This window comes from Pleurodeles waltl, chromosome 3_1, assembly GCF_031143425.1.
Source record: "Pleurodeles waltl isolate 20211129_DDA chromosome 3_1, aPleWal1.hap1.20221129, whole genome shotgun sequence".
Taxonomy (NCBI): domain Eukaryota; kingdom Metazoa; phylum Chordata; class Amphibia; order Caudata; family Salamandridae; genus Pleurodeles; species Pleurodeles waltl.
In genome coordinates, this window is record NC_090440.1 from 1,447,902,640 (window position 1) to 1,447,974,728 (window position 72,089).

Consider the following 72,089-nt stretch of genomic DNA (forward strand, 5'->3'; position numbering starts at 1 on the left):
AGGAAGAGTCCAAATGAAAAAGAGAAGTCTTTTGGTCCTGAGACTTCAGGGAACAGGAGGCAAGCTCTATCCAAGCCCTTGGAAAGCACTTTTACAGCCAGACAAGAGTTCAGCAAGGCAGCAGGCCAACGGCAAGGCAGCAGTCCTTTGTAGAAAGTAAACAGGTGAGTCCTTTGAGAAGCCAGGCAGTTCTTCTTGGCAGGATGCAGGTTCTGGTTCAGGTTTCTTCTCCAGCAAGTGTCTGAGGTGGTAGGGCAGAGGCCCTGTTTTATACCGAAATGTGCCTTTGAAGTGGGGGAGACTTCAAAGAGTGGCTTAGAAATGCACCAGGTCCCCTTTCAGTTCAATCCTGTCTGCCAGGGTCCCAGTAGGGGGTGTGGCAGTCCTTTGTGTCAGAGCCTCCACCCTCCCAGCCCAGGAAGACCCATTCAAAATGCAGATGTATGCAAGTGAGGCTGAGTACCCTGTGTTTGGGCTGTGTCTGAGTGAATGCACAAGGAGCTGTCAACTAAACCTAGCCAGATGTGGATTGTAAGGCACAGAAAGATTTAAGTGCAGAGAAAATGCTCACTTTCTAAAAGTGGCATTTCTAAATTAGTAATATTAAATCCAACTTCGCCAGTCAGCGGGATTTTGTATAACCATTCTGGCCATACTAAATATGACCTTCCTACTCCCTTCAGATCAGCAGCTGCTACTTCACCAATGTATGAGGGCAGCCCCAATGTTAGCCTATGAAGGGAGCAGGCCCCTCAGTAGTGTAAAAACGAATTTAGGAGTTTTACACTACCAGGACATGTAAACTACACAGCTACATGTCCTGCCTTTTACCCACACATCATCCTTGCTCTAGGGGTTACCTAGGGCACACTTTAGAGGTGACTTATGTGTAGAAAAAGGGGAGCTTTAGGCTTGGCAAGTACTTTTAAATGCCAAGTCGAATTGGCAGTGAAACTGCACACACAGGCCTTGCCATGGCAGGCCTGGGACAAGGTAAGGGGCTACTTGAGTGGGTGGCACAACCAGTGCTGCAGGCCCACTAGTAGCATTTAATGTACAGGCCCTAGGAACATGCAGTGCCCAATACTAGGGACTTATAAGTATATTAAATAGACCAATTGGGTATGATCCAAAGTGACCATGTTTAAAGGGAGAGAGCATATGCACTTTAGAACTAGTTAGCAGTGGTAAAGTGTGCAGAGTCTAAAAGCCAGCAACAACAGAGTCCAAAAAGTGGAGGGAGGCAGGCAAAAAGTTAGGAGTGACCACCCTAAGGCATGTCAGGTCTAACAACACGGAAACGGAAATAGTTGTTAGAAAGAATTATGGACAGGTGATCTCAAAGTCAGAAAAAGAGGTGGCCTGGTGGTTACAATTACCCTCACCAATGGCAGATAGAACAGTGGTCATAAACATGGCCATTTTACCAAGATTTGTATACATGTTCATTAACATCCCCATAGTCCTTACTAAAGCCTTTTTCCAAGCCCTCAGGTCCTGCATGATAACTCTAGCCTGCGCCTCTAAACAACCTAGAATAAGCTGGAATACCCTCACATTCTTCTATGATCAGGGTGTATTTGGTGCCCTGGACATGTATTTATATTACTTGTGTGCACAGGCACACTTCACCCCATACTGGCACTTCCCCCCCCAAATGTGTTCCCCTCTTGGCTGTAGAGATCGATGATGCTCACCCAGTCCCACTCAAGACTATTTTGTCCCATGAACGGAGGTATGTCACCAGATTAGAAATCAATACAATACATAGCACCATACAAGCCTGATGCTCCCTTTGTCTGTGGGCGAATAAATCTCCTGTGTACACGCCAGCTATACCATTGTTACACCATCTGGCCATATTGGTGACCACAGCAGGGAAGTTTATGACGTTTGATACAATGACAGCTGCAGACCCTATTACTGTATTTTATTTGGGCTGCACAGGGGTATACCTGGATGAGCCACCAGCGTTGGGGGCATTGACGGTGATGCTCACTTGCAGCGTGGAATAATCTTATCACTAGATTATACAACACTACCCAAAATGACAGAACCATAGGTCAGTTTACCACGCTAGATTAATGGAACATTGTGCAGGATGTTCCACTAACTGTCCAGGAGTCGAACGTCTGCTGTACAATTACCAATAGGCTTGCTGCTAACTGAAACCTTCGAATTATACACTTTTAATAATTGCAGCAGATGCATTATACCCCTCTTCAAACATATAAAGTGCGGTCTCCATTCTGACTCCCTCTGCTTCAGATACAGAGGTCCCGAAGCAGGCATCATGCACTTGGTATGGGAGTGTAATCAGGTACAGCAATTCTGAATGCAACTGACCCAGGACCTGATAGATATGGTGATGGAGGAAATTAACTGATCACCACATATCCGCCTTTTCAGTCTTGTCAAGCCCATACAGTCGAACAACCGTAAATTGGTTGCTGTGGCCTTGCTGTAGACCAACAGGAGAGTAGCTGTACACTGGGGTAAAAGAGCAGCACCAAAGTTCAAGCAATGGGTACTAGACTTGATAATATTGCAAAGATCAGTTAGAATGTTATGCTGAAGAGTTACTGGAAGCCTCACGACCAAAGGACATACGGGGTACCTTTACAGCGTGCCTTCTATGAACATCAGATAGACTCTGAAATGTTGCAGATACAACACCTATCAGCAAGCAAATGCACTAGCATCATGAATGACAATGTTAGTTGTATGTGCCTTTATATGACAACTAAGCCTTGTGATAGTATGGACATATGATGAAACTGTGGTTGCGTTGTTATGCCTTACTGTAATGTTAAAAAGCCTATAAAAATAAACTGTTAAAACACTGAAGAAAAATATAAATGTCAGCACTCTAGATGCTCAATAGACAGTGCAGTAAAGCTGCTGTTAATCATAAGGGAGTTAACTGGCAGGCTTCTGCTTTTGTTTATGGAAATAGATGAAGAACTCATAAAAATGTCTCCTAATTTTGCTTTCTACTGCTCTCATTATAATTTCCATGAAACAAACTCTGTTATTTTAATCATTTCTGAAGGAAATGTTTTACGTTTTACACCTTTAATTAAATCAAGATGGTTTCAGGTGTGCCACGCATTTGCTGTGAAAAAGAATGTTAGAGGCAGCAGTAAAAGACTGGGAGTCAACTAAAAGGCTACTGCTGCTGATGGAAGTTCATGTTTTAATCATTATGTCAGACTTTATCTCACATGAGGGAGAAGGATAATGTGAATTTACAGAAAACATTCTCTCATTTTGGAGCACCTTCCATAGCATCTAGGAGTAAATCATGAGGGAAATCAGTTTTGTTTTAAACATGGCTCATAAAATCCCAGCAGAGGATCAGCATTTGGCAAGGATAACATCATCTTAGAATACATCACATTTCCTAAAGTTAGTATGGTGCCACAAACAAATGATTTATATTGTAGTTAAAATCTGTTATCACCTTTTGGATACACCTCACATATCCTTTCAGGTCCAGGTGTGCTCACCATGCCCGTTATGTATTTTTTAAATTTTATTTTCAAGACTTAGTAGCCATGCCCCTGAGTCCTATAATGGCTCCCCCAGCATGTTGTTCAAGTTAGAAACAACAAATTACGATTGACCAGTCACATTTAAGGTGGTCAACCAGAGCATATATGAACACCAACTGTACAAAGGTAGAAATATTGACCCTACGAAGGTGTGAAAAATATTTCCCCAAAGGGAGCACTTTAGTGTCCTCAAAATGTGAACTCTCCTGCTCAAATGTTTTTCCTGCCAAAACCAACAGATTCAGCGGGACCTCATCCAGCGGTACTCTGGATCCGAAGGAACTTGGTCTGATACAGCCTTAAAAAATGCCCTCCTTGAGGATTGAGATTTCCATAAAAAAGACAGAAGTTAAAACTTTGACCACAACAATACTTTTGAAATATCCGACCTTTACACCATTGAGGTCATCCTTAAATTCTGCCTAGGTCCCAGCCAATCACAAACAAATTTTCGTATGACATTTTACTTTTCCTAGGCCCTTTTTGCCTGAAAATCTTAAAAATTCATATCTCTGGTCCGCCTTTTTGTATTTTAGTTGTTTTGATGTTATTTTTTTATTACATTTTTCTCAATCTTTACCAAATTGGCTGTGAGATTGACTTTTTGACTGTTTAATGTTGCTAAACACTTGCTATGTAGGGTGAGATCATAGTCATAGCAAGTCTACTTTCTGCCTCAGTTACCAGGGGTTGAGCCCATGTTTAAATTATTGAAACAGGATTTTTTGACTAAATACTTGGGTAGGACTGACATCCTTCCCAACTAATAACCCACTTTCCAATAAGAACCATTTCAGTTAAACAGCTGATAGAAGGCAAAGATGTGTCATAATATCAAGATATGTTGTTTGAAATCACCACTAAGACAAAGTGACACCAGTGCTGGGACAGGCAAACACTAGGGACAGGGACATATGGGCAGTGGCGGATGCCACTAAACAGGGCTGGCGGGGGAATAAAAAAATACATAAACAAAACAACACTTACCTCCTCCAAACATCTCCTCCCGTCTTGTCTGGAAGCACACAGACTTCCAGACTCCCCTCAGCCAATCACGAAGTTGCTGTCAACAGCATGACAGCAGCATTGTGATTGGTGTGAGTGGCCTGCTTCGGCGCTCACACAGTCAGTGCGACCCTGTGCACTTTCTCCTCCAAGTTGAGCAATGCAGCTAGGAGGAGAAATGCAAAGTGTGCATGTCTGTTTGGCCAGCCCAATGCAGCCCGCCAAACAGACATGCACACTTATGGTGCACAAACCACTCCTCTGTCCAGCCCCCTCCAGACCCACCCTAACCTGGTTCAACTGAAAAATAAAATGATAATAATGATCTGTTGCTATAATTTTATTTTTCCTTATGCTAAAAGCAGGGGGCAATGCTCCTCCGCCTTAGCAGAGGAGCTGCCGCTGCATATGAGCATCGGGTAAGGAATGCACTAGGGTGACAGGCACACATATACCAGGAAAGGAGACACAGTATCAATATTTGAGTGATGCACAGAGTGGATTGTGGAGTCACCGACATGCTGGCAGGTGGTCAATGACAATAGTACAGGAAGAAGTGTAGAAACTGACCATGGAGCAGAGAGAAACAGATAGTGAGAAGGGGACAAATAGACAATAGGGAAGGGGAGAAATAAGAACTGAGACGCAGAGAAAAGAAAATTGAGGCTTAGATATAAAAATAGTGAGAAAGGGAGACTTCGGCCAGGGCCTCGTAATTGCACATGGAAATGCTCACATATGGACCGGAATGCACAACTGCTAATTCATGAAGAGGCGTATGCTGAGACTGATAACCCGCACAATGTCAAACTGAAATATGTACTCTAGGGCAGAGTGATGTCACCAGCACATCCCTTGAACAAGCAAGTACTTCACTGTAGCTGAGGCAAAGAAACATGAACAGTGAGAGGAGGAATGCACTAATGCTCAGACCAGGAGCCCACTGATGGTTGCAGATGGAGAAGGCTGGCTGTATGACTAGAATTACACTGCCTCAGCAACAGGAAATACAACAACGCTGGGATACAAGATATACTCACACAGAGAGAATGCACTGAAGCAGCTAGAATGACACTGAAAAGTATAATACTGGCAATGAGACAGGACTGATTGACCGGCTGTCAATTCGCTCATGCAGAATATGGAGGCATTAACCATGACAATAGGCTGGGACAGACATAGACGCTAAGAAATGGGAGATTTACCACAAGCACCCTGGCAGTCACATACATTCAGGCAGGAAATCTGCAAAGCTCACCCACCATCTATGGAGGTGTCTTGTGTGGATGATTTCACAATCAGCTAAACCAGTGCTGTTTTATGGATTTTGGGGTCCTGTGTAGATCATATCTTGAGGTGGGGCAGTTTAAACCAACTTTGACTTGTATTGGCCATTTTGTGATAATTCAAGCCCACGTGACACAAACAGGCTTTCAGAAATTGGGGTCACTCAAAAACAGATGGAATATGTCTGCCCCGGGGCATGAGAAATAATGAAAATAACATTGGATAAAGCGAGGTAGAGGTAAGTTGAATTTTGAGAATTAGACAGAAATAGACAGAGAGAAAGTTTACTTTCTTAAGGGGAGCCCTTGGAAGGTGGAGGCCCATAGGAAATGGCCTCTTTGCTCTTGACAGAGCTGTTTTAAGGCAAGGCCAAGGTGGGCTCTGCCCCAGGTTACAGCCTTTCAGCACCCCACCCCATAGATCCAGCACTGCTCTGCAAAGAGCCTTGCCCTGAACACTTTGAATAATTCTCAAACAAATTATTTAAGTACTTTTTTCTTTAACTTATTTTGACGTAGGTGATTTGAGAGAGCCTATTACACACATTTTGTAGAGAAATGTTGTGTTTATGTTTCATGCACCATCCATAAAAAAAGTTTATTTTGGATCAAAACAGGACTTCACATCTAACATATGGGAGATTGTCACAGGGATTACTTGCAGTAATATTAGTGAGCTTCTGCAGTGATAAAATATTGAAAACACGGGTCACTGTCACTGAATATTAGATGTAAACACATTTACAATTTGAAAGATTGTGCCTGTGCACCGTCAGTGGCCTGGTCAAAGAGGGCATGAAAGAGCTGAAATTGGATGATAAATTCAAGGCTGTTCTTAACAGGAGCCCCGAAAATCCTTAAGATTTACCTGGTCTCTGAGCCCACAATGGCGTCACTAGTCACCGAACATTGCCAAAGGATTATTGAAAAGGAAATATTATGCTGCACAATAACTGGTAACATAGTAACATATGTGTAAATTTGGACAGATATACACTTTTTAAATTAATATTGGACATCTGAACTGCACGTTACTACGTTGTTTCTCAGTCTGAGGTGATTCATATTATTGTTAACTCTCTAACTGGTGCTCAATGCATGGCCCTTGGAAGGGTGAAAGGTTGAGTCCAATTTTCTTGAATTTAAGCCTCTAAATTACATGCTGAACCAAAATGGGCTGTTTCCCAGCCATAGAAACAATATATTAAAGTCTGCCTGAAAGATTAGCTAATGCCTTAGGCAGTATTTATTTTTTATGGCATTTAAGTAATGCAGTTTTTTAGTATTAGCTGTAAGGATTAAATGGTTTTGGGCAGGATTTCTCATGATGACATCGGCATGGTGTGTGAAAAGGCAGATTACTTGTTAAACGTTTTTGTTGTACTCCATATTTTAGATCAGATCATTTTAACGTGGCAAAAAGTCAAGGTGACAGCCTTAGGGTGTTCATCCCCCAACTTTTTGCCTGCCTCCCTTCATTTCACTGACCTAGTTTTTGCTGGTTTAAGGACTCTGCTAACTTTACCACTGCTGACCTGTGCTAACATGCTTGTGCTCTCTCCCCTTAACATGGTAACATTGGCTCACATCCAATTGACATACTTAATTTACTTGTAAGTCCCTAGCATAGTGCACTAGATGTTACTAATAGGCCTGCAGCACTGATTGTACCACCCACATAAGTAGCCCCTTAACCATGTCCGAGGCCTGCCATTGCAAGGCCTGTTTGTGCAGTTTCACTGCCACTTCAGCTTGGCATTTAAAACTAGTTGCAAAGCTTTAAACTCCCCTTTTATTACATATAAGTCACCCCTAAGGTAGGCCCTAGTTAGCCCACAGGCCAGGGTGATACATAAATAAAAGGCCGGAGATGTACTTGTAAGATGTACATGTCCTGGTAGTGAAAAACTCCCAAAGTCATTCATCACTACTGTGAAGCATGCTCCTCTCATAGGCCAGCATTGTAAATGCCTTTATATACTTTTAAGTGGTAATTTCTGATGTGAAGGGACTGGCATTGTCAGTTTTGGTATGGTTGGAACGATAGTGAGAAATCCTGCTTACTGGCGAAGTTGGATTTAACATTACTATGTTAGAAATGCCACTTTTAGAAATAGACATTTCTCTGCACTTACTGCTCTCTGTGCCTTACCGCCAGTCTCCAATTCACATCTGGTCTGTGCTGGTTCACAGCTCCCTTGTGCATTCTACCCAGACAGCCATAAACATAGGTAACTCATCTGTACCTGCATTCATCTGCATAATGATGGGTCTTCTTGTGCAGGAAGGTTGGAGGGGCTCTCTCATACACTTTAAAGGCTATTGGCCTGACCTCACACAAAGGGCTGAAAACCCCCCACAGATCTGCTGGCAGACAGACTGGGTTAAAAGGGGAACTGCTACACTTCATAAGCAAAGCACTCTTTGAAGATTTCTACACTTTAAAGGCACATTTGAGTTTATATATACTGGGTCTGTAACTCTTTAAAATGAGACTCTTCTGGAACTACAACTGAACTCTGTGAGAAGGACTGCAGTCCTGCCCAAAGCACTCCTCTGAACTTCTTTTCTGGAAGGACTGCTCTCCTGCTTGTTGCCCTGCTGCCTTCTGCTACCTGACTCTACTGGGAGGATGTTTCTTTCTCCCATAAGTGATCTCCAAGGGCTTGTCAGTTTTCCTCTTGTTAGGAAGTTTTAGGGCCATCAAAGACTTCACCAAGGACTTAAGACCACTGTGCCGGAAATATCAATACAACACCTGCAGAATCGACTCATCGACTGTCTCTCATCTGAAAATCTGACACAGCAACTGCAGAATTGAAGCAGCACCTGTTTCATCATCACAGCATTTTTGGATTGACCACGCATTATCCCTGGGCACTAATTTGTCACCACAGTAAAGAGCAAAGGCTGCATGATTGGAAATTGAAGAATCACCCTCCAGAGAAGAACACACCTCCGCCGCACCCAAAGAATCAACTCACTACTTTATTTTCTGACTCTCACTCCTTTGCGGACCGCAGGAGCATTATTTTTCATGCACCCCATGTACTTTGTGTTAAAGAGGTACATCCATTGACTCCTATGGATTAAGACCTACTTATACCTTTAAAGTGATATCTTGTCATGTACATATTGGAGTTTTGTCGTTTTGGTTTCTTTTTGTTCAGATAAATAATATCTATCTTCTTAAACTGATGTGAAGTACTTTTTGTGGTGTTTTGACTCTGTTACTATATGAGTTAATGCACAAATACTTTAAACATTCCTTTCTAAGTTAAGCCCACCTGCTCCATGCCAAGTTACCAGAGGGTGAGCATAGGTTAATGTAGCTTGTGTTGTGACTTACCCTGGCTAGTATTGTGGTCCCCACTTGGACAGGGTGCATACCTCTGCCAACCTAGAGACCCAATTCCTAACAGTGAAAACCTCAGGATTGTGGGTGGGAGAAACTAGCTATTTTAATGGTCGAATTTGTTGTATTCTGTGGCACAACTGGCCTAAGGCCATTAGAGTCCTCAGTACCAGAATGTGTTACACATTTTTAAATCTTTTTTAGGCACAGGGAGACTTAGAGCAATCATGATGTTGGGCCATGATTGAGATTCAAACCTGGATACCTCTGTTCCAAAGTGACCACGCACCACATCTCCGAAGGGGCAAAAAGTCCACATATAGTTCCAATTTCATTGTAAACACACGCCTTTGTCCACGTTCGTCATCAGGGTATCATTAGGTTGAGTTAAGTATCTTAGACAGCAAATACACAAGAATAAGGCTGAGCCATGTACATTTGATATTCTAGGTGTTGGCACTGACCCTTGAGTATGTCATCAGAAAAATGCTTCAGATCAAGTTTGATTCCCTGGAGATACATGTTTATTTTTTCAGATCCAACCTCCAGACCTCTAGGATGCAGGTGTTTGCACAAAAGGAAAAACTATGGTCCATAGTTAAGAAAAAGTGGCCCATCAGAGCTGATGCGCCACTTTTTCTGCACCCCCTTACCAACACCTAAAGACACCATGGTTGTGCCATATTTGTAATACACTGTACCATGTCAGCACAACATTGTCAAAAATTGTAACGCTATTCTGGCGTTTTGCTACACTAGCATAAATTTTTTTAACACTAGTGAGGCAAAGTGCAAGGAGGCCAATAGGTTTATAGGGGAGCATTATTTCAGGCAGCATTCAGTTTGTCTTCTGTGACCTGTATTGTTACATAAGCACCATACCTGGTGATGTGGCTTAAGGGGATACATGTTATATGGATAGGCTACTCACCACTAAACCCCCTAGGAGACCTTTGCTGGTCTTGAGGAGGTTCCCCTGGATCGGTGGGGGGCTCTGGGGCCATCATAGACCTGAGAGCGAGCTGAGAAATAAGAACATTCTCCCAGCTGGGGCCTTGAGCCTTCCAGCCAGCGCGTACCTTGCCTCGAGTCTGGTGGTCTATTTGGAACCTCTTCCTTGGTGGTGGATTGCCTCTAGGCTCCCTCCATCCCTGGGTCCCCATGCAGCTGAGTGACTTTTCTTCCCCATCACAGCCTAGACTTACATAACCATGGCTGCCGGGCTCTGGTCTGGGGGTTCCCCTCGGCAGACATGGACCGGCAATCTTGGGCTTGGAGCCAGGCAGATTCCCTAGAAGATGGCATGCTATTCCTACTGGTGCTTCTGGGTGCTTATCGACTCACGGCCTACCCCAAGCCTAGCAGACCACCTGAGTACTATTTACAGAATGGAAATGATTTGCGGACCTGCTGTAGAGAACCATGACTGGGGGTAAAGGAAGTAAGGAAAGCACTATAAAGACTATGCTACAGCAGGTCTCAATGCACCACCATGTGGTGGACGTCTCAGAACACGCTAAGGCCCTGACAAGGCAGAGCAGCCTTGACTCCTTCTCTAAAAGGCTTTGAAGTCATTAAAGACTTCCTCCTATCAGCATTTCAGGTTCATGAAGACAAGATCCATACCATCAAGTTGGATCTTTGGAGTGAGATTCACGAGGTGCAAAGAGAGGTAACTTACTGCGATGACAGGGTAGAAGAGGTGGAAAAAGGCCTACACAAACAAGTTGATGATTGTGAAAAACTTCAACAGTGGATGTTACTCCTTCAACAGCGGCACTTACTCCTCCAGGATAAGTGTGAAGACTTGGAGAATAGATCCAGCTGGAATAACATTCACATACATTGGGTACCGCTGGAGATAGTGGCTCCCCTTGATCTTTGAAGGCTTTCTGAAGGACCCCACGTATCTCTGCATCTGCCTGGACAGAACGCATTGAGTGGTCTTGGGGCATCGGGTGGGGGGGTGACCCTCAGATGTCTTGATGAGGGTCTACTTACTCAGGAGAAGAAGGCACTTCTTACAAAGACTCATGCAGAGGGTAAGACTTCCTTCAATGGAGCCTCGCTGCTGCTCTTCCAGGACTTGTCGACAATTACCTTGGCCAAACGCAGGTCCTTCAAGCCAGTCACAGATCTTTTCAGGTCTAAAGAGATTAGCTACTGGTCGGGTGACCCGTTCTGACTCCTTTTCCACTGGAAGGGCAGAGCTAGAGCTTTCACCTCTCTGGAGGTGGTCCGGTAGCTTCTGGGGGTTCCCTCCTCAGGGGATTTGCCTGGACCTTTGGGCACAACAGACAAACATCAGAGAAAGGATACGTTGATCACAGTGCTCCAGTACTGCCAGACCCGGAAACGCAATGATAAGGAGATTGGGGCAAGTAAGAAGAGCCTCCTCACCCACCTCCGATGAGCTACTGGAGAGAGTCCTACCAGACTGACCCAAATGCATTTGCCACAAATGCTGATGGTGACTACATACAAAGTTAGGGGCCTAGATAATCTAACCAGGTGATTCAGTATTCTGAGGGAATTGCAGAGATTGGGGACAAATATATGCCTGCTCCAGGGGACACACTTAGGGGCTTATTTACTAGATTGTGACATGGAGCAGCACAGCTAGTCACTTTGCTGCACTGCCCTGCGTCAAAAGCAAAGGGCAGGAATGCACCATATCTATGAGATATGGCGTATTCCTGGCCTCTCCCACTGCGTTGGTGTAAAATTGGATGCCATTCACCATATTGCAAGGGGGGCTGCGTTGTAAGAATAATTGTTTTTGTGAAGGAAGACACAATCAATGAACATGTTTTCCTCCGTCTATCTGTGCTGCAGAATGTAGCACACATAGAAAGAGGAAAAAACTGAGGAGAAATAAAGGGATTTCTCCTCGCAATGCCTCCCCTAGACTTTTGATGCATTCCCTGGTTTACAAAACCTTTTAAATCTGGGAATGTGTCAACATCCATGGGTCCTGCATGGGAACACCCACTGCACCCCCATGGAACGCCACTTTGATGTAGAGTAAGGCAACACTGTGACTTGCACTGCATTGCCTTATTCCATATGTATAGGGCCAGTAAAACCCACACAGAGTGGCTTTATGTGGTCCTGTAGATATGTGTCTGCAGCCTGCGCCACTGGTGCATCACAAAAAGTGATGCATTGGAGGTGCAAGCCACTTGTAAGTATCCCCCATACTTCTGGGAAATCAGTATCAGCTCCATTCTAAAGCCACTGTAGAGCCTCCCTACCACAATACCATGCCTCTGCCCCAAAAAAAGAACACAGGGGTGGCCATCCTGTTTCGGAATGCCATGAAGTTCAGCAAAAGGCAGGTCTAGACTGATGAGAGGGTAGTAGACTGTTGGTGAAAGGAGATTGAGAGGGTACTCTCACAGCGATCAGTAACATTGATTGCCCAAATATGGTAGAAGAGGCCTTTTTATCCCCCTAGCGCAGAAATCCAGGGGGTTACTGTGCATCCACTGTTAATCGTGGGAGACCTCAATACCATTATGCATACAGCACTAGAAAATTTGCAGCAAAGAGTGGGAGGGACGCCAACTCTCTCTGCAGTGGGCAAGCAATCTTTGATTAACTGGGCCTGATTAAAACATGCTGTCATCACCACCCAGTAGTGACTGATAATTCACACTTCTCTGCAGCACATAATCCTTAAGGCCAGAATCAACTATTTATTCATAGACTACAGAATTTTGGTCCAGGTAAAGAAGGTAACTCAAGGGCCGATGACCATTTCGGACCATGGCAAAGCCCAGGTTACCCTAAGCTGGCCTCGTCCAAATGCAGAGTGGAAAAAAGGTTCCTGGAGATTGAATGAATCCCATGTGAAGGACCAAGACGTGTGCCATGAGACTGCAGTGCCAGTGCAGGAATACTCAATTACACTGAGGAGGTTAGAATCCAGCTAGTATGGGACACTCTGAAGGTAATGATTTGGGGGAGTTTCATTAAGGAAGCAAGTCATCTAAAGTGGATGAGAGAGATTGAATTGCTCCAGCTCCAGAAGGACCTTCTCCATGCCGAAAGGACCATAAAACACACCCCTCCTAGAAACTTTGGAGGAAACTTGCAGTACTACAGAAACAGATTTTCTCCTTGCAATATGATAAAGCCAATTACATCCTAGCTCGCTCTGGCATTCGCGTCTATGAGGGCATAATTAAAGCTGACTCGCTCCTTGCAAGTAAACTGTGAGCGCAGTGAACTAGGAGATATATCCAGGAAGTCAAAAACTCTGCTGAAGTCCTCTACTCCTTGGAAGAGGAAAACACAAGACATTCTGTGAATATTATAGCACCCTCTAAGCTACTGACAACCCGGATATAGTGGCACAATGCACATACTTACAGTTCCTTCCCCTCCGTTCCTTCACCCAGTCAGAGGGGGCAACTATGGATGACCCTATCGCAGAGGAGAACATTCCAATGGCCATCAAATACCTGAAAAAAGGAAAGGCCGCAAGGTTGGATGGCTTAACAGCCATGTTCAATAAAGATTGTGTACCACAGATAGCTCTTTGCCGGTCAAAGTCTTTAGCAAACCATCCCAGTCTTGTGGTCTGACATCTGTGATGGCAGAGACAACAATTTTGATCCTAGCTAAACTAGGTAATGACCTCAGCCGCTGTCAATCCTACCATCCCACCTCTCTCTTCAAACACTGATGCCAAACTGTTTGCCAAGATTCTTGCATCCTGTATCAAAGGGTATCTCCTCAATTTAATACAAGCAGACCAGACAAGTTTTTCTCTTACTCGATCTACGAGTACCTGTACCAAACATGCCCCTCCTCGTCATTGTCCTGTAATGGAAGCACCATGGGAGGCTGTTCTATTCTCCTTAGATGCGAAGAAGGCACCTTTGACCAGGTCGACTGGTCTATGCTGAGGGCCATTCTGCACAGAGCTTCCGCAGATAGATCAAGGTATTGTATGTCACTTTTTGAGCCTAGGTTAAGGTTAATGGCCTCAAATGAAATCACAGGGGTTCCAGATTCAGGGAGAACCCAGCAGGTTGTTCTGTCTCTCCTATGCTGTTTGCACTATACCTAGAGTCACTGTTCAGGAAATTCGAGATGGGGGAAATCAGGGTAGTGCCTTTCTATTAGGAGTACCTTTAAGGTTTTGGCAGTGGGGTGCTAAATATCCTGCTTTCTTTACTGGATCCTGCCCGGCAGACAAAAGAGGAAATATAGTCATTCAAAATCCTGAGGATTATATCAGAGAAGCAATGAAACAACTTAACAACACACAGAACTATCAGAAATTGAATTACAATACTATAAATGAAATGTCACAAGCTGTTGAGGTGAAATTAAAGAGTTGGCATCAAGAAGCATTAATTAATGAAGAGTATACATTTTTAAAGAACGTTAATCCCAAAATGCCCACTATTTATTCTCTTTCTAAAATTCACAAGACACTTGTCAAACCTCCTGGTAGGACAATTGTCTCAGGGTGCGGTTCAGTGTTTGATAATATTTCAAAATATGTAGATTTTTATCTTGCCCCCATGGTTACGTCATTGAGTTCATATCTTAATGACACTAGAGATTTTTTACGAATAATTTCAGACATAACATCCCCCAAAAATTATTTCTGAGTGACCATAGATGTAGTGTCACTCTATACATCCATTCAACATAATATTGATGTTCAGGCCTTAGAATATTTTTGGAGACAAAGAAATATTGAAGAGACAAAACATTTATTGATGCTCTTAGAAATGGTTGAAATATGTCTTCAGAACAACATCTTTTTATTCAATCATCAGATTTACAAGCAACTTCGCGGAACTGCCATGGGCATTTCTTTATCTCCAAGCTATGCAAATCTCACCATGGGATATTGGGAAAGAGAAATTGCTTGGTAAGAAAATTATCACATGCCTCTTGAAAAGATTGTCCTGTGGCTCCGATGTATTGATGATCTATTGATTACATGGAATGGCTCAAATTGCGCATTTGAAACCTACTTTTGTAAATTAAATCAGAATGATTATGGATTACAATTCACTTATAAAGTCAATGCCACACAAATTAATTTTTGGGACATTAAAGTGTAAGTGGAAGACAATCAAGTACATACAACCATGTATAGAAAAGAAACTGCAACAAACAGTATTTTACATGGTAAAAGTTTTCATCCTAAACAATTACTCAAAAGTATTCCATTTGGAGAATTTTTAAGAACAAGAAGAAATTGTTCAGATGACAAAGAAATGGAAGTTCAATTTAGGAACGTTAAGCAAAGATTTCTTCGTAGAGGGTATTCAAGAACCCACATAGAATTAGGAGCTCAAAAAGCAAGGAACAAAACTCGTGAGCAAACCTTAATTGACAAAATACCAATCACACAAAAGATGAAAAAGAACATCCAAAACTATTACTTACCTACAGTAAGGAAAGTAAGGATATCATCAAAGTTTTTAGGAAACATTGGAGGTTATTAAAACGTGATCATGATATAGGACAATTTATGGGTTCAAGACCCCAAGTAACATACAGGAAATCATGTTCCATAAAAGATATATTAGTGAAAAGCCACTTCAACTCACAAGTGACAAGGAATTGGCTGGAGAAAGGTTTGATGGGTTTTTACAAAGGCAACAATTGTAAGGCTTGTCATATAGCCAAAAGTGTGAAAACCCTAAAAGATTATAAAGGAAGGGAGATATGTATCGCACAAAGAATAACATGAAACAGCCAATATGTTGTATATCTGATTGAATGTGAATGTGGCTTACGGTACATAGTCAATACAATCTGTCCCTTGAAGAAAAGAATATTGGAACATGTACGAGCAATCCAACATCAAGATCACAGCTATGCCATTGAGAGACATCACAATAAACATCACACAAGCGATTGGAAACATATTTGGTTCTTTGGGTTAGCTCAGGTACACAAAGATGAGAGAGGTGGAGACAGAACTCTCAAGTTACGACAGTTGGAAAGTAAATATATCATTCGATTTCGAACAAAGACACCGTATGGATTGAATTTGGACAAAGAACTCTTTGTTCATTTATAATTAGTAGAGATTATAACAAAAATGAATAAGTGAGTAGTAGTGTAAAAATTGTATTATCAGGAGGAATAAGAAAATCATCAGTATTATTGTCAAAGAATATATGAACATGATTGAATGACTGAGTCACTACAGAGTGTATTAAGGATTAAGTACAATTATATAATGAAAAAATTGGGGTTATGAAATACAGAAATATAAATAATGTTATGTACATGGGTATTAGGCACTTAGCCTTTTGTTGTCGAGAGAGTAAATAATTCATTATTATATAAGGATTTGAAAATTAATTCGGAGTTGAACATAGTCTAACTATTAGCAATATTTAATTGTTCTTTGGTACACTTTATGATTCTTGCCTTTTATTTTGAGAGTCAAAATGTGGAAATAGAGAAAGAACATATTCAATAAGACTGATTGATTGTATAATATCATGAACTACGTATCACAATGGTAAAATCAGAATAGAAAATGGATTATTATAGAGGATTTGTGGAGTTCACAAAATGAAGCACCCACAATACTTCCATCGTATGCGTTTTTGAAGTAATTCTCACTTATTTTCGTTTTTACACTTGTTAATATTTTTTTTTTTACTACAATACCCAGAATGCTTCAATAATGGCGGGATAGATTTTCAGTATTTAAGAGAAAGAGTGAAAGGACTTACTAACCATGAACAAGACTCTTCTTGAGTTGAAACACGTTGGTAGTTGCTTAATTCCATTAATAAAGACTGCAATTTTGGAGTTTTTGGAGTGTGGTGAACTTTTTCGTTTCACATATATATATATATATATATATATATATATATATTTTACCAACAACACAGTCCTCATTGCGGCGTGCTTATCGCTGGTGCACACGGCAGGGACGGACCAAGGGCCATATGTACAAACACATTTTCCCATTGACACAGAATGGGAAAAACCCTTTACTACATCTGGCCCCAAGCCCTGATTTATTTTACAAAACGAATATTCCACAGGTCCACAGGTGGAGGAATTAGTGTTGGAATATTACAATAAAAGGATTAACTCTCTTGGAGTGCTACGGATTGATAAATATTCAGTTTATAAAATATATACATATATATATATTTATATATATATATATATATATATATATATATATATATATATATATATATATATATATATGTATATATATATATATATATAATTGGCAGACCTATACTGACTTCACCATTATTGTTATTTTAGAAAGAATGCATTGTTGGTCATGAGGGCCACCCTCTGGGCCTGGGATTACCTCTGTTGGTTTAAAGCGGAAAATACCTTTCTGTCCCCCCTCACTCAGCTTTAGCGTAATAGGTACTTTTCCCCCAATTTAAAGAGATCCCAGTTCCAGGTGTATATCTCAAAGGCTGCTTTTGTTTCAGGGACTTCTTCCATGGGGTTTCCATCCATTCATTTGAGGACATCTAACAGACATATCATACACTGGAGAGGGAGAGGTTCCATTACTTGCAAATTAGACACTGGGCAATCCACCCTGCAGTGAAGGCTGCTGTCACAAGACCCCTTACATATCAAGAGAAATTCTTGCAAGGCCTCCTGACAACGCTAACTTGGGATTTGATTAGATATTGGCAGAAGGGTTACTCTGCCACAACAGTGACGGATATCCCATCCACCAAAATCTGAATCCCATTATATTCTATGGCATTTAGATATCAACAGGTGGGATATCTGTCACATCTGTGGAGTAACCACCTGCCAATATCTAAATCAGGACCTTAGAATCCCAAATTTACAATACTCTGCAGGCCTACATTCCCTAGCTGGGTTCTCCTTATAAAGCGGTGTGGGAGGAGGATCTGGGAAAAGCATAAGGAGATAAACAATGGAAGGATGTCCACATCCACACAATCAGCTTTGTCAAACATACACAGGGGAGGAAAGCCCTGTATAAGATCATCTATAGGTGGCACTACACCTCAGCTCAGCTACACTTCATAAATCACAGTAGATCCAGGGATTGCAGGAGGGGATGAGTCAGGATTGGCATCATCTTCTGCATCATATGGACTTATCTACGAATAGAACAATTCTGGAGGGAGGTCCTAACGGCCATCAAGACCATGGAAGGGGGGCTTTTCAATAGTGACCCTGTGTCAAGCATGCTGGGGATATCCCAGAAAGACACATGTCCCCTTCAATTCCCCTAGAGAAAAGAATCTCCTACCTGCTTCTTGATGCAAAACAAACCATACTGAGCTTCTCAGGTAAGGACCTCGGGGGTCATTCTGACCCTGGCGGCCGGTGATAAAGCGGCGGCCAACCCGCCAACAGGCAGGCGGTCAAAAAAAAGGTATTCTGACCCTGGCGGGAACCGCCAACACAGGCCGCCACTTTAACACTCCGCCCGCCACGGCGGGACAGACAAACAGCTCGGCGGTCACCGCCAACAGCCAGGCGGCAGACAATGTACCGCCCACCCTATCGCAACTCACCAATCTGCCACCTTTTCCGGGACGGGAGCCCCACCGATAAAAACACGGCGGAAACAGACTACGAACGGGAAAACGCTCACCTATACACACTCCTTGAGGAAGGAGGACAGCATGGAGCCCGAATTACACATCCTACCGGCTATTGTCTACCTGCTCATCTACCACGAGTACGAACGCCGGTGCAGACGACAACGGTGAGTACTGCACCTACGACACAGGGGAGGGGGGAGGAGGAAAGCTTACGGACACACACATATGCGACCCCCCCCCAACTATCTACACACCAATGCAGAGCACCAAGTCACAGTGACACCACCCAAACCCCCCGTAATAATGCAAAGACATAATTAAAGTGAGAAACAACATTTATGTATATAAGAGGTTCTTTGAAGTCATGGTAAAATAGCAATATGAATACTAAAAAAACAAGTAAGAAAATAACGAAACCGATAAACATAGGCAATAAGTCCTGCACAGTCACCTAAATTTCCACTGTCCGTGGGCCAAAGTGGATCAACACATGGGCAAAGCCCACACAGGAGACCTGAGTCCGTTGGAGAGAACACTGCTGGGGCATCAGATGACAAAACTACAGGCACCTCAGGGGGAAGGGAAGGGGGGGCACCTCAGCCACATGAGTCCACGACGCCGGATCCACGAAGGGTCCACCATGCCCACTGTGCCATCCTGGGGAGTGCAAAGCCACAGTTTCACAAGTCTCTACAGTGGGTGGGTTGCCCACCGTGCCATCCTGGGGAGTGCAAAGCCACAGTCTCACAAGTCTCTACAGTGGGTGGGTTGCCCACCGTGCCATCCTGGGGAGTGCAAAGCCACAGTCTCACAAGTCTCTACAGTGGGTGGATTGCCCATTGTTACATCCTGGGGAGTGCAAAGCCACAGTCCATCAGGTGGATTACAGAGACCACTGGTCATGGAGGAGGCATGGTGGGCAGAGTGCGTTGTGAAGGCCTGCCCGACACAGAACCGGGACTGCTAATGGGCCAGCGGTGCTTGACAGGAAGGGCCCAGCGGAGCGGTGCTTGACAGGAAGGGCCCAGCGGAGCTTGACAGGAAGGGCCCAGCGGAGCGGTGCTTGAGACGGCGGGGCCCAGCGGAGCGGTGCTTGACGGCAAGGGCCCAGCAGAGCGGTGCTTGAGACGGCGGGGCCCAGTGGAGCGGTGCTTGACGGGAAGGGCCCAGCGGAGCGGTGCTTGAGACGGCGGGGCCCAGCGGAGCGGTGCTTGACAGGAAGGGCCCAGCGGAGCGGTGCTTGAGGCGGCGGGGCCCAGCAGAGCGGTGCTTGACAGGAAGGGCCCAGCGGAGCGGTGCTTGAGACGGCGGGGCCCAGCGGAGCGGTGCCTGACAGGAAGGGCCCAGCGGAGCGGTGCTTGAGACGGCGGGGCCCAGCGGAGCGGTGCTTGACAGGAAGTGCCCAGCGGAGCGGTGCTTGACAGGAAGGGCCCAGCGGAGCGGTGCTTGAGACGGCGGGGCCCAGCAGAGCGGTGCTTGACAGGAAGGGCCCAGCGGAGCGGTGCTTGAGACGGCGGGGCCCAGCGGAGCAGTGCTTGACAGGAAGGGCCCAGCGGAGCGGTGCTTGAAACGGCGGGGCCCAGCGGAGCGGTGCTTGAGACGGCGGGGCCCTCTTCAGCGGTGTCTTTCTGCACGGCGGGGCCCTCTTCAGCGGTGTCTTTCTGCACGGCGGGCCCTCTTCAGTGGTGCCTCTCTGCACGGAGGGGCCCTCTTCAGCGGTGTCTTTCTGCACGGCGGGGCCCTCTTCAGCGGTGTCTTTCTGCACGGCGGGGCCCTCTTCAGCGGTGCCTCTCTGCACGGCGGGCCCTCTTCAGCGGTGTCTTTCTGCACGCCGGGGCCCTCTTCAGCGGTGTCTTTCTGCACGGCGGGGCCCTCTTCAGCGGTGTCTTTCTGCACGGCGGGGCCCTCTTCAGCGGTGCTTGTCCAGTCATCCAAGGGAGCCAGACCTGGCCAGGACTCCCTGCTTAGTCGCCCTCCGACCGTGCAGTTGCTGGACCCTTCTGTGACGGAGTCTTGGGCCCGTGGGTGTCCTCCCTCACACCCGGGATGGGGCTTGTGGGGCCCTCCTGGTCCGCGCCCCTGCTGGCTGACTTCTCCGCCCTGCTGCCCTTGCCCTCCTTCGATGAGGCTCTCTGGCCCTTGCCTCCCCTGGATGTTGTGGCAGGTGAGGGCCCAGGACTTCGCTCCTTGGGGACAGCCGTGTCACTCTTCTTGCGGCGGCCCCTGATTTTTCGGGTCCTCTTCCCAGGGGGTGGGGGCTGGCTGTTCCCTTGCTGCTGGGAAAGTGTGGACTCCAAAACCCCTGCACAATGGTGACACTTGAAGCAGGGCTGGTGGTGGCCGAGGTGCTCTTGGGACTCTTAGCAGATGGAGGGGGTGGGTCAGGTGGGGCAAAGAGGTTAAGTTTGGAGAGGTAAAGTTTTTTAGGACCAATGTAAAGGGTAGGTGTAGTGGGTATGGGAGTGGAGGAAGAGGATGTGGTTGTAGGAGATTCAGGTGTGCTGTCTTTGGGTGCAGGTGCTTGTGACGTGGTTGGCTGTTGGGTGGGTTGCTGCCTGCGTTTGTGTGTCTTGGAAGAGGGGGTGACAGACACAGTGGGAGAGGACACAGGGGACGTGTAAATGGCAGTGGGGGTGGTGACTGCACGTGTGCGGACTGTACTGGAGGGTGTGGAGGTGATGGAAGTACTGGCTGATGGTGTTGTGCATGCAGGTGTGAGTGGAGACGTCACAGGGAGGGGGAAGGGAGACGAGGAGGAGGGGGACACAGAGGTGGTAGTGACTGTTGGCATGTCTGCATGTGGATGTTGCTTGGGTGAATGCTTGTGGGATCTGTGGTGCTTATGTCTGGATGAGCTGCCCTTGGGTGTTGAGGTGTGTGCAGGCTGGTCTGATGGTGTGGATGGGATAGGCTGAGGAACTGGAGACAGAGACAGGGTGGAGGCAGATAGAAGAGGGAGGCTGGAAACAGGGACAATGGCTGCCGTCAGTGCTGAGGCCAGAGCATTGAACGATCGTTGATGGGCAGCCTGACCCGAATGAATGCCCTCCAGGTATGCATTGCTCCGATGCACCTCCCCTTGCTACCCCCTGGATGGCATTCAAAAGGGTAGACTGCCCAACAATGATGGTCTGTAGGAGGTCAATGACCTCCGCACTGAGGTCAGCAGGGGTAACAGGGGCAGGGCCTGAGGTGCCTTCTTGGGCGAGCGGGCACGGAGCGAAGGCTGAGGGGCTGCTGGGAGGGCGGAGCTGGGGAGCTCCCTTCCGAGGACGTGTCGGTGTCGCTGGTGTCACCACGGGTCCCCGTTGTGGTGCTCCCCTCGCCCTCCGTATCACTGGTGGCCTCGGTGTCTGTAGCATGGCCCACCGGGGCCTTGTGAGTTGCAGCTCCCTCGTGCTCCGATGCCAATTCTCCTCCGCCTGATGATGCTAATGCACACATGCACAAGAAGACAAAGAAAAAGGGTGGGGGGAGAAATAAAAACAGGTTGAGTGCATGCATTGTCAACACCGTTGGCGGAGAGGACAGACACAGGAGCCTCATGCACTACGCCGCGCAATCGGGGTACACTACTCCGTACTTGTGACTAGGCCAACAGGTCTATGGACAACATATGCGCACATGGGTGATGCAGGACCATGGATTGCTGTACTTGGCACCCTACAGAGGTGGGGGGCGGGGGCACAGGGCCATGCCTAAAGGAGGGGACTACACTACAGAAAGCGCCCTGGCCTAATGTCACCCACAGCCCTCCTCCCCCACCCAGGTACCTCCACTGCGCGTAAAGATAGCAGTATGTGCTGGTACTCACCCCCTTGTGTCTGCTGTGATGTCCTCACGCGCCCATCCAATTCGGGGTAGGCCACCGCCAGGATCCGGGACATCAGGGGGGTCAAGGTACGACTGGCACCCCTCCTACGTTGGGAGGCCATCCCCAGCAGTGACTCGGCGGTCTTCCTGGTCCCGCGGCGGATGTCCTCCCACCTCTTTCGGTAGTGGGTGCCCCGTCTTGTGTGAACCCCCAGGGCCCGGACTTCCTTGGCGATGGCACGCCAAATGTCGACTTTCTGATGGGCGCTGACCTATTTGACATGTACAGGGTGGGAAAGGAAATTTCAACATTTTTCTGCATGTTAGATGTGATTGCCCCCCCCTCCCCAACCCTGCCATGTGGCACATGCTCTCATCTGTCGTGCCTTGCACTCCTCATTCGCTCCCCAACCCACCATCTTACATCCACCATACACAACCCAGGCATAGCCCATTCAACGTGCACCCAGTGTACTTACCTGTTGGTCTGGAGGACCGTAGAGTAGCGCATACTGGGGTAGGACCCCATCCACAAGTTTCTCCAACTCTTCTGAAGTGAAGGCAGGGGCCCTTTCCCCAGTCGCAGCAGCCATTGTCTCTTCCAGACCGAGGTCACAGCAGCACTTGCAGTATAGGTCCTCTCCTGTGGATGATCAGGTCTCGAGTGATTAAGCAGATAGAAAATGGCGGTCACGTCCGCGGCGGTGCGTAGCGCGACCGCCGGCGCACATCATCATTGGCTCCTGAGACCCATAGGGTTCAATGTTAACCAATGCTGCTTTGCGCCGCGGTCTTCGACCGCCTACCGCCACGGTGAGCCACGCCAGCGCAGTGACCTCACATCCCACTGTCACACTTCACAGGTCAGGCAGCCGCCATTTCAAGGGCCCACATGGCCTGATTTCTACTGCGTCACACAGGCCTAGGCCTTGCATTGCCACTCATACAAGCCATTTAATGCATAGCGAATCGTGTAATGTGCAAGCTGTGGGAACGAACCTGAGAGTTGCTTGACTCTGTGCCCCATGTTGTCCTTCCTAGGCACCGTCCGCTGGGACTTGCGAGGAGAAGGATGAATCCTCCCGTGTACCGACCGCTGGTGGACCTGTCGACAATGGAAGAACGACATATTATACTTCGATACCGACTTGACAGAGCCACTATACATGAACTGTGTGCCCAGCTGGAGCCAGACCTGATGTCCCCCATCCGCCAACCCACAGGGATTCCCCCTCTGGTGCAGGTGCTGTCAGTACTACATTTTTTGGCAAGTGGGTCTTTTCAGACAACAGTGGCCATGTCATCAGGGATGTCTCAGCCTATGTTTTCTAAGGTTTTGTCCAGAGTGTTGTCTGCCCTGATGAAATACATGCGGAGATACATTGTTTTCCCTGAGGAGGGTGATTTGGCCACTGTGAAGGGTGATTTCTATGCCCTTGGACATATCCCCAACATCATTGGTGCCATTGATGGGACCCATGTGGCTTTAGTACCCCCAAAAGACAATGAGCAGGTCTACAGAAATAGAAAAAGTTACCATTCGATGAATGTCCAGGTGGTCTGTTTCTCTGACCAGTACATCTCCCATCTAAATGCCAAGTTCCCTGGGTCAGTGCATGACGCGTATGTCATGCGAAATAGCAGCATCCCTTATGTGATGGAACAGCTACAGAGACACCGTGTGTGGCTAATAGGTGACTCTGGTTACCCCAACCTGCCTTGGCTATTGACCCCAGTGAGGAATCCCCGGACCAGGGCAGAGGAACGGTACAATGAGGCCCATGGGCGAACTAGGAGGATTATAGAACGGACCCTCGGGGTCCTGAAGACCAGGTTTAGGTGCCTGCATATGACAGGGGGATCCCTCATGTACTCACCAAAGAAGGTGTGTCATATCATCGTGGCCTGCTGTATGCTTCACAACCTGGCTTTGCGACGCCAGGTGCCTTTCCTGCAGGAGGATGGTCCAGATGGTGGTGTTGTAGCAGCTGTGGAGCCTGTGGAGAGTGAAGAGGAGGAAGACGACGGGGACGACACGGACAACAGGGACACAGTTATACAACAGTATTTTCAGTAGCACCCAGGTAAGAATCAACCACGCCATTTTACTTTTACTTCTGGCCTCCTGCATCTCTACTTTCTATGTTTCCCCCCAGTTCCTTTTCACTGATTTTTGACTTTCCCTTCCCTTTTCAGAGCTGTATGACCCACAGCGTGACTTCTGCTTTGTTTGCCCATGGACTAATGCTTATTGACACTGGTATGTTGTCATCACAATGTAATTGAACATTATTGCACCGTTATGTGTAATACATTTGTAAAGAATACAAGCAGACTCCTGACATTTGAAGTGCAATTGGTGATTTATTTTAAGTGCTGCGTATAGGTCCGTGATAGTAAAACAGTGATGGGTGGGGGTGGAGTAATGTCCATGGCAGAGTCCAGTTCTCAGTAGCACAGGTGCAATGTCCATATGCCTGCGGAAGGATGGAGCAGGGGCAGTTCAAGGTTGGACAGGGTGACAATGTGGGACAGTGGGATGACATCAGGGGGTATCTTAGGCTGGCGGGGGTCTTGGCATCCTACTCTGTCTTCTTGTGTGATCTCAGGTTCCGCTTGCGGGGTGGTTGATCTTCAGCAGGAGGTGGGGTTCTGGTGGCCTGTTGGGGTGTGGGGGGCCTCCTGTCCACTTGCGCCGGCGGAGGTGGTAGGCTGTTCGTCGTCCGGGCTGGTGACAGGGGCCCTTTGGGGTGCCACATGGTCCCGCAATTTGGTGACTATCTGGTTGAGGGCCAGGACGATGGTCCCCATTGCGGTCCCGATGTGCCGGAGTTCGTCTCTGAACCCCATGTACCGTTCCTCCTGCTGTGCCTGGATCTCCTGGAACCTGGCCAGTACCGTCGCCATCGTCTCCTGGGAGCGGTGGTATGCTCCCATGATGGTGGTGAGGGTCTCTTGGAGAGTGGGTTCCCTGGGCCGGTCAACCCCCTCTGGCACAGCAGCCCTCCCAGTTGCCCTGTTTCCCCGGGCCTCTGTCCCCTGGACGGTGTGCCCACTACCACTGCCACCAGGTCCCTGTTGTTGGGGTGGTGGGTCAGCCTGGGTGCCCTGTAGTGGCGGACACACCGCTGATTGACGCGTCCTGGAGACAGTGGCATGGGCCCGCTGGGTGGGAGCTGTGCTGGTATTCCCAGAGGGGGTTGGGTCTGCTGCGGCCTGTGTCTGTGTGTAGGGAACTGACTGTCCAGAGGTCCCCGATGGTCCGGGCTGGTCATCAGGTTCCAGGTCGACAGAGCTGCTGTCATCACTGGGGGCCTGTTCTGAGGGTGGGATGGACAAATCTGGACCCTCCTGGCCGGTGTGTTGGCGTTCGGGCCCTGCAGGGGTAAAAGAGTATGGTTATTGCTTCTGTGTGTGCCATGGTGTGCGATTTGTGGGTGCCCTTGTCCCCCAGTGCTGGCATTCCCTTGTGGGAGGAGTTGTGAGGGTGGTTTGGGGGGGGTTGGGTATGTGCAGTGGTCATGCTTGGGTGATGGGTGTCTATGGTTTGTGTTGGCATTCAGGGATTGGTGTTGTGTTGGGTGGGTTGTGCTGGTGAGACATTGGCAGGGTGGAAGTGTGCTGGGGGGTTGGGGGTGAGGGTGGGGGTGCGGGTTGGCATGCTGGTGGTTGGGGGGGGTGAAGTATTTGGGATTAGACTTACCAGAGTCCATTCCTCCGCCTACTCCAGCGAGGCCCGCAGGATGCAGGATGTTCAAGACCTCTTGCTCCCATGATGTGAATTCAGGTGGAGTGGGTAGGGGTCCACCGCCAGTCTTCTGCACAGCGATGTTGTGCCTTGACACCATCGACCGCACCTTCCCCCGTAGGTCGTTCCACCGCTTTCGGATGTCTTCCCGGTTTCTGGGATGCTGTCCCACAGCGTTGACCCTGTCGACGATCCTTTGCCATAGCTCCGCCTTCCTGGCTATTGTGGTGTGCTGCACCTGTGTGCCGAATAGCTGGGGCTCTACCCTGATTATTTCCTCCACCATTACCCTGAGTTCTTGGTCCGAGAACCTGGGGTGTCTTTGGGGTGCCATGGGGTGGTGTGGGGTGGTGTTTGTGGTGATGAGTGTGGTGTGTGTGGTGGTGTGTGGTGTTTTGTGCGTGGATGTGGTGTGGGTGATGATGTTGTGTTCCTCTGTGTGTTGGGGTTTGCGATAGCTGTGCTCTCTCTCTCTCTCTCTCTCTCTCTCTCTCTCTCTCTCTCGCCTTCTCTCCGAATTTCTAGTAGTGGGGGTTTGTGGGTAATGTGGGTGTGTGTTTTATAGTTGATTGGATGTGTGGGTGTGGTGTGTGTATGTGTATCAGGTGTGTGTATTTCGAATTGTCCAATGTGGCTGTGTTTTGTAAAGGTGTGTGTATTTTTACAGTGGCTGTGTGTACCGCCAATGGAATACCGCGGTTGAAAGACCGCCGCGTTGATTCGTGGGTCGTAATGGCATGGGCGTGTTCGTGTTGGCGTGACGGTGGAGGTTTGGTCATCTCCAGTTTATCGCTGACCGCTGATGAGGCGGCCTTCCGTGGATGTCGGGTTTTTGGCGGTTTGGAAGTTGTGGGTCAGAATGACCGTGGCGGTTTGCCGCGGCCGCGGCGGTAGAATGGCGGACTTCTGACCGGCGGTAAGAGCCTTTTACCGCCGAGGTCAGAATGACCCCCCTCGTCCCTAATACCACTTGGTGGTTGTGTAAATTATGGGAATCGCTAGCTTATGAAAAGATCGCACACAATCTACATCAGATTTCCGTGTTTCCAATTATTCACAGTTTCTTTTTGTGGTATTTAGCATTTGAGAAGAAAACAGAACACACCATTCTGAATTACTGGAGCATTGAGACAGTACAGTTCCTAAACTATAAGCACCGGCACGAATCGCGAGCATGAAAGCTTTACCACAACAAAATGGTTTAAGTATCAGGGTTGAGGCATCAAACTCTTGACAGACTTAAAAGTTTTTTGATGACGTTCATCCAAGATTAATAATTGATTTTTGCACAGTAATTCTCGGATGGCACCATCAACTCTGCTCAGTTTATGACAAATCAGTTGTGGTGCTTAAATTACCCAACAAAGGAGAAATACGTTTGTTATGGAGTCTGGTGGATGAGATATTTATTGCTTCTACTAAATCAAACTTAGGAACAAAGTCATCACTTGAGATAGATTAGCCCATATAGTCCTAATTTTTATGAAACAATTAAAATTTTCTTTAACTCAAGACTAACCTTTTGTTCGACAGCCTAGAACAAAGTTTCTTGAGCACTTCAAAAAGGGCTTCATCATTGTCTGTGAAAATAAGTACTTTGTCCTGAAAGAACTTTACCTGTAGTTCTAACTTCTTAAATACATGGAACGTTTGTCCTTTGAAAAATAGATAAGGCTGTGGCAAACCCAAAAAGCATCCTTTTGAAACATAATAAGCCAAATGGAATTTTGAAATTGAGGAGAGACTTGGATTCAGAAGAAAGTTCCCCCTGGTTATATGTTGCCTTTAAGTCCATCATGGGGAATACAAAAAACCCTCCAGAATGGAAATTGTTTTGTTAATTGACTGATTATCATGCATTTACAATTATTATGTGTTCTTAGGTCTACACATAAACACATTTTGACTTCACCTTTTTTAGTTGGTACAGTGAGATAAATGCATTCCAAAGATTCCACTTTTTCAGTGACATCCTGGGCTACCTTATCATTGAACATCTTTTGAAGTTTTGAAGTTCCTTCCTGACATTTGTAGGAACACACAATACTTTTGCTTAATGAGGATGGAATCAGACTTCAAAACAATTTTGTTTTGAGAACCTTGTAAGTATCCCAGGTTTCCTGAAATATCTTTATCCAATTTCTCTACAATAATTTGACTCAGATTCTTATTGTCACCATGGTTGATGGCAAGCACATGTTCTGGTGAACATAAACGCAGGTCTATCCAACCCAAGGCACTTCCACCTTTGTAGGTAACTTAAATCTGATTCAAGCTGATCTCTTCTTAAAAGTAAAGTTACCAATAAAGTAACCCTTGAAATCAATGCTTGTTTACCCCAGATGGCACTGCCTCGACATCAGTACTAGGAGATCGGAGATTTGCATTACAGCAGTTCAAAAGTTTCTTTCATGATGATAGCATAAGACGCACCAGAATCTGTGATAAGTTCCAATTCTTTGTCTTTGTTGTGTATGTAGCACTTTGGAGGCCTGGAATCACTATCCCTCCAAGATGGTACTTACATTCATCACCATCAAAATTACGTCTTTTAAGTTCATTGATTACTATGACTAACTATTACATCACTCCTTATCCCCTTTTTTCTTTTCTTTGCACACTCTACACAAGTACCCCTTCTACCACACCTATTACAATCTTGCCCTATGATGGTGCTACTGCAGAGGGAATCAATATAAAACATTCCTACATCACAAACACTATGCTTTCACTTTGCTTTACTTTATTGTCAATTATTTAAAAAAAAAAAACTCATCTGGCAGTTCGGGTTGGACTGTTCCCATGGGGAACAGGGTCAAGACTGATTTGCATATGGCTGGGTCTAAACTGTAATGGCATGGGCAGCAGAAAAACAATGGATTTAGGCCCAGATCTCTGTACTGGGGGTGAATGTTTGACATTGTTCAGCATTCCGTCCATCACTTGCTCTTTTTTGCATTGGTCGCCCTAAGTGGGAAGGGTACGCCCAGATGTAGGTCCCCATGCTTCCCATGCCACTGTATTCAAGCTAGCCTGGATGATGGGGGTGAAACCCTGAAACCAGTCCCAGAATGCTTGTTTTCAGTCCAGGGAAGGCCTTGTCTGGCAGTTCGGGCTAGACTGTTCCCATGGGGAACAGGGTCAAGACTGATTTGTATATGGCTGGGTCTAAACTGGAATGGCATGGGCAGCAAAAAATGATTGATTTAGACCCAGATCTCTGTACTGGGGTGAATGTTTGACATTGTTCAGCATACTGTCCATCACTTGTTCTTTTTGCATTGGTCACCCTAAGTGGGAAGGGTATGCCCAGACGTGGGTCCCGTGCTTCCCATGACACTGGATTCAAGTTAGCCTGGGTGATGAGGGGTGAAAACCTGAAACTGGTCCCAGGATGCTTGTTTCCAGTCCAGGGAAGACCTGACCTGGCAGTTTAGGCTGGACTGTTCCCACTTACCCTCAATTTCTTATCATTACAATGAACACCCTTGAACACAACTTGATTACTAGTATTTTATGGATTGAAAATGTGTATTTCTGGAAACAGTCAAATCTAGTGCAAATTAACTATACACTGTGAGAGCATAGAAATAATGACCTGTAGCTGGCTGTAGTCAGCACATCAGTACACAGTTGTTATATCACCAACATCTGTAAAATGACAAACCATAGGTGACAGTAAGTTGAAATGCAAAGTAAGTTAATGCGATCATGCTACAGCCACACAGAATAGTCATAGGAATGTGCAGTGGCACTGTCTTACCTGTGTGTCTTTGGATGTACTGACGAATAACTGAGATTCTGTTGTCCTCATTCTCATCCTCAGCTTCTTCATCATCTCTGTCCTCAGGGTCTACAGCTGCCACAGGGGCAAATCCAGTCTCCTAGTCTCCTCCTCCTGCAGAAAAGGTACATGGGCCCATATTTATACTTTTTGATGCAGTTTTGCGTCAAAAAAATTACCGCCGGCTAACACCATTTTGGTGCGCCGTGCGGGTGTCATATTTATACTTTGACGCACGCCGGCACAAACAACAGGTGGGAGTCATTATTTTTGACGCACACCGCGGCGTCAAGTCGTAAAGGAAAATGACGTTAACGCAGCGGAAATGACTGTGGTTCGATTTATGACACCGCAAACCGTATATGCGCCGTTTTTTTTGCCGGAATAGCGTCAAAAAAACCCGCGAACACTGCCAGTTCACCAGAGGAGAGCCAAAATGGATCCCAGATGCCACTACAGACCCCAGGAAGATGACAGCAGACCAGGAACCAGCCAGGAGGATCCATGCAAGAACCAGGACACTTATAGAAAGAAAAGAAAGTGTCGCTTCAGTGCAGAGGAGCAGGAAATCCTGGTTAAAGAGGTGACGGTACACCAGCACCAACTGTTTGTCACCTTAAAGTTGCCAATCAGTAGGAGAGAGGCTATATGGCAACAAATTGTTGACAAGATTAATAGTGTGGCTGAAGTACCCAGAACAGTCATCGAGTGCAAGAAACGCTGGCATGACTGCAAGCGCAGGACCAAGGAAAAGATGGCCAGGAACAGGAAGGCAGCACTGCAGACTGGAGGTGGGAGTCCAGCACCGCAGGAGGCCCTGGACCACATGGAGGAGATGGTCGCAGCCGTCATCCCTGAGGAGATCGTCAGAGGGATTCAAGGACAGGACAGCGCAGACTACCAAGAGACAACGCACATGCAGGGTAAGTCGCATGGGGAATTATAATGCAAGAATGTCAACTGTGAGCAGGGGGGGAATACCTACTACACATTGCATGTAAGTCATCATATACATGGAGTGGCATGGGTAAAGGGAAACGGCAGGGGGGCATGGCCTGCACAAACATAAGCTGGGGCACACCATTACACTACACCAACAACAGTCCCATGGGGGCATGCTGCCATGCCAACGATGGAGCAAAGGGAAAGCCACGACAGGAGGGAAGGCCACTACGTCAAACTTACATCCTGGCACTCGTCAGCCAACATACCTCCTACATTAACTAGGGCCCTATTAGCAATCCTCCAGCCAAACCGACAACTTTTATGTAACTGCAACAACAGTTGCCACTACCACCTCTGATCTGTGTGCAGCTCAAGTAGCCAATGGCGGTAACCTCCCCATGAAACATACATACCTAAATTAGGGGGTGAGGATGACAACTGCAACAATATCCAGAAACAAGACAAAGGCCCCAGTACACTCAAATGTCAATGCCCATAGTTGCCACAAACATCAGCCAATGTAAACAACATTAGGAGTGACACAGCACTAAGGACACACACATGCTGCATATGTCAGGGTCCATCCTGTGCCTGGCTAACAAGGCAACATCACAAATGTCATACTGCTCAGACAACAGCATTGAGGAGGGGACACATGTAACTGGTCACTGAAATACACCTGCACAGTCAGAGGGGGAAATAGGACACTGATACGATTATCAGGGCAATCCAATGTAACACACATTACCCAACATCAGCTGGACACATCAACAATGTCAACATCCATATCACATCATAACATTGCCATGCATAGGATATGCTACATGTCAATTACAATTAAGTTGATGTGAAAGATCAGGGATTGGGGCAGGTCCTGATAGTTAAGTGAGCTGCCAGGGCCATCAGAACACCCACAGCCAGTGAAAGGTCTCACCATGAGAATGGATATACACGGAGGGTCGAGTAGGACAAAAAGGTGGCTATTCTCTATTTGGCATAAAGCAACACCTGGAGGCAATGAGGCTGACAAGTCTGATAACTCAATAACATACATGTAACACACAGGTGGGCCATAGGCCTGAAACAATGCCCATCTGAAGGACTGCAGATATTAATACAAAACAAGATCCCAAAGTGAATTCATCAACAGGCAGGCATGTTACGTCAACATTGTCACAACACAGACACACTAATTGTACCCTGTTTCATTGCAGAGGAAGATGGATCTCCTGCCGATATGCCTGTCCCAGATTTCCCTGATGACATGGATGACGAGCAGATAAACATTCCCCAGGAGACCATCCAAAAGGTCCTTGAAACCCTCCAGACCCCACCTTCAGTCACAAGGAGGAGCACAGAACAAGCAGCCATCGCAGAGGATCCACCCACCACCCCAATTGTAAGACCTGCCAGCTCCAATACAGCTGAGGACTCAGACGACACTGGCACCAGCTTTGAGAGAACTGTAGTTGGAGTACAGCGGGAGCTGGCCAAGGAGGTGTGGGTGGGGATGCAAAATATGGCAGCCAGCCTTGAGGGGGTGCGTTCGTGCATGATGTCATCTGCAGATCAGGCAGCAGCTATGCAAGTCCTAACATCCATACTGCAAGGACTACAAGAAACTGTCAAGGAATTCACCACTGCAGTAAGGGAGTTGCCACAACACATCGCACCCCAAAGATTCCACTGCATGCACAAATGCAATCATGACTCCCTCAGGGCTGACCTGGCTGCCTACCATCGTGATGTGGCTGCTATTCTCAAGAACCAGCAGATCCTCCTTGCTGCAGTACTGCCCTTAAGACCTTCACAGGGAGCAGCGACCGGGATGTCTGACTCCACGTCTTCTAACACTGAGGTGTGTGTTGCCCCTTCACAACCAACAACAAGAAGGACAAAGCAGGTAACACACACATCAGAAGAAGAAGACATGGAACAGATCACATTCACACGGAAGAGTACCCGGAAGCACTAGTTCCTGCACCATGGCGAACTTTTACCAAGGTCCTACGTTTTGTCAAATGCCAGTCTTACAACAACTCTACTCAATGACTGTTCTGCTAACCACTGTTTATCATGTCAGCATGCCCAGTGAATGTCTCTCTCCTACTAATCGGCAGATCCTGTCCCTCTGCACTGTCTGTAACATCACCCCAGCATGTCAGTAGCATTACCTACACCCCTTCTGTAGGATCACAATGTAAGATTTCACTAGAACGGACTCATCAAACATGGACAATGTACATATTGCACTACAGCACTTTTCAATAAATAGCACTTGCACAACAAATATGTCTCTGTGTAATTTGAGCCATCAACTGTGCAGGAGGTAACACAAATGTGCCTGTGTTCTAATCATGTAGCTTGTCAATACAACTGTCCTGACATCATGTAGTCAGATACATCTGCACAGTGGCCAGGATTGCATCATAGCCTGCCGATCCTGAGGAGAATAACTGATGAAGTGAGAAACCACACACCATCATGCTGTGTTGGACAGAATAATGCTTCCTCAAGGGATATCAAAATCAACTAATAGTGGCTGATAAATGTTGTCACCATGCAATACTAACACATGGAACTGTGCAGTCTAATCTAAGCAAACACTACAAAACACTGCATGAATTAATCTTTCTGAGTTAACATCCAAATAGGTAGTCATGCTGAATAGTGACACAAATGATCTATGTGAGTCATGAAGACAAGAAGACAAGAGTGTTTACAAGAACTCATCTTAGAAGGGGTCCCTGAACATCACACTGCAGTCAGACCTAAAACTGTCCCCCCAATACCAAGTCTAGAAGCACACTTTGTGACGTAGAAAACATACTCATCAACAAAAATCCTTTGTGATCCATGTCAACGCTGATTGGTGGTTCAAACACATGGTGGATTCTTACCAAGGTAGCTCTGGGGTAGCTGCCATTTTACACCTCCGTTTGTATTTGTTTGTAGCATAGGACACAAATGTCATAGAACAACAATCATCTACACTGATGCCAAGGCCATGATCAAGTAGCAGTTAACAAGGGTTATCTATATATTTATTCAAAACTAATCACACAAGAGGAAAGTAAGGGAAGTCATACCTACCCTAATCTAACCTGACTACTCATTACCCACAAATGTCCCTAACTAACCTAAGCTAAACTTACTCATCACATGTAACAAATCGTTCTAAACATCAACCCCCCCAACCCACATTATGAGACAGAACACATGGAGGACAACACATACTAACCTACACACATACTGTCCTAAACAATCATATATTTTTTTGTTTTTTGTTTTTTTCATAATCTTTTTTAAAAAAATGTTTTTGTTTTTGTTTTTTTAATGAAACACACAGGAACCCCAACATTGCCCCCCACCCACCCACCCACACACTTAATAAGTAAAAGTAGAAAGAATCAGGACCCCCACCCCCCTCCCTAACACTAACTAAACTAACAGCCTATACTAACCTAACACTAATACCCCAAGCCCACTAATCATGAGAACAAGGAAAGAGGAGGGAGGGGAGGGAATCATGTCCATTGCAAAAAGATATTTCTAGAGGTTGGCCCTCCGAGGGTCCACCTGATCGATTTGACCCGCCTCTTAATGTAGCTGACATCCTGGGTAAGATTGTTCACCCTCTTCAAAACTCGGTCCATCTTATGTTCCAAAGCCAGGAATGCCGCTGGGTCTACTGTTGGTGCTGGTGCCGTTTGTGTCCCGGCCGAGGTGCTCTGTGGCCGTGTGGAGCCTAGCCCACTGGACTGTCCTACAGCTGTCACACTGCTGGGGCCTGGGTGTGCTGCAGATGTAGGGACAACTGTCCCCGCTGTTGTGGGGCCACCTGGGGAGAACCGGTGGTTGTGGTGGTGGTGGCTGTGGTGGGCAACGTTGGGCCACCCTGTGGTGAAGCCCACCATGCTCCAGAGGCCCGATCTGACTGGTATGTACGGGCCATCCTTCGGAACCCCGACTGCACCTGCAGGATGTGTCTGTACCTCATGGCCCACCTCTCAAATTCATGCTTCTGGGCGGGTGTCATGTTTGCAGCTGTGAAGACAAAGGGCAACTATTTACCATAGGAACTGCATTGTGTGAAATAGCGCAAGTGGTCAATCTGACAATACATATACTGTACTTGTAACAGCTCATATCACCATACAGATCATTGAAAGTCTCAGAGGAAGTACATGGAAAGCCTGCCTACAAAGGTCATCTCACACATAGCACATCCAAAACCTACATGATGGGTAACAACTGGCAATAACTTGCCATCAAAGTACTGACAGTTGTCAGCTAACAATCATGCAGCACATCCTCCGCCTATTGCTTGGACTACATATGTCAGTGTATGTGATGATAAACACAAACCACAAGGTCTGCTATTTGTAATAGGATTTGCTAGTACAGTACTCATGTGCCATACCTGAGTGTGTACACTAGGTTTAAAACAAACTTTCAAATAGTCACAAGTATGTGTAACATGCTGGTTGCTTCTGTCCTAGGTACCCTATTCACAAACCCATGCCTGTGTTTGGGGGGGGGGGGGGAGAACAACAAACAATTCCAAACTACATGCACACCCAGGAGTGAATAGAAAGCTCAACATGTGTTTGGCTCTACACACACACCACCAGTAAGGGCTATCAACAAATCGGAGTCAGCTAAACCTTGACCTATCCAAGGCCCACACATGTCAGAATGTACTGATCTAGGTCAACATCACATACTTCCAGTGAGGCATTATTTTCAACAGACACAGAGTAGCAAGAACACCCATGATCATGATTAGCATGCACACCTAGGCCTTTGCTCTCTAGTTCCACACACTTGTAGTACAACATGTGCAAGTACATGCTCCCAGAAGGTTCAACCTGCAGTGTACTCAGTACACTGGTGAATAGGGAAGCAGCAGTCTTCAGAAAAGCAATTTGCAGAAGCTATCTGGGAGAATGTGAGTCTGACATGCAGATTATTATTGTAACTAGTGTATTCCACATGACTCACCCCAGTTCTCATAGCGGGGCCTACAGGAATGGTCTACAAACCCTAGATCAGACAATTGGATAAGCATTGGCCAACTCAAAATTTTTATAAGAACTGAAATCCCACTAATGGAACAAGACTAATGATTGGGCAGCGCATCACACCTTGCAATGTGTTCAACACACAGGAGTCCATCACACATCACCAGCAAACACAAAACATACACACATGTCAACACTCACTGTAGATGTCGGGGTCCTCAAAACGAGCCACCTCTCCCACTGTGTACGGTGCAGGTCCACCTGTAAAGCATGGAAGGAAGAATGTGCTCAGAATCAGTGCACTGACAAACAATTTCAATAACAAAAACAATGTGTAAGCTGACATAAGTAATGAAACCCTTTCAGACATGCTCATACTGCATGGAATATCTCACGGCCAACATTTACATAGGATGGGTCTCCTGCTACAGTTACACACACTTCTACACACATGCAGTGGCCCTGACTGTCATGTGGCGGCAAACATGCACCTCCATTAGTGAGCAGCAACAATATTGGTGTGTATTCGTCTCATCATGTGCATCCAAGAGAGACATCCAAAGGCTGGTTACTTGAGGACTGCATGACCTGTCAAGCAGCCTATGTGGTCATGACACATTTGTGACAGATAGGTACATTGTACAGCGGGGCAGGGACTTTGGCAATACCTCATGTAGTTACAGTTTCATAAATTGATGTGTCCCAACAATGGTGATTGGCACCAAACATAGATATTTGTACCCTAGTCCATACCTTTGGACTGCCATCCCTAATCAGATTTTGGCACAAGAAACAACAAATACCTGTCTAAGATGTTAGCTGAGGGCACCTGACTCCTTTCCAAAAATGGTTCATGTCCAGATCTGGCATGTATCAATAAAATATGAAGGAGCACATAAATCCCTAACAGACATAGCACTTCCGTGAACACTTTCCTTACACACTCACCAGGCACACATGAGACATATGTCTGGGCCACATTGCTATCATCAATTGCCGTGAAGGCAGCACTAATTTTCAGCATCATGTAGGGTTTCCAATGTCAGTCTAGCTATAGCGTCAACATATGTAGGTATGATGTTAGTACATCCATACTTCACTGGCAATTGTGACCTGTAGAGTCATGATTGCCGCATTAATGTTTAGCTTGTCTGACACAAAGGCAGCACTAATTTACATTAAGCAACAAGCATCCTGTAAGTTTGCAGAGCATGAGCTGCTTGACTGCTAGCATTTGTCATCCTTCACATAGTGCATCAATTACCCTGTATGATTCCTCAGCATTACACACAGTCAGCAACTTATCTGGCAGATTGTGTACCAATCATCTCATGTCACTACCCAGCTGTTAATTGTGCACATTTACATGATCTGTACTCACCAACAAGGCCACCAATCATGATTCCCAGGTGGTCCAGCAGATCTTGCTCCCTGGAGATCAGGTCAGCCCAGCGGTGCTTCAGCTGGTGGTCATTGCGTAGGCTCCCATACACACGCACCAAGTGATGACGCACCTTCCCCCACCGGACTTTTTGGGCCTCAGTGTGATACCCCTGTATCACCCTACCCCCAGCCTCGAGCATCAGTGGGAGGAAATGGCACACCAGCCATATCAACTCCCCCAATTCCTCCTCACCCATCCTGGCAAGACGTGGCCTACCCGACATCTCAGCACAGAAAAGGGGAAAATGTAGTGGAAAAAAAGAAGAAAGGTGAAAAGGGGGAAAGTAGGAGTAAGGAAATACAAAGTAAACTTAACAATTAGAAGAGCCCAACTATCCCCTATATAACAGTACCCACAACAGATTCTCACAGACAATAAATACACCACTGGACTGGACAATTGTAAACAAGACACACTCACACAGTATTATACAACAATATTTAAATGACAAAACAACAAGTAAGATAGCACTCAGGACACAAAAGCACAAAATCACAGGACAAGACTCTGCACACAGCCACACAGTCTAGAAGAATCACAGACTGCAAAGTGAAAGTGAAAGTACACCCACTGTACAGATTCTGTAAACAGGATATACTATTACATCACATCCTGCATAACATGGCCGCCGTTTTTTTCAATTATGCGTCATATTTTCACGCATACAGCTTGTGCGTCATATTTTTTGACGCACATGAGTGAAATTAATGCCGCCTCCAAATATTATTAATAAATGGTAAATATATTTTGGATGCGGCATAATTTTCACTTCCAGAGGTGAAAAATATGCCACATCCAAATATTATTTATCAATTATTAATAATATTTGAATGCAGCATTATTTTCACTCCTGTGCATCCAAAAATATGACGCACAAGCTGTATGCGTGTAAATATGACGCATAATGCAAATTATGTATTTTTTATGTCTAGATGATTAATGCAAATTTGCTTTACCTAACGGTGCTAAATGCAAAATACATGTATATAATTGCAAATTGCGACTCTCCAAATATGAAAGAGCCAACAGGGTGAGCTTATTAGCTAATTTGTGAGCACATGTATCAAGCTTTTCCTAATTGAAAAAATGGCCATTTAGGTAATGTAATTGACGCCTAAACAATTTTTGGCGGTAACCATGTGCTAATTACCAGATTATTTAGAAAAAAAAATGTTTTACTATAGCCATGTAGCGCACACATGCCCCTTAAGCATGTGTGTGCTTCACGTGTCCGTAAAAAGTTTTTAACTGGGCTGCAGCAGAGGGGGACTTATGCCCCCAGCACCCTGGTATTTGCTGTTCCTGACTTGCTAATTTATCAACTGTTTTCCCAATTTCTGTACTGCTAAACCATTGGCAGCAGGCCCATAGATGCAAATTGAGTATGATTCTCTTTTTGCAAATCAGTAATACAATTTGCCCATTTGAAGCTTTCCATATTACTGCTTTAGAAAAATCAGACATACCATTTAGCATTGATTTTTTAATAGCAAATTCTTAAAGTTCCATATGTTATAATAGCAATTAGGTTTTTGATGCATGTGGCCCTTAATGCATTACCTGGTTTAGTGGCATGTTTCAATCCTCATGCTAGGTTACAATTGGGACACTACTGTGATAGGCTGCTTGCAACCACTTTGGTGATTGGTGGTGTATGTTCATATGTGAGACATCATACTGCAGCTGACAATGCACCACTACTTCCTTAGCTGGAGTTTGACGGTTGGCTGATGCACTAGTTGACCAAATGTCTGGGCTACATATATGTCTTGCAGAATTTGGCCATGTTTGCCATCAGGAGAAGATATCAGTGTAAAGTACATGGGTACGATACCTCAATGCCTATGGTTCACTGTGTGTGCAGTGGCCACTAATGTAGTTGTAGGCCCAGTGTGTGTGCATCAAAAGATGCATTATAGCAAATTTGCTTGTAGTATGTGTAGTCAATGTGTCCATACCATAGATGCAAGTCAATGTGGAAATGCGTTAGGACATGTGTGAGTCATACATGTGGCAACATCCATTGTGTGGCCTACCAAGGTTTTGGGTAAGGTAGACACCACAAATGGAAAAACGTGCACCAGGTGGATGGCTGACATTTGGTAATGAGAATTGGCCACAGTCGGACCTTCCTATAGTCCTGGATATTTGTAAACTGCTTCTAGGGCACTTGTTGGTGACTCTGACAGTGAGTCAGGGAAAAGCCTTGACGAAGTGGGTACCTTGTAATTGTGCCAGAGAGCCAAAGGTGGAGCATATATGTATTATGAGGCCACAGTTGATGACATATAACTGAGCTACACCGCTCCAGTGGATGTGGTGTACCAGCATCCGAGGAAGCCCGTGTCCACATATTTCCTGTGATCAATTGCACAGAGGTGTCATGTTCATGTGTGTGGTCCAATGTTAATCCTGTATCAACTGTTAAGGTGTATGTTGTCACTGTTACGTCCAGGTCTCATCATGAGTTAGTGGCAGCTAATCGTGTATCTAATGAGTATCCTTGGGAGATAAATGTGAATAAAGTCATTAAGGACATGGTAACCTACACGTGGATGGTCCCACCCTGTCACTGAAGACGTGTAATGAGACTTTCAACTGGGCAACCTTGGTGTGCTGAGTGAGAGAATGTCTCAGGTGTCAGGATCCGGCATGTGTCATTGCAACATTTGTACTCAGGTTGGCCTTTGTGGATGCAACTGCATCTGGGAACATCATAGCCTCTGTGCAGAATAATATGGCTGCTATTCACCACACACGGGCCATCTCTATTATTTGGACAATGTTACTCAGCGTGTGAACTGTCAGGGTCCTAAAATGTGTAGGCTTTTTCTTGACATTATCTGAGGTTGCTGGTTCTGCTGGAGGCCACGTACACCATCCCAGGCTATGGGCCAGGTACACTGTCACACTTTGTAGTTTAGGCATTAATGAGGCCCAGACAAGGGATGGGGCATGATTTAGCTCTTCAAGGGCACTGTAACAAATATGGTACAAATAAAAGTCAGATGATGCAATACAATGTATTTGAGTATACATTGATGAGGCAAATTACAAATTAGCCTCTGAGGAATGAGAGGTTTTGAACAGCAAGTGTGGTCCATATGTGGCCATCAGGAATCTTTAGGGTGACCCACGACAGGTGCCAGTCAGGCGGACAGGATGCAGGGTCAATCAGGATCCAGCTCTTTCACAATTGACATGATCAGTGGTCTGACTAAGACTGGTCGGAGGGAGCAGTAGACAGTTGACATGTCAAACTGTGTATGTCCTGTGTTGTTTTGAAGGTGACACATGAACCCAGAGACAGTGTTACACGGCTACATTCGTAGCAATGCTTAACGGTGTATTCGCCAAAATGTCAACATCTATGCTGTTGGAGGCATCAGCAGGGACGGTGCATGTAAATTTGGGTGGTGTGCATGGAGGTGATCACTGGTGTGGCCTCCATCAGTGTCTCACAAGTCCTGTCGGATGAGATTTGCTTTCAAATGGCCTACAGTACCTTTCACACGGGAAGCAATCTACAGGTGATACCAGGCCTTATAAACTCCAAGGCAGTGTATTATTTGAGCTGACGTCCATGCAGTCAGCTAGTACTATGACAATGGTATACCATAGGAAAGGGTGTGGCACACTGGATGACTCTTGTTAGTGTGTGTGTGTGTAGATGAGGGAATATCAGGGTACACATATTTGTATTCCAGGCACCTCTTCAGACAGGTGGGGTGTGACCAGGCGTATGAGTGTGTCAGGATTTTAGAAAAGGGCTGACATGTAGATGGGATGTAATGTGCTGGATGCTTGACATATGTGTGGCACTTGTGCTGTGTATGTTCTGCTTATGTGTAACGCTAGTGACAGATAGTCTTTGCAAAGATTGTATGTAGTTGGACTAACTGCTGTCAAGGGTCTGGTCATACATTCCTGTTCCTGAAGTAAAAGCATGTGAACTGCCTGATGTATGAGGCCTGTTTTCCCCTACTTGAGTGATGATGTTTTAGTTGTGTGCCATATGCTGCGATGAACAATGTTTCCAACATGTATGTGTATAATAGGTGTGGTCCTCAGCTATTGCCCTTCAAAGGTGAACTGTACAGGATGTCGGTCATTTACATTGTGTTTGTATGTGACCGTTGTATGATAGGCATCACATTTGTAGTGGGATTTTCTGTGTCCTGATTGTTATATCATCAATGCTCCATGAGGCGACACTCTTCTTCTAATAGTTAGAGCTAAAGGTGTGCAGAAATGATTAGCCAGACCATAATGTGGTGTTTCTTATCAGTGTTAATTTACAATAGTTCATAAAGTGGTGATTGTGATTATATTTAAAAGAAATTGTTCACAATGTGTTGTCGCCTACGCACTCCAGCAGCCGTCTTTGGTTGTTCCCCCTCATGTTGCAGGGCAGCATCCTCCTCTTCCTCGTCTTCAGGCATGTATGGGTCTGGTTCCAGGAGGGGAATGTTCCTTCTTATGCAAATGTTCTGCAGGATGGAACATGTTAGTATGATCTTACATACCATCTCGGGGGAATATAGGAGGCTACCACCAGTGATGTCGAGGCAGCGGAACCTTGACTTGAGGATGCCGAAGGTCCGCTCAACAATGCTGCGTGTCCTCCTATGGGCCTCGTTGTATGCACGCTCTGCAGCTGTACTCGGGTTGCCAAATGGTGTCATAATCCATGGCTGGATGCCATACCCCTGATCAGCTGCAAGAGAAAATGAATGGGATCATGTTGATGTAGATGGCACTATTGAAAAGACCTTTGATGGCAGTAGTTGTCTTGTGTTGTCTGTGTCTCTTTTGTGTACTAATGTGACATCCTATGCTTGTAGGCTATACCATCTGCATTGTGTTGTTTCCTTGGCTGAGCAAGTGTTTGTCTGCTAACCGTTTGTCAGCAGTATGTTTTGGTATTTTCAGTACAGTGTGCCCTCCCTAGCATTGTGACTTGTGATACAGGTGTCCGTGTGTCTTCACTGGGGGTGAGATGATAGTTCCATGCAGAGTTAAAATTGAAAGTGTTGTTAACACATTCATATCAAAGTACCCTGGACATCCCATACCTTTAGACTTCTGCAATGTATTAATGTAAAGGTCATTGGGACACTTACAATTTGCAAGGTGACATTTAGGCAACCACACTCATTAATGCCTTAACATTAAGCTGTACAGTAAAATCCGATGTGTGACAGGTTCAATGGTGACTTAAGAAACATGGCTAGTGATGTCAGGACCTCAGTGTGTTCCTGTTGACATGTTGCTGTTGTGGTGTATGTGTTGTGTGTCCTAGAGGGTTGCTGTGCAGTGTATATATATGTAGGTTTTTGTACTTACCAACAAGTAGTCCATTGCCATACTGTCCATCCTGGAAGTGTTGATTGATGGTGCAGTGACGGAAGATGAAGGAGTCATGTACACTCCCAGGATATTTAGCCACGATGTTGGTGAACATTCCTTGGTGATCGACAATGGCCTGCACGTTGATGGAATGTGTGTGCTTCCTGTTGCGGTAGAGGTGTTCAGTTGCAGCAGGTGGCACTAGGCGGACATGTGTGCAGTCGATTGCAACAAGGACGTGTGGGGAGCCACTGATTGCGTAGAACCCCTGTTTAGTTTCCTGCTGCTTCTGCAGTGTGTTGGGGAAGCAGATGTGGCGGGGTGTCAGTCGAATGATGGCGTCCAGTACTTTGGGCGAAAAGGCGGAGAATGATGGTTATGAGATTCCGCCTACCAGGGCACCAGTTGTTTGAAAAGAGCCACTTGCCAGCATATGAAGTACAGCAAGAAGCTTTGTTTCTGTTGGGATGGTGCGGGGTGTCACCAAAGTGGGGGCCAACTTCTGTTCAATGTTTCGCAGTAGCTGCTGAATGGCCTGCCAGTTCAACCGGTACCTCTGTATGATGTTGGGTTCCCTGAGGCCCTGAAGGGTTGTTCTTGGATGGAATATCCTCTCCTGCCACTCTGCGCTGCCTTTGGGGTCCCTGCTGGTGTTGTTGTAGCTGCTGTTGTTGTTGCTGGGCTCTGCGTCTGCGGGCACTCTGGATTAGAATCACCTCCATGGCTCCCTGTTGCTGCTCTGCTGATCTGCTGTTTGTTCTGTGTATCCTGATTAAATACAGGTGTGTTTGCCTCATTTTAACGCCTGCCCTGACCCAGGCGTTAAATTTTGACGCAAATCGGGCTGTGCGTCATTTTCTGGCTCCGCCTCCCGACCGTGTGTCATTTTTGCCCGAAAGCATAAATACGACGCACGGCCGTTTAAGCCATTTTTGGGACGGGAACGCCTACCTTGCATATAATTAACGCAAGGCGGGTTGCCGCATCCAAAAAATTATGCACACGGCGGAATTTTGTTGTCCGCGGGCTCGGGCATCAAAGTTTAAATACGGGGCAACATTTGCGCTGATTGTGCATCAAATTTTTTGAAGCACAATCGGCGCAGATAGAGTATAAATATGCCCCATGGTGTCTGAGGTCCACGTTGTGCAACATGCAGCATGCCACTACTATCTGGCAGACCTTCTTAGGTGAGTAGCACAGGTACCTGTCAGATGGAAGCACCTGAAGCTGGCCTTCAGGAGGCCGAGGGTCCACTGGATGACCCGTCTGGTTCGCCCATTTGCCTCAATATACCGTTTCTCAGTCCCTGTCTTGGCATTCCTCACAGGGGTTAGCAGCCACAATGAGTTTGGGGAGCCAGAGTCACCTACAAGTATTGAGGGACAAACATTTAGCCTCACACAATCCCATGGGGTTAACACCAGAAGGCATACACTAACATACCATGGGTGGGGACCAAGGCTCACCTATTAGTCACACCCAGTGCCTCTGTAGTTGGGCCATCACATTTGGGATGCTGCTATTCCTCAGAACAAAGGCATCGTGCACCAACCCAGGATACTTAGCATTGATGTGGAAGATGTACTGGTCGGCCAGGCACACCATCTGCACATTCAGGCCCATATTTATACTTTTTTAGCGCCGCATTTACGCCGCTTTTTGACGCAAAAAAGTATAAATATGGGCCTCAGTGAGTGGAAACTCTTACGATTCCTGGACACCTGTTCATTCTTGTGGGGGGGACAAACGCAATATGTGTACCATCAATCGCCCCTATAATATTGGGGATATGTCCCATTCCATCGAATCTGGCCTTCACAGTGGCCAATTCTTTCAACAGGGGGAAAGAAATGTAGCTGCACATGAGTTTTACCAGGGCAGGCAACACTTTTGCCACCACGATTGAGATCATTGGCTGTAACATTCCTGCTACCAAGCCCAAGCCCACTGTCACTTTGGGAGGAACCAGTTGCCAAGAAATGGAGTACTGATAGCACTTGCACAAGAGGGGGGATCCCAGTTGGATGACGGATAGATGAGATCAGATCTGGCTCCAATCAGGCACACAACTCTGTGATTGTGCTCCCATCCAGTCTATAGGTGAGGATAATTTGCCTGTCCTCCACTGTAGCTAAGTCCTCCAGGGGTCTGTACATAGGGGTATGTCTCCACCTCCTATTCATCCACAGCGGAAGGTATCTAAGGGACACAAGAGTGAGTAGACTGTCACAATTAGAACAATGGAACCACAACTGCAGTCTACTTGGTGCACTTATGTAATGGGAGAGTGCTAACGGCGAGGTATGTGCCAAGCTAATCTGTAGCGCAGCTAAAGTCGATATGACTGTCCCCCCCCCGAAATGGTGACTGCCTGTCTTGTATGTAGGGACAGGTGGAAGTGAGGTAAATCCGCCGGCGTTGGACGTCGTGGCGGAAGGCGGTCTTGCACCACCATGCAATTCCTCATTGGATAATATGGGGCTTTATGTATTACGATCCCCATTTATGGCCAATGGGGATTTGTGTCAGCGGTGACGGTATACACCGCTGCAGACCTGACCGCAATTTTCTATCTGATTCCTCAATTGTTTTATGACCTTCAACAGGAGAACACCTACACTGCGTGCGCTGCTGTGTCCTGTGTCTGGAACCTACCATGGCCTGTGTGACTGGGGAAAGGGCGCATGCTTTCACTTCGGAGGAGTTGGAGGGACTGGTGGATGGGGTCCTTCTCAAGTACAGAATGATGTATGGGCCTCCAGACCAACAGGTGAGTACACTTTGGGCACAATGCATGTGGGAAGGATGCATGGAGATGTGTGTGCAAGCATCTTGTAAGGGGGTTGTGAGGAGTGTCTTGTGGTGATATACATGGTGTGCGCCGGGCGATGTGTGTGCCAATGGTGATGGAAACGGGTACGGTGGGCCATTCTTGTGACAGGCTGGACTGTTTGTTTAATGGTGTGCTCCTGTCTGTATTGCTTCTGTAGGTCAGTGCCCATCAAAAGAAGGGACTATGGTATGCCATTGCCAAGTGGGTCTATGGCAGGCGGAGCACCCACTGTTGGAAACAGTGAGAGGACCTGAGATGCTGGGCATAGTAAACCGCAGAGGCCCAGCTAGGGACGGCCTCCCAACGAGGAAGGGGTGCCAGTCGGAACCTGACCACCGATGGCCTGCATACTGGCAGTGGCCAACCCTTAGCTGGATGGGTACTTGAGGGAATCACAGCAGCCACAAGGGGGTGAGTACAGAAGGTATCATTACAAATTTTTGCAGGTGGGGTGGGTTCCGGGTGGTGGATGTTAGTTAGTAGGTGCCCCTAAGGCCAGGTCAGACATTGCTTCATGGGTCATCTCTAGGATAATGGGTGCGTATCAAATACAGGTAAGCTAGCTTGTTAGCAGTCCATTTTAGGCAGGGCATTGTGGGTCCCAGGAGGGCTGCTATTGGTGGTGTGAGGCCCTGATCTTGGCTTAGCATCTAGCCATGCCACTGGCAGTGCAATGCATAGTGTATAGGCCTGTTCCCTGTGTGTGATGGTGCTGTGTATGCCAACTGTGGTGCTTTTGCAGTCACTGACCCAGTGTTTCCTTTGTCTATCCCCCCCTTTTTTGTTCTGTCATGCTGTCCTTGTGTGCATTAGCATCATCTGGCGGAGGAGCAGGGGCACCTGCGACAGAGGGAGCTGCATCCCACAGGACCCAGGATGCAGAGTCCACCGACTCTGAGGGCACCAGTGGACGGAGGGCGAGGGGAGCACCACTCTGGAGACAGGAGCTGACAACTCAGACTTAGACATTTCCTCCGATGGAAGCTCTCTGGTGGTGGCAGACACCTCTGTGACCTCTGTGACACCTCTACTCCAGCACCACCGGCCAAGTAGCCCCGCAGCGAGTTGCCCGTGCCCACTCATCCAGGAGGGTGGGCATCTCATCCGCCCCAGGCACATCAGGCCCTGCCCCAGTCAGCCCTGTTGCCTTGAGTGAGGAGGCTGCTGACCACCTGAGATCCATCTCTGTAGGGCAATCAACCATTGTGAATGCTATTCAGCGTCTGGTGTCCCAGATGCAGCAACGCAATGCATTCCTGGAGGGCACTCACGGTTGATTGGTGGCCCAACAGAGATCGATTTAGGCTCTGGCCTCCTCTCTGGTGGCAGCCATTGTCCCTGTTTCTACCATCCCCCCTCCAACTACCACTTCCCAGTCCAATTCTCCTCAACCCTAACCCATCTCAGACACACATCCAGACGAACATGCACACAAGACAACACCGAAGAGTGGCACAGGCAAACATAAGTAACACACTTCATCCCACAAGCACTCACCCAAACACTGTACAGTTGCGGACACCACAACATCCACTGACTACACTGTTTCCCCCTCCTTCTTCTCCACCTCCCTCCCAGTCATGTCCACACTCACACCTGCATGCATTACATCAACATCCACCACCAGCATCACCACAAGCAGCACATACACCTCACTAGCAGACGGCCTCCACAACATCCATGCACGCATCCCCTCTGTCCTCTCCCACCCTGCCTGTCTCCCCTCCTAAAGGACACAAACAAAAGTTCTCACACACCCAACAGCCATCCACCTCACATCAGCATATAGCCCATGCACCTGCACCTAAAATCCAGCAGACATACACCTCCTACAACCACTCCCTCAACCTCCACTCCTATCACTCCTCCCACCCCACCATCCCTAAGAAGCGTTTCCTTGTCCAACTTAACATCTTCCCTTCCCCCCTCCCCCTTGTCCTGCCTCTAGAAGCAGGATCCCAATGACCCAGCCCAGCACCTCGGCCAAACAGTCCATGGAGACAGTGGTGGCACCAACTAGTCATGGTGGGAAGCATACCACACCTCTGGGCAAGAAGGGGAAGGAGGCTGCACCTCCAGACAAGAAGGGAAGAAGCCTGCACCTCCGAGCAAGAAGGGGAAGGAGCCTGCACCTCCAGGCAAGAAGGGGAAGGAGCCTCCACCTCCAGCCTAAAAGGGGAAGGAGCCTGCACCTCCAGCCAAGAAGTGGAAGAAGCCATCAACCCCTGCCAAGAAGGGTAAATAATTCATGCCCCATGTGATGGAGGGGTCGAAGCCCTCTACTCCAGCGGAGGCTGTCAGGGTGACACCTCCACCACCACCAGCGGTCACGGAGCCCCCGGCAGCTGAGGAAGTACAGCCATCACCACCTGCAGAGGTTGCCTAGAAGGCACCTCCATCTGCCACCACACTGCCGCCATCACCACCTGCAGAGATTGCCCAAGAGGCACCTCCATCTTCCACCACACTGCAGCCATCACCACCTGCAGAGACTGCCCAGGGAGCACCTCCATCTGCCATCACCAACTGCAGAGGCTGCCCAGGAGACACCTCCATTTGCCACCAACGTGCACCAGCAGACGCCACGTAAGCCATCCTCCAGGGGCCCCCCCCAGAACCAGTGGGCAAGTCACCCACCTGAGAGTCTGTGGTCTTGCACTCCCCAGGACAGAGGAATGGGCATGTGCCCCCTCCAGAACCAGGAGAAAAGTCACTTACCTAAGGGACTGTGGCCCTGCACTCCCCACGACAGAGCAATGGGCATGCTGCCCCCTCTAGAACCAGTGGGCAAGTCACCCTCTCGAGAAACTGTGGCCTTGTACTCCCCAGGACAGAGTAATGGGCATGGTGCCTCCTCAAGAACTAGTGGGAAAGTCACCCACCTGAGAGACTGTGGCCTTGCACTCCCCAGGACAGAGCAATGGGCATGGTGCACTCTCCAGAACCAGTGGGCAAGTCACCCACCTGAGAGACTGTGGACTTGCACTCCCCAGGACAGGGCAAAGGGCATGTTGCCCACTCCAGAACCAGTGGGCAAGTCACCCACTCCAGAGACTGTGGCCTTGCACTCCTCAGGTCAGAGTAATGGGCATGGAGCCCCCTGCAGAACCACTGGGCTTGTTCCAGACTCTGGCTGAGGTGTCCCCCCTCACCCTGAAGTGCATGCCCACTTGCAAACTGATGCCTCTGCAAAGTTCTATCAAGATGAAGTCAGGATTCGAGTTGGACCTTGGACTGTGCCCTGTGGCCAGTTGGGCCCTTTGAACATTGGACTGGGCAGTGTCCCTTTGTGTACATTTGTACATATCTGTTTCACAGACAATTTGATAATTTATTAGCTCTTGATATTAATACATTCACTTTGTGCATTCCTGCTGTCCTTGCATTATTCTGCTGTGTATCGGGTGCAAATTCTTTTTTGTGTGCAGCTGGACGTGTGTATGGTGTGTGTGTGTGGATGGTATGTGTCGTGCATGTGTGTGTCACTCTTGTTTTCCTCCCACCCTCCCTTGTGGGCTAGGCAGCTGTACTCACTGTCATCATCTTCATTGGCATTGGTGTTCCAGGTGGAACTTAACATAATAGATCATCGGGAAAACCTTGCAGTTTGGGTTCCATGGCAGCGTTGTTCTTCCCTGTGTCTCCGATGGTGAGTCTTTTCTCTTCAGTGATGTGTTTCCACCAGGCTTTTGATGGCGTTGGTACCACCCCGGAGAAGGTGGTGGTTTCCTATGTCATAATATGGTGGGCAGTACTTTGTCTCCCACCTGGCTTTTGGCGCCTACTGCCGTGGTGAGTGTTGTTTCCACCCTGGCAGTTGATGTGGTACATTGGCTGTCTATGGGAGTTATCACCACCATGGTCATAATTTGGGGGTAGTTACTGCCAGCCTGTTGGCGGTATTACCACCACTATATTACTGACCGCCAGGATCATAATGAGGACCTTAGTTACACTTCTGTCATACATGCCAGATGGGTTTTTATATTTTTGCTGGAAGCTTTAAAGATCAGGTATCTATTCATTTTGTTTTAATTTGATTTATGTGGCAGTTGAAAGATATTTTTCCCCCAGATACACAGTCAACAACCCGGTCTACTACTCTAGATTTTTATTCTAGCATTTGGAATTTTCAGTATCCCTACCTATGGTATTACCTTGTTGCCCATGTCTCTTGCATGAAGCAAACAACAAATGTGTCCTATAAATGACTCCCAATTGCTCCAGCATAACTTTACTTTTAAGCCAGAGATATTCCAGCAAACCACGGTGATCTTACTTAATAGAGGGGTGTTGGTTTAGGTTTAGAAAGCCCTACCGTTTCCATGATACATCAAAGATATTTTCAGAGCTGAATGTACTGGCCTCCTCTTATGCAATTGGGTATGGACTGGTATTGAGTAGTGAGCCATCAATTTTTTGTTGCATACAAGGATAATATTTGGTTCAGGTAAGTTTGCGCTTACATGGATGTTTGAATGTACAGCACATTTTATATTGAGCTTTGAAGGATCAAGAGTCCTATCTTGTTTATAACGGATGGTCCCCTTTGTTGTGGGAACAGTATAGTACTCTTGTTTGGGGTTTAGTTCCCTGCCCTATCAAGTGATTGAGTTTCCATTTGCTTGTGATTTGGGTTATTCACTCTCATGGTAGAATAGCTAGTGGTTTTTTTTGGATCCACTACATGGCATTGAAAATGGTGAACCCAAGGAGCACACGCTTCAAATTGGATCTCAGACTCTTGGAGGGATTAATTCTTGTACTGAGCTTTATTAGGCCCTCATCTAGTTTGGCATCCTTTAAGATGATTTTAATGTAATCTCATTGGCCTATAGGCTCGTAGTGGTGAGTTACCTCATGAACATCCATGTACAAAATAGAGTAACATTACTGCACTGACCTAATCATATTTACTACCTTGTTTTTTTTCCCAATGAAGTCACAATCACTGGGTCATAGTCTGAGGACATTTTTTATGAAAGCTATGACTTCTATGGGAGGATTGTGACTGTATGTAGAGGTGCATATTATTCTAAAATAATCATTTTTCCCACTGCTGCCATTATTTAGCATTGGATTGGCTTTCCCAGGAGTATTTAACCTTCTACTTAGTGCAAACATGGGCTTAATGGTGCTGGGCCTTTCTCTTGGCTCAACCCACCCAATAATATCGAACTGTAAATGTGCTGTGTCAGGTTTAGATTTCTTGTCTCCTCCCATGTTCTGCAACTATTTGTGTACAATTGGACCTCTTTTACTTTGATTGCTATTTACAGCAACCCCTGCTTGTTTCCCCACTGTGTTGGCTGTTGTGAGGGCAGGAAGTTTACTTTCTCAGTCCTGTTCCTTTCTCTGTCACTTAGCTTGACATTCTTCTCTTCCAGAGCAAATATTTACAATAATTTATTTCCTGACCAATCCTCATTAACTTCCTACATATATTCATCTGATGTGACGTCAATGTTTGTATGAACTTCTTTAGAAGTAATGTTGACCGTTAGATGATTTCTGATCATATCATTAAATGATGTCCCAAAATTGCCACAGTTGGTTAATCTCTCAACACTGGTAAAGACTTGTCAAATGTTTTTGAAGTGCATATATAAATATTATACTTCTCTAACATCACTAATGCATGGTTTCAATCTATTTTGTAGTTTTTCCTGGCTTCAGCAAAAACACCTATGTTACCGTACCTTTCTGTTCTTACTATTCTGGACAATGTTCTAACACACCTTCTTGATCTTATTAATGAAGTGGAACACACTTTTCCATTTTACAAGCATTTTATCTGTCCCTATATCTACCATGATAAAGTATTCCTCCCATTGTTTCCATTAAATTGTGCCACCCACTTGCACTGTAGAAACATTTGAGGTGGATAACATTTATGTTTGCTACTATACTTTGTAAAACATGCAATAATCGAATGGACGATATTATCAAATGGATAATCATAATCAAATGGGCACTAAAAGTGCAAAGAAGCAAATTAATATGACATGATCTAGCATTCAACACACAAGAATAAGTGTCTAACTACATAAAAGTAATCACTAGGGGCCATATGTATGAAAGCCTTTTCCCATAGACACAGAATGGGTAAAATCATTTCATACATCTGGCCCTAAGTGTGGCATATACCAAACAAATTACCATCAAGATGCTGATGGTGTGCAGATGTGATGTATCAACACTTTGATGCTGGAAGGATACATTGCATGCATATCGCAAAATGTATATTCCAAAAATAAATGTGTGCTCATGACAATGTTCCAAATGAGAAAAAGTTAATCATGTTTTACTAAAGAGAGATGGCTGATTCAGGGGAGAGCTATTTCTCTGCCACAAAGGATTGTGCATGCATCACAGTAAATTTGCTGTATTAGGCATTTCACATGGTTGAGTTACAGTGGGGAACTACTTCTTTCTGTAAACAGAAGGTGTGCATTGCAGTAAATTTGTCGTAGACTCTGAAAGGAGAGGTGTGGAGGTTGCCGCAGCTCCTTCAAAATATCATGCTAGAGTTCAGAAGGTGAATGAGCAATAAAGATGACTTTACATTTTGTTTCTATCATGTCACATTTACTGTGCTTTTAAAGACAGAGATTACATGTCAGGGTATGTCTTTTGACCAATTGGTGGAGATTGGTGTTTACTTTTCTTCTTACTGAAAAGTTAGAGGATATTGTAAAGTCAACTATCTGACAAATGTGTCAGGGGTGCAGGGAGTGTGAATGGAAAGGCTGTGGAATGTCAGCTTTTGCGTGCACAATACAATATTTACATGTCTGTAAAATAAAAGAACAAATATTTTCAAATGTATTAGCAGTTAGTAAAGAACAAACAAAGCCACATTTTATTGTAATTCTGAACTGTGATGGCAACAAAAAAACATAAAAATTAAGATAATTTACGTAGCAACGTGCAGTTGGAAAATATTTGCTAAAAACCAATTTCCACACAATACAATTTATCAGTAAAACTGGATGTCATACACAATTTGTGGACATTTCAATTGGAAATGAGGTGTCTGTATATGATGGTGCACAATCACACTATGCTTTTGTTCCATCAGTGTATTCCAAAATGCACCTCTGGCTGCATACTGCACTCTTACAACTCCCCTGCTGAATGAGTGTGACACATTTGCTATGCTTGTTCTTTGTGTGGAGCTTGGATTTTTTACAATCCCAAAGACTTCAGTGATGTAACATTCATGTAAGCACTCCTACTTTGAAAGTGGTTCAAGCACCATTGTGTGTTTTATTAGGCACTGCACTCTATTCAGATGTAAACCAACCTTAATAAATAGGTGAAGAAAAAATGGATTGTAATTGAAAGGAACCATTTCGCAAGATATGACTATAAAAAAATGGGATGGGCATGTATTGGTATAAATAGACTGTTTAATGGGCACATCACTAATTTCAGTAACACATTGCTATCCAAAATAGACATGTGCAATAGTAAGATTGCCATGCCGCTCAATAGAATGGAACTCTGGTTTGAGCTGGTTTCCTGTTGTCTTATGGACTGCCTTCATGGGGTGGGCAGAATAATGGAGAACTCCCTCAACGGTATGAATTGGGATCAGCCAAGTTGCCTTCACAGCCTGGTATGGAGGAAGCAAGCAAATGAAGGGGGCAATCCTCGAAGCAGGCTTTGGTTGTCACTTGTGATTAAAGTCTGCCCAATGATGGTGGTGAATGTGGAAATGCAGCAACTTAATTTCTGGAAATCACCAGAGCCCCTTATGAACAAGAAAACAGCACCTGAAGATACAGGATGGAATAGATCAACAAATGCTTTGACTACTCAAGGAGAGCAGATGTTTGAGAGTAACACTCTTCAATGATGAAAGTTTCCATCTGTGACTGGAACAAGTTACAGTAGCAAGACTGTCCAAGGTCTTCATCACCACACCCAATGAAGGTAAAAAAAAACCTAAGTCGAAATTATTTTGTATACATTCAAACATCTGCACCATATTGCATCCCCTGAGGTTTACAACCGTCAGGTCTGGAATATTGAAGGTAAAAAGTACCAGCTGGAGCACACCAAAAAAGAAGGGGGAACAGTGGGTTGAAATTGAAAATGAGAATAGGTGAGAGTAATGAAAGAGTCAGGAGGAATATCAGGCTATACATGTAGAAAATTGCAATCAAAACCCTTGAAATCCACCATGCTGCATACGTGAGTCATTGTTTGTTTGTTTTGCTCAAACACACTCTTTATTTGAGAGCTTGTTTGCATGAAACAAACAGAGGTGTCTGTTTGGCAGTTCACTGAACATAGAGTGAGGTCTTAGTGCAGTGGCTCCAATACAGGCTAGAGAGTTCCTTCCAAATAGTTGAGCAGGCAGTCGTCCACTAGTGGAGGACATTTTTTAATTCGATCCATGCTTTTTCACATGGTTGTGTCGGACATTTTGATCTTTTATACAAAGTGAGCTTTGCAGGCATAATACCTAGCATGGTCCTTCTAAAATTAGAATACAAAAAGAACATGGATATCGAAGCACCCAATGTCAATTTGGTGATCCCCACCAACTGATGCAGTGCATCTTCTGAGGAATGAACAAAACGGGGCACATAAGAGAAACAAAGCATTCATTATTAACCTATAATGAGGTAGCTATATCCATAAACCTCCAGCACTATATGCCAGGCTGGGTGTGCTGTTGTGAATTTTCAGGCAGTATACATAAGGAATGCATAATAACTGCCCAGTAGGGTCATAGGTTTCATTCTCTATCTCACACTGGAATTAATGGACTTTTGTCCTGAATGCTCTAGCCTGTGCAGAGCGTGTGGTTCACTAAAGTGATTTTGGCATCTCATTTGTGCTAGTTCTCTGCAAGGTGGACCTTAACCTTTCTGATGTGGTGACCTCAGGTGCTTCCGACATATTGAGCCCAATTCACAAAGGTAAACTTACACTTTCAGTCTAACTTTAAACGAAAAGTGCAAGTTTACGATTGTTTGGAATTCAAGGAGGTAAGTTACAAGGAGTATCTTTACGCCCACACTCAGGGTGGATGGTCTGCACTCGGGGTGGATAATCTGCATTGGGGGTGGAGCATCCGCACTCGGGCTGGAACCCAATGATTGGCAACAGGAAATGACACAGAGGAAATGCAAGACAGGAAGGCCATTTTAGGAAGCTGCAGGCAGCCATTTTATTGTCATTCTTAGTCATCCTCTCCTACAGACAGGATCCTCTGCGATCCTGCTGCTCTGTACAATCTAACTGTCCCAACATGGCTGAGGGAGCTGATGAGAGAGCATCCCTCTACAGTGACTGAGCATTGGACATCTTAGCTGAGGGGGTGCTGGACCATCACCCTCAGCTTTACGGGGGCCCAGAAGACCAGCTGAGCAGTGCATCGCGTGCCCAGCTCTAGGAGTAGATAAACCAGCACTGCAGTGCAGTGGGCGCTTACCACTGGCGGGTCAGGACTTGCCGCAAATGCTGGAGAGACCTGAAACATTTGGCCCAAGACTATTGGGTCAGTCCTCCCAGGCACATGTGCACCAGCCTTGCTGCACACCACGGTACAGGAGGGTCCTGAAAACAGCCTGGCCCACCCTCCATGCTCAAGTGAAGGGGTTAGAGCAGCAGAGACTGGGTAAGCGCATGGGCTCCATACTCTGTGTGGTAGCATGGTGTGAGTCGTGACTGTGCTGTACCAACATGCATCACATGTCACCATGTACACATTCTGAACAAAAGCTGCAGCGGTCATGAGGCCAAGCGCTGAGCAGAGTGCATCCTGGGACTTGTAGCGTTAAAAGTTAAAAATACTACAGGGGAAATAGCCAGATCTCTTGCATACATATGAAGTAATGTGATGCCAATACCATGACTGGTGAATCAAGAGCCTCTTCACTGCTGAGTGCAAAGGCAAAGGGATGGTCCAGTCACTGTCCAGTGTGAGGTCAAGAGGTCACATTTTGTATCGCATGCTGTTATTTGCATGCCTCTGATGTGTTTGTCTCATGTCCTGTTTGACATTATCCCAACAATTGCTGCAGCACTCATGAGGCCAATACCCCATTGGAGCACATTGGCAGCACTGAGCAGAGTGCATCCTCGGACTTGTAGTGTTCAAAAGACGACAGGGGAAATAGCTATACCTCTTGCATGAATATGAAGTTATGCAATGCCAATACCAGGATTGGTGAAGCAAGGGCCTCATTACTGCTGAGTGCAAGGTCAAAAAGATGGTCCAGTCACTGTCCATTGTGGGGTCAAGAAGTCATACTTTGTATTGCATGCTATTGCTTCCATGCCTTTGTTTAGTCTTTCATCAGTGTGAAGCTTAATGGCATGTATCTTGAAGTAGTGGCTGACTTTGGACTACTCGTCTCATACAAAATAATACTGACATTTCCAAGGGTCAACAAATGAACGTCTTCACAACAGTGGCCTGTACGTCTCATGGAACATTTATCTAGCTGATCTAATTCTTCACACATGCGAACTGGTGTGTAGCAACACCAGGCAGTCTTGACTTGTCAAATGTGCAACATGCCATGTAGATTGGATGATATTTTCAGGGATCCACCAATATATGCACCCACAGCTCAACAAAGGTCAGTACCAAGGCCTGGTTTTAACATGTACGCCCATGCAAGCATTTATGTGGATTCAGACCGTGCTACACTGCAGATAACAAGCAATAGTTTTAGACTACCAATTCTACACTTGGTAGGGCTGTCATACCCTTACTTTGGGGTGGACAGCCCCATCCAGACTATAATCCATTTCCACTTGCAGACATACTTGTGAAAATGACTAAGTAGCAAGAACTGGCAACCCTTTAGCCAAAGTAGTAAGGAAATGTGAACTTCTGTCCAATCTTTCACACATACAGCTTTTAAGGCCCCAGAGAATCTTGCCTAGATATTGCAATTTCACTTAAGGATTGGCTTTTTTAATACAGAAGGGCATACCACCCACAATTGTGACAGATACTGATGTGGGAGTAACATCTGGGCATCTCAGTGATAGTACACATACATTTGAGATATGTCACCTGATACTGGTCAGTGAGATAGACAGAGTACAGAGTCAGCACTTGCTTTTGCTACCCATGTACTTTGCCTTCATTTATACACCAACTACACAATGTTCTGAATTCTATTTCAGGGGACCCGGCTGGTCAGGAACACCAAGAGGAGGATAGGGGGCAGAGACGAGCTTCCTGGGGACGTCAGTGGGCACAGCCTTTGTCTTCAATAGAAGAAGAGAAAGAGAAGGAGGGACCAACAAAATTGGGAGGCAGGGGTAGTATGCTCACTCAGACTGACTCAGTTGAGGCTGACTGGGTGGAGGCTGCAGAAACTGTAGGTGGGGGTCACTGACCTGGACACTTCTGGCCAGGGGGGGAGGAAATCCCCTCTCACCTTAGTTTCCACCACTCTGACTTGCCAGAGATTACCCCACTCCAGGGATATCAAACACCTGACCCTGACCCCTCCCTACCACATGGTACCCCCAGTCCATCTGGGCACCCAACAGTCACCCCTACCATCAGTCCCTCTCTGAGTGTCTGCGAGAGACCCAGTAGGATCTCCCATGTCCCTGACACCCCACATCCCTCTTGTGCTACCCAAACCTCTCCCTGTGTTGTCACACCTTTGGCTGTATCCCAGGAAGGTACAGTGGCAGCTGATGGGGAGCAGGTAATCTTCTGTTGGATCCTACAGCAGATCAATGAGGAAGTGTGTAGGATCTGATAGGATATTGTCCAGAACTTCATTGCCCTCAATGCCAGCATCACTTCCTTGGGTTCAGCCATAATGACCTTGTTCCAGTGTCCATCCCATACAACCCTCCATGTCTTGTCTTGCTGTTTGTCTTCCCACAGGCTTACCCCGAATACCCCTCATACCCATGTGTGTATCAGTCCCATGGGGTGTCAGGTTCTCCAATGCCCAGCCAGGAGGAGGCCACCCTCACATAGGATCTTATTGTCATTGCGAAGGAGGATGACCAAGAGGACATTTGACTGGACTTGATACCTTGACTGTGACTGGACTTTTTTTTTGCCCCTTGTACATAGACTGATTACCTTGACATTTCCTGATGTGTTCATTTTTTGTCCAACCCCCTCCAAGTCCCCTGCACCCTACTCCACGAAGAGCATTATATGATTTAGTTTCTCCCTTCCAAATGGACAGTTTTTGTTTTCTTAATATGAAAATGTATAAAAAAATATTTAATTTAGTCAACTTTCTTATGAAGTTCTTTTTCTGTGCTGCGTATAGAGTTGGTTAGCTATGTCTTCTAAATGACTCAAATGTACACAGATGGTTCTAGTGATGAACATGTCCTACACACGTTGTTGACACATATATGGCCTACAGCCACAACAAGCATTTGCCCTTCATCAACCTTTGCTGAACTCAATTTCAACGTGGAATATGTATTTTATTCACAGAGTGATGTGCACACATATATCACATTGCTCAAGGGGATCTCACTTGCGTCTTCTCAGGTTAGGTGGTGAGGATTGTTGTGGCACAGCGCTTTTCCTTGGTTTCTAAGATGCAGGTAAATGTAATTCCTGTACAGGGGAAGTGTCTACCTGCACGGGAGGTATACCTGCACAGGTAGTGGGTCCTCCTCCACAGGGGATGGGTCTACATGCACAGGGGGAGGGTGTACCTGCACAGGGGGTGGGTCTACGTGCACAGGAGGAGAGTCTACCAGCACAGGAGTTGGTCTACATACACAGGAGGAGGGACTACTTGCAGAGGGGTGGGTCTTCTTGCACAGGGGGAGAGTCTACCATCACAGGGGGTGGGTCTGCCTCCACAGGGGGAGGGTCTACCTGCACGGAGTTTGTACCTGGATGGGGCAGGGTGATCCCTGTAGAGGGGGGATGCCTGGGCAGGGGTTGTCGGACCCTGTACAGGGAGAGGACATGACTCTGCAGTGGAAGGCCTGTGCAAGCGGTGTGTTCCCACTGTGGATTGTTGTGATGAGGGGTTGTGGGTGAGATGGTGCAGGTAGATGTCTTGACCCCCCTCCATGCATGACTGTGAAGGATTTGGTATAATTGTAATTTTGCCCTCCATCATCTTCATGGCCAATGCACGGTGTATTACATTCACTTTCCTCTTTATGACCATACATCCTGTTCCCATTGTTGTTCCAGGATCTACCCATCCTCTCCAACACCTGAGTCATTCTGTGCACCAACTATGGGAGTTGGCACATGTCCTGTAGTGAGACAGAAATGTCTGACAGTGTAACCCCAATGACATAAATGTCCTGCCTCACATCGGAATGCTGCTGGAGGAAATCTTCCTCCTACTCTCCAACATCAATATCTACAAGCCCACTTCACCTGGGACAGCCTTGGAGGTGACCAGCACGTCCGTCAGCAAGGGGGAGGGTGGCAAGTGGGAGGTCGTGAGGAGGACAAATGTACCTAGGGGCTACCTGCTCCTCACCAGGGCTGGCATGCCCCTCAGATGTTGGAGTGAAGGCTTGGGAGATACTGTCAGGGGAGGAGTGTGTAGTAGAACCAACATGCCTGACCTGGATGTGAAGGCTGTGAAGAGCTGAGGTTTGGCTCGGGGTAGGTGGGGAATGGGTAATCATATGGACTGTAGGAGGAGGCACCATGCCAACTACAGCAGATGTGGATTTAGTAGATAATCTGCATGGGCCAACATGTGTGGTCAGAGGATTGGCTTACACATCACTTGCAGTCAGGCCCTGACCTACTGCCTCCTCTACTTCCTCCTCCTCCTCCTCCTCCTCCTGTGCTGGCAGCTGACAAGGCAGCTTGGAAGAGGAGTAGGTTCCACCTTCGGTTTTCCTGTTGCCCATCACTGGGTGCTTCCTCCCAACTGAAGTCATTCTCCTCACCAGCTATGAGACAGGGGTTGCAACAGGCTAAGTAATTGGCGCAATACAGGGATTGAGTTAATTAATCTCCACATCAAGTTACAGGCGGCCCTAATATCACTCAGGTATCACAATTACAGGCAAACATATACCTGGCAGTTACTGAGAGCTTAGGGACAGTAATACATTTTTGTATGAGTCTTCCAGAACATGCAGGGCTGTATGATTGTTGCACATCAGATTTTGTCAGTACATTGACAAGTACATGTATGACATACACAATTATCTATCAAGGTATAGGTTACATTTATTGTGATACTCCCACAACATTGCTAAAGTTGTACTGTGAGGTTAGCCATTTCTGCTGCACACTTGCCCTGTGTTTCCAATCTACGTGTACAACATTGTGGCCTATTTTACCTGACAATGTATATGGTCTTGTACAGCACACAACCTGGAGTCCTCTATTAAGGAGTTCACCCATTTGTGAAAGTAAAATAAACACTCACCCCAAAGTGAAATAAACATAGATCAAGGATCTCGCAAATTAGTCAAGTGGAAAAGCTGGACTGATCCACACATTTACTGTTTTCACATTGTGCAGTTCAACCACCAGATGTGTAGGCTTCCCCACTACAGCCAACCTGCCAGCAACTACAACACACCCAAACTGCAAGCCTGCTGCTATCAGTACAACACTCACCAACACTCTCATATTAGCTGTTGTGTCCTGGGATTTAATAAGCATGTATCCATGTCATGAACTCATAAACAGGTTGTGCTTCCACATCTACATGATGTACTTGGGGACAATTTTATGAGCCCCACAAGGCACCGGAGCTTCATGCTTTGTGCAACTCCAGCTGCACACACCAATAAATCATGTCTATGAGGCCAGGCCTCTTGGAATGTGTCAAGCCTGAACAAGTCACTGTGTTGCCTTACTCTGCACTCAAGTCACATTCTTTGAACAATGGGGACACTTGTGAGACTTCCCCAGAGTGATATAACCATGTATACCTGTGAGAGCACAAACCCCTTACACATTTTGAGGAGAGGCATGCAGTTTTGTTACATGTTGAATTGCTTCACTACCCAATCAATATCCACCTACATGAGGGGCTATGTGTACCCTTAGGTAAATGCTAAGGGGCATATTTATACTCCGACTTCACCGATGGTGCGCCAAACATTTTGACGCACAATCAGCGCAAACGTTGCCCCGTATTTAAACTTTGACGCCTGAGCTCACGGATGACAAAATTCCAAGTGTGCGTAATTTTTGGGATGCGGCAACCCGCCTTGCGTTAATTATATGCAAGGTAGGCGTTCCCGTCCAAAAAATGGCTTAAAGGGCCGTGCATCATATTTATGCTTTCGGGCAAAAATGACGCACGGCCAGGAGGCGGAGCCAGAAAATGACGCACAGCCCGATTTGCGTCAAAAATTAACGCCTGGGTCAGGGCAGGCGTTAAAATGGGGCAAACACACCTGTATTTAATCAGAACACACAGAACAAACAGCAGAGCAGCAGCAGGGAGCCATGGAGGTGATTCTAATCTAGCGTACACGCAGACGCAGAGCCCAGCAGCTACAACAACACCAGCAGTAACCCCAAAGGCAGCGCAGAAGGCAGGAGAGGATATTCCGCCCAAGAATAACCCTTCAGGGCCTCAGGGAACACAACATCATACAGAGGTACCGGTTGAACTGGCAGGCCATTCAGCAGCTGCTGCGAAACATTGAACAGCGGTTGGCCCCCACTTTGGTGACACCCCACACCATCCCAACAGAAACAAAGCTGCCTGCTGTACTTCACATGCTGGCAAGTGGCTCTTTCCAAACAACTGGTGCCCTGGTTGGCGGAATATCACAACCATCATTCTCCGCCTTTTTGCCCAAAGTACTGGATGCCATCATTCGACTGACACCCCGCCACATCTGCTTCCCTAACACACTGCAGTAGCAGCAGGAAACAAAACAGGGGTTCTACGCAATCAGTGGACGCCTTGTGCCACCTGCTGCAACTGAACACCTCTACCGCAACAGGAAGCACACACATTCCATCAACGTGCAGGACATTGTCGATCACCAGGGATTGATCACCAACATCGTGGCTAAATATCTTGGGAGTGTACATGACTCATACATCTTCCGTCACTGCACCATCAATGAACACTTCCAGGATGGACGGTATGGCAATGGACTACTTGTTGGTAAGTACAAAAACCTACTTATATACTCACTGCACAGCAACCCTCTAGGACACACAACACATACACCACAACAGCAACATGTCAACAGGAACACACTGAGGTCCTGACATCACTAGCCATGTTTCTTAAGTCACCATTGAATCTGTCACACATTGGAAATTACTGTACAGCCTAATGTTAAGACGTCAATGAGTGTGGTTGCCTAAATGTCACCTTGCAAATTGTAAGTGTCCCAATGACCTTTACATTAATCCATTGCATAAGTTTCAAGGTATGGGATGTCCGGGGTACTTTGATATGAACGTGTTAACAGCACTTTCAATTTTAACTGTGCATGGAACTATCATCTCACCCCCAGTGAAGACACACAGACACCTGTATCACAAGTCACAATGCTAGGGAGGGCACACTGTAATGCAAATCCCAAAACATACTGCTGACAAACGGTTAGCAGACAAACACTCGTTCAGCCAAGGAAACAACACAATGCAGATGGTACAGCCTACAAGCATAGGATGTCACATTAGTACACAAAAGAGTCCCAGACAACACAAGACAACTACTGCCATTAAAGGTCTTTTCAATAGTGCCAGCTACATCAATATGATCCCATTCATTTTCTCTTGCAGCTGATCAGGGGTATGGCATCCAGCCATGGATTATGACACCATTTGGCAACCCAAGTACAGCTGCAGAGCGTGCATACAACGAGGCCCATAGGAGGACACGCAGCATTGTCGAGCGGACCTTCGGCATCCTCAAGTCAAGGTTCCGCTGCCTCGACATCACTGGTGGTAGCCTCTTATATTCTCCCGAGATGGTCTGTAGGATCATCCTCACATGTGCAATATTGCACAACATTTGCATCAGAAGAAACATTCCCCTCTTGGAACCAGAGCCACACATGCCTGAAGAGGAGGAAGAGGAGGATGCTGGCCTGCAACAGGAGGGGGAACTACAGAACACAGCTGCTGGTATACGCAGGCAGCAACAGATTGTAAATAATTTCTTCTGAATATGATCACCTTCACCACTTTAGTTAACTGATTTAAATAAACACCTATTCCAATCACCATATCATGGTCTGGCTATTCCTTTTTGCACACCTTCATCTCTACTTATCAGAATAAGAGTGTTGCCTCATGGAGCATTGCTGAGATACTGAGTAGGACACGGAACATCCCAGAGCTAATGTGATGCCTAACATACAATGCTCACATACACACACACTCTTAATGGCATATATCATGTACATATCTCCTTTGAAGGCCAATAGCAGAGGACCACAACTATTTCACACATACATGTTGAAAGCAAGGTCTAACACAGCATATGGCACACAACTATGACACCATCACTCAATAATGGGAAAACAAGCCTCATACATGAGGCAGTCAATGTGCTTTGGCATCACTAACAGGAATGTCTGACAAGACCCTTGACAGCAGTTAGTCCAACTGCATCCAATATTTGCAAGGAATATCTGTGACTAGAGTTCCATAGAAGCAGAACATAGACAGCACAAGTGCCACACATATGACATGCATTGTGCACATGACATTCCATGCGCATGTCAGCCCATTTCCTAACTCCTGACACACCCATGCACCTGGTCACGACCCACCTGTCGGAAGAGGTCCCTGGAATACTAAGATGTGTACCCTAATAATACCTCCTCTACACACACAGACCAACATTACCAAACCAGTGTGCTACACCCTTTCCTAAGGTATGCCATTGTCATATTACATCTGACTGCATGGACGTCAGATACATTTATACACTGTCTTCTAGTTTCAAAGCCCTGTTAGCACATGTAGATTGCTTCCCCTTGTGAAAATGTCTGTTGGCCCTTAGAATGCAAGTCTCACCTACAGGACTGGTGAGAAACAGATGCAGCCCACACCTGTGATCACCTCCATGCACACCACCCATTTAAAAAAGCACTGCCCCTGATGATGCCTGGAACAGCGTAGGAGTTGCCATTATGTCAAATACAGCATCAACCATTGAGACTAATTAAGCCGTGTAACACAGCCCTTGGGTTCCTTTGTCACCTTCAAAAACACAGGACGTTCACAGTTTGACATGTCAACTGTTTAGTTTGTCCTCAAAACAGTCTCAGTCAGACCACTGATTGTGTAACTTGTCCAGTAGCTGGCTCCTGAATCACCTTGCATTCTGTCAGCCTGACTGGCAACTGTCTGTGCGTCACACTAAAGTATCCCTGTGTCTACATATGAACCACACGTGCGTAAGAAAACCTCCCATTCATCAGGGGGCATTGGGCATGGGCTTCTTCCGTTCATACCCAAATACATTGTATAGCATCATCTGCCTTTTAACTGTACCATTTGAGTTACATCCTCTTGGAAATGCAAAATCCATGGCCCATCCCTTGTCTGGGTTGCATATATGCATGAATGACAAAGTGTGACAGTGTCCCAGGGTCATAGGCAGGGATTGGGTACTGGGCTTTCAGCACAACCAGCAACCTCTGATAATGTCCGTGAATAATACACAAATGTCAGAACCATGACAGTTCACACACAGCATCACAGTACGCACAACATAGTGATGGGCCGTGTGTGGTGAATAGCTGTGAGAATTAACAGCACAGAGGCTATGATGTTCCCAGATGCAGTTGGAAGTGCAGAGCCCAACCTGTGTACAAATGTTGTAATGACACCTGCCGGAACATGACAATTGAGACATTATCTCACTCAGCACACCAAGGTTGCCCTGTTGACTGTCTCATTACACGTCTTTAGTGACAGGGTGGGACCATCCACATGTTGGTTCACATGTCCACATATACTTTACTCACATTGATCAACCAAGGATACTCAGTAGTTACAGGAATAGCTGCCACTGACTCATGATGAGTCCTGGTCTGAACTGTGACAAATTACACCCCAAACAATCTACGGGATCATCATTGGACCACACACATGAACAAGACACCTATGTGCAATTGATCACTGGAAATATGTGGACACGTGCTGTCTTGTATGCTGGTCCACCACAGCCACTTGATAGTTGGGGCTTACTTCTATGGCCTCAACTGTGGTGTCAACATACGTATGAGATTGACCCTTGTCTGTCTGTGCAAACAACATGGTACCCACTTCTTCAATGCATGTGTATGACTCACTGTGGGATTCATCAACTAGTGCCTAGGAAGCTCTTACCAATACTCTAGGACATAGGATGTAGAAAATGTGGACCATTGACATGAACATGCGTCTGCCATCCATAAGGTGCATGCTATGTTACATGTGGTGTCTACGTGACCCTAAAACTTGGAAGTATACTTTACGTGTGTTGTTACATGTATGACCAACACATGCCCTTGCTCATTCCAAATTTGACTTGCATCTTAGGATTGGACACATGGACGTCACATTCATACAACCATATATACAATAATGCTTCATGTGATATACACACACACTTGGTCAACCAACACATTAGTTGTCAAAGCACACACTTTGAGCCAAAGGCATTTAGGTATTGTACATATGTGCGTCACATTGCTATCCTCTCCTCATGACAAACATGCACAATTTGTGCCACACATATATGTAGGCCACACTTATGACCATCTATGACGTCAGCCAACTGTGACCATACTGTGAAGGGTGTAGTGGATGATGTTCCGCTGCAGTATGATGTCACACATGTGAACATACACCATCAACACCATACTGTCTTCAATTAGCCAATCTCTGATGTGTTCTAGATGTAAAATAACCCAAAAACAAGTAAAAATGCCCCAAACCAGTTAATGCACTGTAATTCTGACGTCCCTAGCGGTGTGCGTCATTTTTTGTTTACCAAAACTGTATTTGCGTCATTTTTTTTGACGCACAGGAGTGAAATTTAGCCCGCATCCAGATATTTGTACAGTCCATGTATCATTATGTGGATGCGGGTTAATAATCACGTCTGTGCGTAAAAAAAAAATGACGCAAATACAGTTTTGGTAAACAAAAAATGACGCATAACGCGAAAAAGGCGGGACTTTTCATACAGGAAGTGATGTAATAGGATATCCTGTTTACCGATCATGTACAGTGGGTGTACTTTCACTTTCACTTTGCAGTCTATGATCCTTCTAGACTGTGTGGCAGTGTAGAGAGTGTTGTCCAGAGATTTTGTGCTGTATTTGTCCTGTGTGCTATCTGTAAAGTCCTTTTGTGAATTAAATATTGTTTGTGTATACTGTACTACTGTGTTTTGTCTACATTTGTCCATTTATCTTGTGTATTTCTTGTTTGTGGGAGTCTGTTGTGGGTAGTGTTAGTTTGGGGATAGTCGGGTTCTTTCACTGTTTAGGTTTACTTTTTTTCTGTCTTTTTACCCCTACTTTCACCCTTTTCCCCTTTCTATTTCTTTTACCACTATTCCTTATCTTCAACTATAAGTATGTCTGGTAGGCCACGTCTTGGCAGGATGGGGGAAGAGGAGTTGGGGGGCTTCATCTGGCTGGTGACATATTTCTTCCCGCTCATGATCCAGGCAGGGGACAGGGTCATACAGGGGTACCCGACAGAGGCGCGCAGAATCCGGTGAGGAAAGGTGCTGCATCACCTGCAGCGTGTGTATGCCAGCCAGAGGAGTGACCACCAGCTGAAGCACCGGTGGGCTGACCTCATCACCAGGGAGCAGGATCTCTTGGACCACCTGGGAATCATGATTGGTGGCACTGTTGGGGAGTACGACAATTGTTAATGTGCACAATTAAATGCTCTGTAGTGACATCAGGGGATTAGTGCAATGTCTGCCAGATAACTTGCTGACTATGTGTAATGCTGGGGAAATATAAGAGGATCCTTGATGCACTATGGCAAGGATCACAATTGCTAGCTGTCAGGTAGCACGTGCTCAGCAAACTTACAGGTAACTTTACCATGAAGGAAATTGATGTGGCCTTTTTGTCAGCACAGCTAACAAAATAGGAGCCAATCATGTCTATATAGGATATTACTGACAGAGAAGTACAGATGTACCAACATATAGGCCAACTATGTTGACGCAATTGCTAGACTGACTTTAGAATCACTACATGATGCTGAAAATGAGTGCTGCCTTCACATCAATTGATAATAGCAAAGTGGCTCAGACATATGTCTCATGTTAGTCTGGTGAGTGTGGAAGGAAAGTGTTCACAGAAGTTCCAAAGAATGTGTCGGATTATTTGGTTTCTTGAACTTTTTGGATGCATGTCAGTTCAGGATTTTAAAACATCGTGAAAAGGTATAAGGTGCCCTCAGCTAACATCTTAAGATGTTTGTTGGAATTAGTTGAGCCACAATCCAAATATGGATGGCAGTCCAATGCGTATGCACATGGCTTCACGTCTCCATGGTTAGTGCAAATCACCATAGCTGGGCCACATCAATTGACTATACTGTAACAACAGGATGGTTTACAGGAGTCCCTGCCCCTCCCTCTGTACATTGGGCCTATGTGCAATAAATGTGTCATGGCCACAAGGCATGTTTGACTGGTAATGCAGTCCTCAAGTAACCAGGCGTTGGATGTTTCTCTTGGATGCACATGATGAGACGATTACACTCCATATTTTTTAGTGCTCACCAATTATGGAGCAAGTTTGCAACCACATGATAGTTAGGGCCAATGTATGTGTGCAGATATGTGTGTAACTGTCACAGGAGACCCATGCTATGTACAAGTTGGCCGTGAAATATCAGATGCAGTACCATCATGTCTGAATGGCTGCCATGTCCTTATTTAGCCTACACATTGTAAATGATTATGAAATTGTTGCACTGTGCACATATTTTGAGCACATTTCTTCCTTCCATACCTTACAGGTGGACCGGCACCCTACACTGTGGGAGAGGTGGCGACATTTGAGGACCCCGACCACTCCAGTAAGTGTTGATATGTCTGTTATGTGTTGTGTTTGCTGGTTATGGACTCGTGTGAGTTGGACGCATAGCAAGGTGTGATGCGTTGGGCAAGTTTTTCACTTGTTCCATGAGTGGGAATGCAGTTCTCACATGTTTTGAGTTTGCCAATGCATATCCAATGGTATCATGTAGGGATTGTAGGACATCCCTGTAGGCCCCACCGTGAGTACAGGGGATAGTCATGTGTCTGACACTTATATCACCAAGAGTGGCACTGGAAGTCAGCCCCTATTTAGTCAGCCTGTCAGACCCACATTCTCTAAGATTGGTGGAGCTAATAGCTTCCCAATAGACATCTGCTTCCCTATTTACCTACGTAAGTTTGAAACAGTAGGTAGAACCTCCTAGCAGCATGTACTTCCACATGTAGTGCATCAAGTCTGTGGAACCTGAGTGTAATGGCCTAGGTGTGCATGCAATTCATGATCATGGCTGTTCTATCAACTCTGTGTCTGATGTAAGTCAGGCCTCACTGGAAGTATATGTTGTGTACTAAGTTCTGCATTTCCTGCAATAAATGTGTCATGGCCACAAGGCATGTTTGACTGGTAATGCAGTCCTCAAGTAACCAGGCGTTGGATGTTTCTATTGGATGCACATGATGAGACGATTACACTCCATATTTTTTAGTGCTCACCAATTATGGAGCAAGTTTGCAACCACATGATAGTTAGGGCCAATGTATGTGTGCAGATATGTGTGTAACTGTCACAGGAGACCCATGCTATGTACAAGTTGGCCGTGAAATATCAGATGCAGTACCATCATGTCTGAATGGCTGACCCTATGAGGACTCTAGGGTTTGCTGACTCCAAATTGTAGATAGACCTTACCTGTGGTGTGTCTGTAGAGACAAACATGTGTGGAGTTGCCTATACACTCCTCGGTGTATATGTTGTTGGCAAATTATAGTTGTGTATCCACCGCTCCCCCTCAAACACGGACATGGGTACCTAGTATTGATGCTACCAGTATGTTACACATACCTGTGAATAAGTGACGGTTTGGTTGCATACTAGTATCCACACTCAGGTTTGGCACTTGGTACCATACTGGAAAGTCCAGTTACAACTTGCAGACCATGTGGCTTTAGTTTTGCTTTCTGTACACTGACATTTGTAGCCCAGCTCTTGGTGGAGGATATGCAGCATGATTCTTAGATGTTAACTGGCAGAACTCAGATTGCAAGTCAAAGCCAGTTGTTACCCATCTTGTGGGTTATGGATGTGCTTTGTGTGATGTCACCTTTGTTGTCTATACTTCCTCAGGGACATTCAATGCTCTGTATTGTGATATGAGCTGTTACAAGTACAGTAGATGTAATGTCTGATTAACTTGCTGTGCCGTTTCACACAATGCAGTTACTAATGTAGCATATCTGCATTTGTCTTCACAGCAGCTAACATGACTCCAGACCAGGTCCGTGAATTTCAGCAACGGGCCATGCGATACCAGCACATCCTGCTGGTGGAGTCGGGGTTCTGGAGGATGGCCCGGCGATATCGCCATGAACGTGCCTCCGGGGCATGGCGAGCCTTCCCACAGGGTGGGCCTACTTTGCCCACCACAGCCACCACAGCAACAACCACCAATCCAAGCCAGGTGGCCACACCCACAGCTGCCACTGTAGATCCAACATCTGCTGGACTTCCTGGCCCCAGCATTGCCACCGGTGCAGGACAGCCCACACAGACCTCCTCCACCGGTACCCAGACTGCCACTGCTCCAGCTGTTGACCCTGCAGCCTTCAATAGACTTGAAGATAAGATGGACAAAGTGCTGCGCAAGGTGAGCCACCTGAGCCGGGACGTGCGGCACATTAAACGGCGGGTCAAGGATATAAAGAGGACCCTCCGGAGGGCCAACCTCTAGACAGTTGATTTGATGGACATAATACCCTTCCCTCCCTCCTCTTTCCTTGTTCTTATAGTTAGTGGGCTCAGGGGGCTTAGTGTTAGGTTAGTATAGGCTGTTAGTTTAGTTAGTGTTAGTGGGTGGGGGGTGCGGGGTCCTGCTTGCTTTTTTTTGGACTTATTACATGTGTGGGTGGGGGCTATGTTGGGGTTCTTGTGTGTACAAAAAAAAAAAATACCAAAAATATATATATTTGTTTAGGATAGTATAGTATGTGTTTAGGTTAGTATGTGTTGTCCTCCATGTGTCCCGTCTCATAAGGGGGGTGGGGGGTAGATGTTTAGAACGTTTTGTTACATGTGATTAGTAAGTGTAGCTTAGGTTAGTGTGGGACAGTTATGGGTAATGAGTAGTCAGGGTAGATTAGTGTAGGTAAGATTTTTCCTTCAGTTTCCTCATCTATGGTTAGCTTTTAATACATATTTGGTTACCCCTTAATAGTATGTGTTGAATGGTACTTGATTGTGGGTTTGGATTCAGTGCACATCAATTTTGTACTATAACATCTGTGTCCTATGCTACAAACAAATCCCAACTGAGCTGTACGATTGGCAGCTAGCCCAAAGCTACCTGGCAAAGTGTCTACCCTTTGTTGCAACCACCAATCACAGTTAATATGGTTCCCAATGTGTTTCTGTTGATAAGTGTGTTTTCAAAGTCACTAACAGTGCTTCCAGACATGATATTGGGGAAACAGTTTTAGGTCTGACTGCAGTGTGATGATCATGCACACCCTTATAAGATGAGTTCTCATTGGCAATACTGTATTCTTGTCTTCATGACCCTCATAGATCAATTGTGACACAGTTCAGCATGATTACCTGTTTGTATGCTAACTCAGACACCTTCATTTATGCAGTTTTTTTGGTGTTTACTTAGATTAGTGTGGCATGTTTATTGTGTTATTTTTGCATGTTGAAAACATTTTGCAGGCACTATTTGATGACTTAGTTATCCCCTGAGGAAGCATTCTTCTGTCCAACACAGCATGATGGTGTATGGTTTCTCACTTCATGAGATTTGTCCCTCAGGATGGGCAGAGTATGATGCAATCATGGTCACTGTGCAGATTTCTCTAACTACATAATATCAGGACAGTTGTATTGACAAGCTACGTAATTTGACAGTAGGCACATTTCAGTTATCTACTGCACAGTTGATATGTCACATTACCCAGAGACAGATTTGTTGTGTAAGTGCTATTTATTGAAAAGTGCTGTAGTGCTATCTGTACATTGTCCATGATTGTGAGTCCATTATAGTGACATCTTCCATTGTGATCCAGTTGTTGTAAGACTGTCATGTTTCAAAACGCAGGACTTTGGTAATAGTTGGCCATGTGGCAGGGACTAGTGCTTCCGGGTCATTTTCCGTGTGAATGTGATCTGTTCCATGTCTTCTTCTTCTGATGTGTGTGTTGCCTGCTTTGTCCTTGTTGTTGTTGGTTGTGAAGGTGCAACACTCACCTCAGTGTTAGAAGACGTGGAGTCAGACATCCCGGTCGCTGCTCCCTGTGAAGGTCTTAAGGGCAGTACTGCTGCAAGGAGGGCCTGCTGGTTCTTGAGAATAGCTGCCACATCACGATGGTAGGCAGCCAGGTCGGCCCTGAGGGGTTCAATGCTGCATTTGTGCATGCGTTGACAGGATTGCTGTTGTAGGTTGTGGGTCAACTGTATTACAGCTGTGCTGATTTCCTTCTGGGTTTTCTGCAGTTCCTGCAAGATAGATGTTAGGGCTTGCATAGCTGCTGCCTGATCTGCAGATGACATCATGCACGAACGCACCCCCTCTAGGCTGGCTGCCATGATTTGCATCCCCACCCGCACCTCCTTGGCCAGCTCCTGCTGTACTCCCACTACAGTTCTCTCAAAGCTGGTGCCAGTGTTGTCTGAGTCCTCAGCTGTATTGGAGCTGGCAGGTCTTACAATTGGGGTGGTGGGTGGTTCCTCTGCGATGGCTGCTTGTTCTGTGCTCCTCCTTGTGACAGAAAGTGGGGTCTGGAGGGTTTCAAGGACCCTTTGGATAGTCTCCTGGGGAATGTTTATCGGCTCGTCATCCATGTCATCAGGGAAATCTGGGACAGGCATATCGGCAGGAGATCCATCTTCCTCTGCAATGAAACAGGGTACAATTAGTGTATCTGTGTTGTGGCAATTTTGATGTGATGTGCCTGCCTTTTGATGAATTCACTTTGTGATCTTGTTTTGTGTTAATATCTGCAGTCCTTCAGATGGGCATTGTTTCAGGTCTATGGCCCACCTGTGTGTCACATGTATGTTATTGAGTTATTAGACTTGTCAGCCTCATCGCCTCTAGAACTGCCACCTTCTTTTCCTACTCGACCCTCTGTGTCTATCCATTCTCATGGTGAGACCTTTCACTGGCTGTGGGTGTTCTGGTGGCCCTGGCAGCACACTTAACAATCTGGACCTGCCCCAATCCCTGATC